General features: G+C 43.4%; 1 protein-coding gene across 1 annotated transcript; it reads right to left on the reverse strand.

Moving 5' to 3' along the window:
- Positions 1–26867: 26867 nt before the first annotated feature.
- LOC135512515 (dorsal root ganglia homeobox protein-like) lies at positions 26868–33675 on the reverse strand. Its single transcript, XM_064934607.1, has 6 exons — positions 33618–33675; positions 32833–32936; positions 32291–32392; positions 29491–29666; positions 28869–28981; positions 26868–27265 (listed from the first exon to the last, which is right to left on the reverse strand). The coding sequence occupies exons 1-6, from the start codon at positions 33673–33675 to the stop codon at positions 26868–26870; spliced, it is 951 nt and encodes a 316-aa protein (XP_064790679.1).
- Between the last annotated feature and the right edge of the window lie 38414 nt (positions 33676–72089).

The raw sequence follows: 72089 nt of genomic DNA on the forward strand, positions 1-72089 counted from the left end.
TTAGTGAGTTTATTATGTTCAACATAGGAGGGCCAAGCACAGGAAGCAGCTCTTTCAGTAGTTTAGTTGGAATATGGTCCAGTATGCAGCTTGAAGGTTTAGAGGCCATGATTATTTTCATCATTGCTTCAAGAGATATAGTACTAAAACACTTGAGCGTCTCTCTTGATCCTAGGTCCTGGCAGAGTTGTGCAGACTCAGGACAACTGAGCTTTGAAGGAATACGCAGATTTAAAGAGGAGTCCATAATTTGCTTTCTAATAATCATGATCTTTTCCTCAAAGAAGTTCATGAATTTATCACTGCTGAAGTGAAAGCCATCCTCTCTTGGTGAATGCTGCTTTTTAGTTAGCTTTGCGACAGTATCAAAAAGGAATTTCGGATTGTTCTTATTTTCCTCAATTAAGTTAGAAAAATAGGATGATCGAGCAGCAGTGAGGGCTCTTCGGTACTGCACGGTACTGTCTTTCCAAGCGAGTCGGAAGACTTCCAGTTTGGTGTGACGCCATTTCCGTTCCAATATTCTGGAAGCTTGCTTCAGAGCTCAGGTATTTTCTGTGTACCAGGGAGCTAGTCTCTTATGAGTAATGTTTTTAGTTTTTAGGGGTGCAACTGCATCTAGGGTATTGAGCAAGGTTAAATTGAGTTCCTCATTTAGGTGGTTAACTGATTTTTGTCCTCTGGCGTCCTTGGGTAGACAGAGGGAATCTGGAAGGACATCAATGAATCTTTGTGTTGTCTGTGAATTTATAGCACGACTTTTGATGTTCCTTGATTGGGGTCTGAGCAGATTATTTGTTGCAAATGCAAACGTAATAAAATGGTGGTCCGATAGTCCAGGATTATGAGGAAAAACATTAAGATCCACAACATTTATTCCATGGGAAAAAACTAGGTCCAGAGTATGAATGTGACAGTGAGTGGGTCCAGAGACATGTTGGACAAAACCCATCGAGTCGATGATGGCTCCGAAAGCCTTTTGGAGTGGGTCTGTGGACTTTTCCATGTGAATATTAAAGTCACCAAAGATTAGAATATTATCTGCTATGACTACAAGGTCTGATAGGATTTCAGGGAACTCAATGAGGAACGCTGTATATGGCCCAGGAGGCCTGTAAACAGTAGCTATAAAAAGTGATTGAGTAGGCTGCATAGATTTCATGACTAGAAGCTCAAAAGAAAACAACTTTTTTTTTTTTTTTTTTTTTTTTTTTTTTTTTGTAAATTGAAATTTGCTATCGTAAATGTTAGCAACACCTCCGCCTTTGCGGGATGCACAGGTGATATAGTCATTAGTTTAGCCAGGAGGTGAGGCCTCATTTTACACAGTAAATTCATCAGGCTTAAGCCATGTTTCAGTCAGGGCCAATCACATCAAGATTATGATCAGTGATTAGTTCATTGACTATAATTGCCTTTGAAGTAAGGGATCTAACATTAAGTAGCCCTATTTTGAGATGTGAGGTATCATGATCTATTTCAATAATGACAGGAATGGAGGAGGTCTTTATCCTAGTGAGATTGCTAAGGCGAACACCGCCATGTTTAGTTTTGCCCAACATAGGTCGAGGCACAGACACGGTCTCAATGGGGATAGCTGAGCTGACTACACTGACTGTGCTAGTGGCAGACTCCACTATGCTGGCAGGCTGGCTAACAGCCTGCTGCCTGGCCTGCACCCTATTTCATTGTGGAGCTAGAGGAGTTAGAGCCCTGTCTATGTTGGTAGATAAGATGAGAGCACCCCTCCAGCTAGGATGGAGTCCGTCACTCCTCTGCAGGTCAGGCTTGGTCCTGTTTGTGGGTGAGTCCCAGAAAGAGGGCCAATTATCTACAAATTCTATCTTTTGGGAGGGGCAGAAAACAGTTTTGAACCAGCGATTGAGTTGTGAGACTCTGCTGTAGAGCTCATCACTCCCCCGAACTGGGAGGGGGCTAGAGACAATTACTCGATGCCGACACATCTTTCTAGCTGATTTACACACTGAAGCTATGTTGCGCTTGGTGATCTCTGACTGTTTCATCCTACTAACATCGTTGGTGACGACATGGATAACAATATCTCTATACTCTCTACACTGGCCAGTTTTAGCTTTAGCCAGCATCATCTTCAGATTAGCCTTAACGTCGGTAGCCCTGCCCCCTGGTAAACAGTGTATGATCGCTGGATGATTAGTTTTAAGTCTAATACTGCGGGTAATGGAGTCACCAATGACTAGAGTTTTCAATTTGTCAGAGCTAATGGTGGGAAGCTTCGGCGTCTCAGACCCCGTAACGGGAGGAGTAGAGACCAGAGAAGGCTCGGCCTCTGACTCCGACTCGCTGCTTAATGGGGAAAACCGGTTGAAAGTTTCTGTCGGCTGAATGAGCGACACCAGTTGAGCATTCCTACAGCATTTCCTTCCAGAAACCGTGAGAAAGTTGTCCGGCTGCGGGGACCGTGCGAGGGGATTTATACTAAAGTTACTATCTGTACTTACTGGTGGCACAGACGCTGTTTCATCCTTTCCTACACTGAAATTACCCTTGCCTAACGATTGCGTCTGAAGCTGGGCTTGTAGCACAGCTATCCTCGCCGTAAGGCGATCGTTCTCCTGTATGTTATGAGTACAGCGACTGCAATTAGAAGGCATCATGTTAATGTTACTATTGGTTGTTGGAGGTCCTGACGAACCATATCCAGATAAAGCGTCCGGAGTGAAAAAGTTGAGGGAAAAAACTAAAATATAAACTGTAATTAAAAAGTAAAAACCGTAAAGTTGTCAGGTAGCAAAATAGGTTGGCAACAAAACGCACAGCAACACGTAAACAAGTCTGCAAGTTGCAACTTAAAGGTTGCAAGTTCAAATCCCCGAACTGACAAGGTGCAAATCTGTCGTTCTGCCCCTGAACAGGCAGTAAACCCACTGTTCCTAGGCCGTCATTGAAAATAAGAATTTGTTCTTAATTAACTGACTTGCCTAGTTAAATAAAGGTAAAAAATAAAACTCATCATACTTGCCATTGGTTCCTCACCTCCAAAGTAAGATCTGGGTAGAAAGACACCCTGGCTTCGTTGTAGTTCAGGGGGAACTTTTGACTAGCCAGCTTGAGGATGAGATCCCTGGTCTGGGGATAGTGCAGCCATACAGTGAATGGCCTTGGTGGTGCGCCCTTGGCCTGCTTCGTTGCCTGTGATCTGTGTGCGCGGTCGATCAGGATGGCCGTTTTGAAGTGTTCACTCCCCAGCAATGCCAGTATCAGCTCCGAGACGAATTCAGTGGGTTGCCCCTTCTCAGTGTCCTCCTGGATCCCAAATATTCGGATGTTCTGTCGCACATCTACTCCATAGCACATCTACTCCATAACACGCTCTCTAGCGCCCCGATTGGAGATTCTTAATGTGAGTATGAAAGGAGAGTTTACAGTCTAACCAAACACCTAGGTATTTGTAGATGTCCACATATTCTAAGTCAGAACCGTCCAGAGTAGTGATGCTGGACGGGCGGGCAGGTGCAGGCAGCGATCCGTTGAAGAGCATGCATTTAGTTTTACTTGCATTTAAGAGCAGTTGGATGCCACGGAAGGAGAGTTGTATGGCATTGAAGCTCGTCTGGAGGTTAGTTAACACAGTGGTGAACTAAATGGTTGATTAAGGCATATTGAGCCAGGCTAGAGGCTCTACAGTGAAGTAAGACAATAATCACAAATCTGGACAGTAATGAACAAGGCATATTGATATTAGGGAGAGGCATGCGTAGCCGAGTGATCATAAGGGTCCAGTGAGTGGTTGAGCTGGCTGGAGACCTGGCGATTCAGACAGCTAGCAAGGCGGGGCTAGCAAGCTAGCAGAAGGGCCTTAGAGGGATGTCGCGTTGACTAACTGTTGACTAACTGATGGACACTGCTACTTCAAAATCCTTCTGAAATATGGCTCACTTTCAGGTCAGCTAGTATACACACCCACTGACCTTTTCCAAAGTTTGTTGTGTTACAAAATCTAAATGTAATCCATGTTAAATTCAGGCTCTAACACAACACATTCTATTGGGGGGCCTGTGAGGGGGAAGGGGTGTTGACTAGATGATCATCATGGTTTGGAAGTGAAATGTCTCCCTTTCCTAAAATAACTCACGCGAGTCGATCTCTCACTGTCTTTAGTGTCTCTAGCAACTGCCTGTGTCAGGTCTTTACTGTGCCTAGCAACAGTTGGCTGTCTCAGTTCACCACTAGGACCTGAAGGTCACATAAACTCACTGGAAGATTTACAGGCTGTTTTCAGTTACACATACAAAACATTGCTACTCAATTCACAGAAAATCAATTTAATTTAATAATATAGCTCTTCTCTTGTTCAAATGCTAAATGAACACCAGAGGCGTCCTCTTGCACTTTTAGTAGGTTGATATAAAGCTATATGTGACAACTTACTTTCATGTTCCCTTTCAGGACAACAAAGAAAAAGACTGATCGTCTTGAAGACAGACTTTCATTCCATATATTTAGGCAAAAGTGCAAAATAATTTTAGGACTGCCACATTCCAGTGCTCCTTAATATATGTGTCTCAGGAGGAGAAGACTATGAGGGAGGAGAGACGTTCCTTCCTGAGTAACAGGTCAGGCACCAGCTGGCAGTAGTGCCGCAATCACTCCCCGAGTCTCCTCTCTCATCAAATATTTTAGGTCAGATGGCTTTGGAAGTGGGGACGAGGGGATGGATGGAAAACTCAGGGACTGGAAAAATGAGTCCTCCTGAGACAAGTCAGCTCTGATAAGCATGCGGAAAGAGCTGTCTGAGTTCTCTACGGCATACCATAACTTTAACACTGGCCCCTTCCCTATGGCCAGCTCCTTCCCTCAGCAGACAGGCCCCTTCCCCCCCAGTAAAAAGAGCATCTACCCCTTTGAGGTATCTTCTGCTGTGTCTGAGATGGACACAACATCCTCCTTTGACATCCACCCTCAGTAAACACAGTAGTAAACACAGCATGTTTTATGCAGCTCAATTCCACCTCTAACTTCTTTCAACATAGTGAATTCAGCCCCATCCAGCCCTGGTGGAGTGACCATACCCCATCAAGCCCCTGTGGAGTGACCATACCTGGTGTCGCCTGGTTATTGTCCTTTGCAGACTTCCTTTTAAATGGTACAACTTGCCGATGTACAAGGAGCTGACATTGGAACAGCAGTTCCATGGCCCCCCTGGGTTCAAGAGGACAGTGTATGGACCCCAACGTACGCCCCTGGAGGCAGTCGCCCCTCCTGCTCCACCCCGGTCCATCTCCATGATGCTGCAGAAGGCTTTGGCCCTGGAGAAACACTCGGAATCTGAGTTGGCCGGTCATTACCCACCGTGGAAACGCGCCAAGAGCGTAGGATCCAACAAATATCCCTCACTCCGGCTAGCAACACCAGCACAACTCCCTTCAACATTATCCAGCTGCTGACGCCTGTTATCCACAGCCCGCAAGACACTGACACCACCTCAGAGGTGCTACAGTACGCCCTTTCACCCTCCCCACTTGCCCTTGTATCAGACTCAAGAGGAGATGGTTACCATCAAGATTACAGTGGAGTGCAGTGGTTCAGTAGCAGAGATCAGCTCACTACCAGTCAGAACGTTCAAGGTGGTTATCACCATTTATTCAACCAGATTACAGCTCCCTAACACTAACCTCAATGTCACGTTCTGACCTTAGTTCCTTTGTTATGTCTTTGTTTTAGTATGGTCAGGGCGTGAGTTGGGGTGGGTAGTCTATGTTCTTTTGTCTATGTTGTGTTTATGTGTTTGGCCTGGTATGGTTCTCAATCAGAGGCAGGTGTCGTTCATTGTCTCTGATTGAGAATCATACTTAGGTAGCCTTTTCCCACCTGTGTTTTGTGGGTGATTATTTTCTGTCTAGTGTTTTCTGTACCTTTCAGGACTGTTTCGGTTTTCGTTTATTTCACAATGTTATTTTGTATTTTTCAGTGTTAGGTCAATAAACATCATGAGCACATACCACGCTGCGCATTGGTCCGACATTTCTTACTCCTCGTTAGAGGAGGACGAAGAATATCGTTACACCCAAACCTTACACTATCCCTAGTCATACTCCTAACCCACCGCCCACAGTCATAAACACTTACATGACAGATGGCATCACCGCAAACAAAACCAACACTGTAAACAGAAACACTACATGGAAAGTGGAGATCACAGCTCTAATAGAGAAGTACAGTCTCTACCCTCAGACAGAGCAGTTACAATGAAACATGATAAAAAACCAGAAATGTGAGGGGAATATACGTGGACAAGAAGAAAACAGAGAGCAGTGGGAGCAGTATGTACAGTTGAAGTCGGAAGTTTACATACTCCTTAGCCAAATACATTTAAACTCAGTTGATCACAATTCCTAACGTTTAATCCCAGTAAAAATTCCCTGTTTTAGGTCAGTTAGGATCACCACTTTATTTTAAGAATGTGAAATGTCAGAATAATAGTAGAGAGAATTATTTATTTCAGCTGTTATTTCTTTCATCACATTCCCAGTAGTTCAGAAGTTTACATACACACACTCAATTAGTATTGGTAACATTGCCCTTAAAATCTTTAACTTTGTTCCAACGTTTCAGGTAGCCTTCCACAAGCTTCCCGCAATACGTTAGGTGAATTTTGGCCCATTTCTCCTGACAGAGCTGGTGTAACTGAGTCAGGTTTGTAGGCCTCCTTGCTCGCACATGCTTTTTCAGTTCTGCCCACAAATTATCTATAGGATTGAGGTCATGGCTTTGTGATGGCCACTCCAATACCTTAACTTTGTTGTCCTTAAGCAATTTTAAGCAATTTTTCCACAACGTTGGAAGTATGCTTGGGGTCATTGTCCATTTGTAAGACCCATTTGCAACCAAGCTTTAACTTCCTGACTGATGTCTTGACATGTTGGTTCAATATATCCACAGGAGGAACAGTCAAACAGATTTGCTTCAGTTTTTTTTTATTTTACTAGGCAAGCCAGTTTAGTGCCACGAAGAGCCACCAATATCCCAGAAGTGAGGTGTTTACTACAAATGACCCTAATAAGATGCACACAACAGAGCTAGCTAAAGCAGAGCTAGCTAAAGCAGAACCATTGAAAGCAGAGCTAGGTCAAGCTGAAATAGCTAAAGCTAATGTAGCGCAAGCTAAAGCAGAACTAGCTAATGCAGAGTTAGTTCAAGCTCAAGCAGAACAAGCTAAAGCACAGTTAGCTGAATCTCAAGCAGAACAAGCTACAGCAGAGAAAGTGAAAGCAGAGCGAGCAAAGGCAGAGTTGGCTAAAGTGGAACAAGCTAAAGCAGAATTAGCTAAAGCAATGTTGACTAAAGCAGAACAAGCTTAAGCAGAATCAGCAAAAGCAGAGCAAGCTAAGGCAGAGCTTTAAAAAGCAACAAAATTAACCTGCTAGTACAGTTCATGGTCAGCCAGTGAGGACAGATACAGGTGAAGTGAGAGCAACTGAGAGAGAAAAGGTACAGGGTCAACAAAGCTGTTCCAGCAACAGGTGACAAACTCACCAATCAGACCACATCTGCAAAGGCAGAGAACAAAACACTCCAACTGAAAAATGTATCTCCCATCAGCAGGTATGAAAGGGCAGACGGGGGAGATGACTACAACAGTGAGAGAGATAAATACAAGTTCAATCATACAGTTTCAGCCAAGGAAAACGAACAGCCTTCTATGGATGTAGCTACAACAAATGAGAGTAAAAAGACTCAGAATGATGCACTTGACACTAATAAACAAGAAATGGCAATAAGAACTACCAGATATACTAAGGATGAAAGTATCTACAACATCAGACACGACATAACTAGAGCAGAACAAGAGCAGGGAGATAAGAGAGAGAAATATGAGCGAAGGATTGAGGGTCAATGAATCATCCAAACAATTCAAACAAGGCAGTCAGATTGAGAGTAAGACTAATCCAGCTGAGCAGACTGTAGCAATGAGTAAAGACGTCCATCCGTCCTCATTCAGAGCTCTGTCACTAAAAGAAAAAGGCCAGACCAAGAAAGAGATATTGACTTTAAAACTAAAGGCCCACGCTGAAAAGGAGATCTCAGCCATCAAAGAGGAAGGCTTTGGTAAACGAAACGGACTCTTATAGAGAAACCCCACCAAGCACCTGCTACACACAGACAGACAGACAGAAAAAAAAAATGATCCATCCAAGGCTGAAAAAGAAAGAAACAAAGACTAACTCAGCATCAGCAAGGAAACACCTCATTCAATCAAAGAACCAGCTAAAACTGAAGCATTGGCTGTCAATGATGGTCAGCAGTCAACAGCATCACTGGAACAGACCAAAAACAGGTCAAAGGTCAATGATTTCACTTAAAAGGAAGTGTTTCAGTCAAAGAAGGGGGAAAGTACAAATGAGGGAATTTCAGACTATCAAAATTATCTTAACTTGTTCTTGGAGAGAGTGAGGCAGTTTCAGATGATGACATAAGAAACCCTTAGTGGATGAAGAATTCATTTTTAATCCACAACAACCCACCCCAGTAAAAGATTAGGTAAACAGGGAAGAAGAGGCAATTCTTTCCAATAACAATCTACTCACCTCAGACCAATTTCCCAACAACAATTCAGGCCATTTGAAAAAGAGACTCATCCAGCCATGGCTCCCATTGCAGATGAAAAACTTTCAGATAATAAAGCTAAATCAACTGTAACCAGCAAATATTACATTTGCTGACCCTGGAATTCTAGAAAACGCCAGAGTTACAAAATCTGTTAAGGATAGGGTCCAGTTTCCGAGACTATAACAGAATTGATATGGCAGGTGAAAATCATAAGGAAAACCATCCAGATTTTTTTTTTTTTAGGTCCCAGGCTCTTACAATGGAAAGCTATTAATAGGACCCATATTGCAATTCCTATGGCTTCCACTAGATTTCAACAGTCTTTATTCAAGGTTTCAGGCTTGTTTTTTGAAAAACAAGCAAGAATTTTGAGTTTTGGTGAAGGGAGCAGCGGAACAATATTAGTCTTTTGGCGCGCGAGGGAGTGGGTGGGCTTTTACTAATTTTGCTTTCCTATTGAACATACTACTTTCCGTATGAAATATTAGAGTTTATTTACATTTTACATTTTAGTAAAGCCTTTTGTAAATTGGACAATGCAGTCAAATAACAACCCTCCTACTAATGAAACCATCTGCAAAGCTGACCTTGCATCAGTCGAAATGACAAAGAACAGTGTCGTTCAAGGTGGCAATGAATTAAGTGTTCAAGATGGCCAAGTGGAGAATTTACACATAGACAGTAGTTGCAATCAATGTTGTATCAGGAACAAGTGAGATTGACAGCCACAAACTACTGAAAGTCATTCCGTTACTAAACATGTTTCTTTCTAATGTTGACATCGATAGTACAGCTATCCATGTTGTGTCAGGGGTGAGTGAGAACAACAATGTGGAAACAACAGCAAAAGAGAGAGAAAATAACCCAGCCATTCCAACAAGAGGAAAAAGTGTCTTCTAAACCAGAGGTGAAATCGAGAGAACTTGCTGCCTTCTGTCCCTACTGCATCACAGACTACGCCAGACTAAGGGTGATCTCTACAGAAGAATATTCCCCTCCTAACACGGACAGTAGATGTCCAGTCTTTATGACTGAATAGCAAGACCACCCAGTGGCAGTGATGTCCGCGAAAGATGCATTAGCTGTGAAAGAACCAGAGGTTCCCGCCAAACTAAACATGGAGGCTAAGATAGTAGTGTTCTCTTCCATAGAGCAGGAACATAGAAGGACAGTGATGTTCTGACTGAGGGAAAAAGACAAACAGGCAATCTCATTCAACAAGGCCAAAACTACGGAGTTCACAGAGACAACAGATATGCCACTGTGCCACAACCAGAAAATGCAACCATTTCAGAAACCAGACTAGAAACCCCTTGTTCTCTCACCAACGACCCAACCCATCCATGTCTACAAGCCTGGAAAAGACATTTAGTAAGGCAACTCAATATATTGAGAAAACACATGCAACACAGGCCTCTGGGAGAGATCTATAGCATGGAGAAGAGAGAGCGTGATAGGAGAGAGAGAGAGACAGGGAAAGGAAGAAGGAAAAAAGAGGAGAGGAATATGAGACAGAGGAGCAGAGGAAAGTAGAGGAGAGGAAGATGAGACAGAGGGACGAGCAGAAGAAAGAGGAGGAGAGGAAGATGAGACAGAGGAAAAAGGAGGAGAGGAAGGCTAAACAGAGAGAGGAGTAGAGGAGAATGAGAAAGAAAGAGGAGGAGAGGAGAGAGCAACAGCAACAGAGAGAAGATAAGAAAGACGAGAAGAGGAAGGTGAGACAGATAAATGAGGAGAGTATGGCGAAGGAGGAGAGGAGAAAGGAGGAGAGGAGAGAGCACCAGTGACAGAAAGAGGAGGCGAAGAAAGAGGAGGATAAGAGGCAAAACAGTGGGAAGAGGAGGATCGGAAAGAGGAGCAGAGGATAGAGCAACAGCGACAGAAAGAGGAAAAAAAGAGGGGAGTAAGGTAAGACAGAAAGAGGAGGAGAAGGGCGAGGATCGGAGAAGGGCGAGACAACTTGAAGAGGAGAAGATGGCAAGACAGGAAGAGGAAGAGAGAAAAGAGGAGGAGAGGAAAGAGCTACACCAGCAGAGAGAGGTGGAGAAGAAAGAGGAGAAGAAGAGAGAGCAACAGAGAGAGGAGGAGAAAAAAGAGGAGGAGAGAAGGGAGGAAGACAAAGAGGAGAGTTTGGTGAGACAGGGAGAGGAAGAGAGAGAACAGCTACAGAGAAAGGAGAAGAAAGAGGAGGAGAGGAGGATGAGACATAGAGAGGAGGAGAGGAGAGAGGCATAACTGCAAGAAGAGAAGAATAAGAAACAGGAGGAGTGGAGGGTGAGACAGAGCAAAGAGAAGAGGATGGTAAGACAGAGAAAACGAGAGGAAAGAGGAGAAGAGAGAGCAGCAGCGACAGACAGGAGCAGAATAAAGAAGAGGGGAGAAGGAGAAGATGGCGAGACAGGAAGAGGGAGGGAGAAAAGAGGAGGAGATGAAAGAGCTACACTGCCAGAGAGAGGTGGAGAAGAAAGAGGAGAAGAAGAGAGTGACAGAGAGAGGAGGAAAAAAAAGAGGAGAGAAGGGAGGAAGACAAAGAAGAGGAGAGTTTGGTTAGACAGAGAGGAAGAGAGAAAAGAGGAAGAGAGGAAAGAGAATGAGAGAATAAATAGACAGAGAGAGGAAGAGAGAAACGAGGAGGAGAGAGCTACATCAACGGCGAGAGAAAGGAGAAGAAAGAGGAGAAGTGGAGGGCAAGACAGAGAGAGGAGGACAAGATGGACGCTCTCCAGAATTACTCCATCAGCAGCCATGAGGATCAGACCAGACCCAGAGACAGAACCCTCTTCTCCCCCAACCCTCCCCATGCAGGGGGGACCCTGAGGACTGGGAATTCTACGGTAGACCCCACCTCCCTACCTCCTCTGCACTCCCTTCTACCCACTTCAAAACCTCCTCCCCTGGCCTGGGGGGCAATCCCACCATTCAAAGGCAACATCTTCAGAGACTCCTCTCTCACCTAGTCAGTCAAACCATGGTTTCACAAGAGCTTCGGAGAAGGATTCTGGGTGGGCTCACCGCTCTGGAGCAGATCAGACAGGGGAGATGAGGAGAGTCGTACATGAATGGCAGAGAGAGAGCGTCGACTCCCCCCCCCACTCGAGAGACTCAGCCTTACTCCAGGAGGAGTGTGGCTCTGGACGACGATGACTCTCGTTCAATGATCAGCAACATGTCTGGGGATGTTAAAGGTTATGCCACCAGTGTAGCCAACCTGTCTGACTTTAGGTCTGATAGGTACTCAGGAATGTACAACTCTGAGTTCGCCAGCGGGGGGGTTATGACAGGCCAGAATCAGCTTGTAGTTTTACCCACGACGTAAGACATCCACTGGAGAAGACACCAACTCATCCTCCTAAGAGTGAGAAGGCCTGTGGGGCGAAATTCAGGGTTGGGCAGGGTTAGGGAGAGAGGCAGGGAGAGGGCTATAGCAGCAAGGGCTATGGAGGATAGGAGGACAGAATGGAGAGAGAGACATAAGGACAGAGCATATGGACAGAGCTACACCCAAGCACAGACACCTTACATGGACATGGCTCATAACACACACACTTCCCATGATACACACACAGTGTACGGCACACACACTGCGTACGTCACATACAGCCAGCTAGACAAGGGTGCAGTGTACACTACACTCTAGAGCAGAGTTCAAGTATCAAAGACACTGATAAAAGTTGAATAACATTACATGAAATTAAATAAACTGCAGTGTTTTGAAGCGTTTGATAGCATTTAGATGCAAAAATAGAGATTTCACAGAAGCTCAATATATGATGCGGCTGTATATGTGACTTATTTAAGATCTTTGTCTGCTGTAATTGACTTTTGTTTTCATTAGAAAATGTTTTTCTTCTTAGATTTTTTTGTAAAGTTTGTTTTATATTCCTGATGTTGTAGTTTTGTAGTGCAAGTGTGAATTAGACGAAGGATATGTATTATGACTGTTTTACAGAAATGTTTACCATTCCATTTCTTATTTTTTGCTATTATTTTTTTACTGTGAATAAATTAAATTAAAAATAAACATTTTTGTGGAGAAATACGTCATGGTCACCTACAACTTTTGCTAATATTAGTGAATAGTGAAGAAGTATACAATACAATGGATTTCTACTGTATTTAACAGTTTTAGTGCTGCTAGTAATTTTAGGGATGAAGTTCAACAGAATGTAGAAAGTCAAGTTCTCATTAGCTACCAGTTTTTTTTTAACCTTTATTTAAGCAAGTCAGTTAAGAACAAATTCTTATTTTCAATGACGGCCTAGGAACAGTGGGTTAACTGCCTGTTCAGGAGCAGAACGACAGATCCGGTTACTAGTCCGACGCTCTAACCACTAGGCTACCCTGCCGTCCCTAATCCAGTACATATCCTTCGTAAACATGGATTAGATTATTTTTTATTCCACAATTCAGTGACTATTCTGTAACATGGTGTCATTAGAATATGTTATATTAGGGATATATGGTGATTTTAATCAACTGTAGTTACATCACACAAGCTGAAATGTCTATCAAAGTGAACACAAAACTATTTATGAAAATATGCAACCACATTGTGTGGATGTGAAAAAAGCTGATTTGAATCTTGCCGTTTTGGTAGATTTGATTTCACTAAATAGATCAACATTTCTGCAATGAGAACGGTCTACAGGGTTTTTCTCTTACTGTGAGTAATATAGTGTGAGACGGACATTTGCAGACAAAATAAAACTTACTTGACTCTATTAAAACTGGTTAAAGATAGGGGGCAGTATTTCCCCTTTGGATGAATTGCGTGCCCATAGTGAACTGCATCAAAATCTGTCCTAAACTGCTAATATATGCATATTATTATTGGATAGAAAACACTCTGAAGCTTCTAAAACCGTTTGAATTATGTCTGTGAGTATAACAGAACTCACAGGGCAGGCAATCTTCCAAACTAGTTTTGGAATCCTGAAAGTTGGAGCAACTTTGACATCATCGCCCCCTCCCTTCCCAACAAGTTATGGATCTGGAAACACTTCCTATGTCTTCCACTAGATGTCCTCATTCAGTAGAAAGTATAATGGAGCATTTACTGTGAACTTGGACCTAATGGGAAGGAAATTGCTACAGTGTCGCAAAAGATTAATGTGCTTGAAAGCGCGTATGCGTTTGGAGTGCTTCGTCTGTTCCAATCAGCCCGAGATGAACTAGGATGGCCCGGTTGGAATGCCATTCGTTTTGTACGTTTATAACATCCTGAAGATTGATTCTGCACTTAGTTTGACCAGTTTCGTCGACATGTAATATGTAATTTGGAAGTTTGATGCAAAATTATCCTGGACCAGAAGTCATTTTTTGTGCATTTTGTCAGGACCCGGTTACGAACCTGGGTCTCCGGATGAGAAACAGTCACTTAACCAACTGAGCCACGAATAGTCAGCAGAACCCAGAAGATGAGGCAGACACAGCAGTACTTAAGACGGTGTATTTAATAAAGTAAAAAGGAGAAGTCCTTCAATACAAAAATGGTAAATCCAAAAGGTGGTAGGAATAGCACAAAAAAGCCTTAAGAGATACTCAAAAACAAAAACAGAATTCCACAAGAGCATCCACCGTAATCGACAAGAATACACAGAACACTAGGGCTGGGTGCTAACATACAAACACAGAGCACAGAACTGAGGGAAACTAAGGGTTTAAATACAATCAGGGGAAAACGAGGCACAGGTGCAAATAATAATGGGGAACAAGGGAAAAAACATAAGGTCAAAAAGCACAATGGGGGCATCTAGTGACCAAAACCCGGAACAACCCTGGCCAAATCCTGACAGAATCCCCCCTAGGAACGGCTCCTGACGTTCCTACCAGCTCTCTCAGGGTGGAGGGCCCTGAACTGACGAATGAGGTCAGGGTCCAGGATGTCTTTGGCAGGAACCCAGGAGCGCTCCTCGGGACCGTAGCCTTCCCAGTCCACCAGATACTGCCAGGACCGCTGCACCCGGCGGGAATCCAGTATCCGATGGACGGTATAAGCCGGCTGGCCTCCAATGACACGAGGCGGAGGGGGAGGTCTGTCTGCCGGGACAAGGGAGAAAAAACAACAGGTTTTAACAATGAAATGTGAAATGTGGGATTAATCTTAAGGGATCTGGGTAAGTGTAGGCGATAAGAAACTGGGTTAACTCTCCTGGCAACCTTGAAGGGACCGATGTATTTTGGGACAGCTTGCGAGACTCCACCCGTAGAGGTAAGTCTCTTGTGGAGAGCCAGACTCTCTGGCCGGGCGCAGGGTAGGCCCGGGACGGCGGCGTCTGTTGGCTTGTTGTTGGTACCTCTGTGAGGAACGCATAAGATTAAGACGGGTCTTCCTCCACATAAGCCGACAGCGTCTGACGAACTTCAAGGCTGAAGGCACTCTGACTTCTGCCTCCTGGTCCGGGAACAATGGAGGAGCATAGCCAAACTGACACTCGTGCGGGGACATACCAGTGGAGGAGGAGCGCAAGGTGTTGTGCGCGTATTCGGCCCAAACAATAAAGGATGACCATGTGGACGGGTTGTCACGAGTCATACATCGGAGGGTGGTTTCCAGCTCTTGATTCATCCTCTCTGTTTGGCCGTTGGACTCCGGATGGTACCCTGAAGATAGACTGGCAGAAGCCCCCATGAGTTGGCAGAAGGCCTTCCAAAACCTTGAGGCGAACTGGGGACCTCTGTCAGAAACCATATCTTGAGGAATGCCGAAGACTCGGAACACATGATTAATTACCAACTCAGCCGTTTCCTTGGCAGAAGGTAACTTAGTCAGAGGGACGAACCTGGCCGCCTTTGAAAACCTGTCGATTATGACTAGGATAGTAGTATTGCCATGGGATGGAGGAAGTCCAGTAATAAAGTCCAATGAGATATGGGACCAGGGTCTGTGGGGAACAGGTAAAGGGTGAAGGAGTCCTTGAGGGCGGAGGTGAGAAGATTTGCCCTGGCAGCACACGGGACAGGCATTGACGAAAGTGGCAACGTCTTCTCTTATGGTAGGCCACCAGAACTTACGCTGGATGAACTCCAAGGTGCGACCTACGCCCGGATGACAGGTGAGGCGAGAGGAGTGCCCCCACAGAAGGACCTGAGTCCTCACTGACTTGGGGACAAACAACTGATTGGCAGGACCTCCTTTCGGGTCCGGTTCGCTAGCTTGAGCACGTCTCACGGTATCCTCAACTTGCCACGAGATCGGAGCCACAATCTTAGCAGCAGGAAGGACAGGCATGTCCGTGTCATCTCGAATGGCAGGAGCGTAGACTCGGGACAGGGCATCCGGTTTGAGATTCTTCGACCCGGGCCGATAGGTGAGGATAAACTGGAATCGATTGAAGAAAAGAGACCATCTAGCTTGTCTAGAGTTCAACCGCTTCGCCTGCTGGATATACTCCAGATTTTTGTGGTCCGTAAGCACTTGAAACGGGTGAGAAGCCCCCTCGAGCCAGTGTCTCCATTCCTTCAATGCCATCTTAACCGCTAGGAGTTCACGATCCCCCACATCGTAGTTCCTCTCAGTCGGGGTAAGCCGGTGTGAGAAGAAAGCGCACGGATGAAGCTTCTTGTCTTCACCCCTCTGAGACAGGACAGCTCCAACACCAACCTCTGATGCGTCTACCTCCACCACAAATGGTTCATCCGTGGTCGGTAGTATCAGGATGGGAGCAGAGAGAACGCGCTGCTTGAGTCCTTGGAAGGCCGTCTCAGCTTCTCTTCCCCACAAAAACCTTGCATTGCCACCCTTGGTTAAAGCTGAGAGAGGGGCTGCCACCAAGCTGAAGTTCTTGATGAACTTGCGGTAAAAGTTTGTGAAGCCCAGGAAACGCTGAACTTCCTTAACGGATTTGGGGGTGGGCCAATCCGCTACCGCCCCTACCTTCCTGGGGTCCATTTGGACTCGACCGGGTTCCACTACAAATCCCAGGAATTGTACTCGGGATGAATGGAATTCACATTTTTCCGGCTTAACGTACAGATGGCTGTCCAGGAGGCGTTTGAGTACTTGTCTGACATGCTTAGTGTGTTCTTGAAGGGAGCTCGAAAAGATGAGGATGTCATCCAAGTAAACGAACACAAATATGTTAAGCATATCCCTAAGCACATCGTTTATGAGCGCTTGGAACACCGCTGGGGCGTTGGTCAGGCCGAAGGGCATCACCAAGTATTCATAGTGACAAGTAGGCGTGTTGAAAGCGGTCTTCCACTCGTCACCAGGTCTGATCCGCACAAGATGGTATGCGTTCCGCAGGTCAAGCTTAGTGAAAACAACTGCTTCCTGGAGCAGCTCGAAGGCTGTGGCCATAAGGGGTAGCGGGTAACGGTTACGGACGGTTATGGCATTGAGTCCCCGGTAGTCGATGCAAGGACGTAATCCACCGTCTTTCTTGGCCACAAAGAAAAACCCTGCTCCCGCCGGGGAGGTGGATGGACGCATGAGGCCTGCTTCCAGAGCGTCCTTGATGTAGGTATCCATAGCAGCTCGTTCGGGTGGAGATAGGGAAAAGATCCGACCCCTGGGGGGCAAGTGCCCGGAAACAGGTCGATGGGGCAATCGTAAGGTCTATGGGGTGGTAGCATGGTGGCCCTCTGTTTGCTAAACACCAGTTTGAGGTCATGGTAACACTCGGGAACTCGGGTCAGGTCGATGGATTCTAAAGACTCGGGAGTAGAACTCGAGGAATTCTGGAAAATACAAGTAGCTTGGCACGTAGGACCCCACTGCTTGATAGTGCCCACAGACCAGTCGATGTGAGGGTTATGGCTGTGAAGCCAGGGGTATCCAAGGACGAGAGGGAACTCGGAACAGGAGATCAAATGAAAGTTCATCAATTCCTGGTGTTGTGAAACTGAAAGTCGCAAGGAGGTAGTGACATGAGTGACAAGTCCAGATCCCAAAGGGCTTCCATCCAATGTAGTGACCCTCATGGGTTCACTTAGAGGTTCAGAGGGAACGCCATTCTCCTTCGCCCAGACACCATCCATGAAGTTACCTGCGGCTGCAGAGTCTACCAAGGCTTGAAGGTGAAGCTTGTGGTTGTCCCAGGAGAGGATGACTGGAATGAGCAGACGGGAGTTGGACGGATGGGAGGAGGTTATGTTTCCCGTTACAGTTCCCCCCGGTCTGTATGGGACAGAGCGTTTCCCTGGAGCCCGGGACACGTGGAACGGAAATGGCCCGGTTTGCCGCAATATAGACAGCGTCGCTCCCTCATCCGGCGGTCTCTCTCAGCCTGGGAGATGCGTCCAATCTGCATGGGTTCCGATGGAGCCAGCGAGGATAAAGGTGGGGACTCGGAGCTGGGACTGATAGGGGCTAGAGGTCTACGGTTGAGTTCTCTCTCTCTCAGACGCTGGTCAATGCGTGAGGCCAACTTGATCAGGGACTCGAGATTGTCCGGTGGTTCCCGAGTGGCCAGTTCATCTTGGATAGTGTCGGAAAGGCCTTTCAGAAAGCACACCGTGAGCGCCTCGTTGTTCCAGCCACTTGCTGCTGCCAATGTGCGGAACTGGATGGCATAGTCCGTCACGCTGCGCCAACCTTGGTGGAGAGTCAGGAGCTGTTTGGCTGAGTCAGAACCACTGCTTGGGCCTTGAAACACTTGTTTGAATTCCTCAGCAAAGGCAGAGTAGCTGGCACAGCAGGAACTATGGGCATCCCACACAGCAGTAGCCCAGGCCAGGGCTTTTTCCGACAGCAGGGTGATGATATAAGCGATCTTAGACCGGTCGGTGGGAAACGACGAGGGTTGTAGCTCAAAGGAGAGAGAACATTGGGTGAGAAACCCTTTACAAGCACTTGGATCACCTGAGAACCGTTGGGGAGGTGGAAGACGAGGTTCAGCCAGGGGGTTAACTGCCATGGGTACGTGAATCTGAGGTACTGGGACGGGAACTGTTGCCGGGGTAAGACGATCAGATATTTGCTTAATGGAAGTCAGCATCTCCGACAGAAGATGAGAATGTCTAGCCATTAAGGCCTCTTGCTGAACCAGGGCGGCTTCGTGGCGTTGGACAGTCTCCTGGTGGTGGGACAGCATGGCAAAAAGGTCCTGGGAACTGGCTGCCTCTGGGTTCATTTTTGGCTCTGTGTTTCTGTCAGGACCCGGTTACGAACCTGGGTCTCCGGAGTGAGAAACAGTCACTTAACCAACTGAGCCACGAATAGTCAGCAGAACCCAGAAGATGAGGCAGACACAGCAGTACTTAAGACGGTGTATTTAATAAAGTAAAAAGGAGAAGTCCTTCAATACAAAAATGGTAAATCCAAAAGGTGGTAGGAATAGCACAAAAAAGCCTTAAGAGATACTCAAAAACAAAAACAGAATTCCACAAGAGCATCCACCGTAATCGACAAGAATACACAGAACACTAGGGCTGGGTGCTAACATACAAACACAGAGCACAGAACTGAGGGAAACTAAGGGTTTAAATACAATCAGGAGAAACGAGGCACAGGTGCAAATAATAATGGGGAACAAGGGAAAAAACATAAGGTCAAAAAGCACAATGGGGGCATCTAGTGACCAAAACCCGGAACAACCCTGGCCAAATCCTGACACATTTGAGCTGAAAGTGGTAGCAGATGCTGCTACATGGACACTAGAATTGAACATTATGAAACAAAACGATTTATTGTTGAAGTAGGACTCCTTGCACTACATTCTGATTGAAGACCATTAAAGGTAAAGGAATATTTATGTTGTAATTTTGTATTTCTGTTGACTCCAACATAGCGGAGAAATACTGTTACGTCTGAGCGCTGTCTCAGATTATTGCAATGTTAGGCTTTTTCCGTAACGTTAAAAAAAACGTGACACAGCGGTTGCATTAAGAACCAGTGTATCCTTTTAATTATATGTAGAACATGTATCTTTAGTCAAAGTTTATGATGAGTATTTCTGTTATCTGGCATAGCTTTCTATAATTCCTCCGGACATTTTGGAGAATTTTCTGAACATGGCGTCAATGTAAACCAAGATTTATGGATATAAAATGCATATTATCAAACAAAACATAAATGTACTGTGTAACATGTCATATGACTGTCATCTGATGAAGATTTTCAAGAGGTTAGTGAGTTATTTATTTTTTAATCGTGCTTTTGTCATTTTATCTTTTGTGGTACAAAATGGCTATGTATTCTCTTTGTTTTGGTGGTGGTCTAACATACAGTGCCTTGCGAAAGTATTCGGCCCCCTTGAACTTTGCGACCTTTTGCCACATTTCAGGCTTCAAACATAAAGATATAAAACTGTATTTTTTTGTGAAGAATCAACAACAAGTGGGACACAATCATGAAGTGGAACGACATTTATTGGATATTTCAAACTTTTTTAACAAATCAAAAACTGAAAAATTGGGCGTGCAAAATTATTCAGCCCCCTTAAGTTAATACTTTGTAGCGCCACCTTTTGCTGCGATTACAGCTGTAAGTCGCTTGGGGTATGTCTCTATCAGTTTTGCACATCGAGAGACTGACATTTTTTCCCATTCCTCCTTGCAAAACAGCTCGAGCTCAGTGAGGTTGGATGGAGAGCATTTGTGAGCAGCAGTTTTCAGTTCTTTCCACAGATTCTCGATTGGATTCAGGTCTGGACTTTGACTTGGCCATTCTAACACCTGGATATGTTTATTTTTGAACCATTCCATTGCAGATTTTGCTTTATGTTTTGGATCATTGTCTTGTTGGAAGACAAATCTCAGTCCCAGTCTCAGGTCTTTTGCAGACTCCATCAGGTTTTCTTCCAGAGTTGTCTTGTATTTGGCTCCATCCATCTTCCCATCAATTTTAACCATATTCCCTGTCCCTGCTGAAGAAAAGCAGGCCCAAACCATGATGCTGCCACCACCATGTTTGACAGTGGGTATGGTGTATTCAGGGTGATGAGCTGTGTTGCTTTTACGCCAAACATAACATTTTGCATTGTTGCCAAAAAGTTCAATTTTGGTTTCATCTGACCAGAGCACCTTCTTCCACATGTTTGGTGTGTCTCCCAGGTGGCTTGTGGCAAACTTTAAACAACACTTTTTATGGATATCTTTAAGAAATGGCTTTCTTCTTGCCACTTCCATAAAGGCCAGATTTGTGCAATATACAACTGATTGTTGTCCTATGGACAGAGTCTCCCACCTCAGCTGTAGATCTCTGCAGTTCATCCAGAGTGATCATGGGCCTCTTGGCTGCATTTCTGATCAGTCTTCTCCTTGTATGAGCTGAAAGTTTAGAGGGACGGCCAGGTCTTGGTAGATTTGCAGTGATCTGATACTCCTTCCATTTCAATATTATCGCTTGCACAGTGCTCCTTGAGATGTTTAAAGCTTGGGAAATCTTTTTGTATCCAAATCCGGCTTTAAACTTTTTCACAACAGTATCTCGGACCTGCCTGGTGTGTTCCTTGTTCTTCATGATGCTCTTTGCGCTTTTAACGGACCTCTGAGACTATCACAGTGCAGGTGCATTTATACGGAGACTTGATTACACACGGGTGGATTGTATTTATCATCATTAGTCATTTAGGTCAACATTGGATCATTCAGAGATCCTCACTGAACTTCTGGAGAGAGTTTGCTGCACTGAAAGTAAAGGGGCTGAATAATTTTGCACGCCCAATTTTTCAGTTTTTGATTTGTTAAAAAAGTTTGAAATATCCAATAAATGTCGTTCCACTTCATGATTGTGTCCCACTTGTTGTTGACTCTTCACAAAAAAATACAGTTTTATATCTTTATGTTTGAAGCCTGAAATGTGGCAAAAGGTCGCAAAGTTCAAGGGGGCCGAATACTTTCGCAAGGCACTGTAAATATATGCTGTGTTTTTCGCCGTAAAACATTTAAAAAATCTGACACATTGGGTAGATGAATAAGGTGTTTATCTTTCAGTTGAGGTATTGGTCTTGTTAATGTGTGGAGGTTAAACATTTTGAAGAATATTTTTGCATTCCCTGCGCCACCGTTTCAGCTGAACGGGGGGGGTGTAGTTCCTGTAGGGGAACCCATAGTCTTAACAAGTATTGTCAGTATTTTGGGTGTCTTTCAGAAGCACTTTGTAAATAAGACAAAATCTAAACAAAATATGTGTTGTTGGTTGGAATTGCTCTTGTTGTTGACATACTTGGTTGTCTATTCACTGTTGATGGACTCAGCAGCTGACTAAGATACCACCTAGTGGACGTGATCAGTATGTAACCATGATCCTCCTCTCTCCTCCCCTCCTTCAGGAAAGAACAGACCCTTATTTTCTATTTTCCCCTAAGATTCCATAGCCAAATCTAATTGCCTGTACCTCAGGACCTGAAGCAAGATCATTGTACGAAATTGCAACAAGCGGTTCTGTGAAAATTGAATATAATCAGAAGCCACTGCCAGATTTCAAGATAGGGCTGCACTCAGAGTTTATTGCCTTGGCATATCGAGCTGTTAAGACACTGATGCTCTTTGCAACCACATACCTATGTGAGAGTGGAAACTAAATACAGGCACAGACTGTGTGTGGAAAATTATTTAAGACTGAGACTCTCCCCAATACAACCCAACATTGCAGAGTTATGTGTATCCTTTCAAGCACACCCTTCTCATTATCCTGTGGTGAGTTATTCACAATTTTAATATAAAGGTATTAATATATGGCTAAACAAAGCTCAAAGTTATTGATTATATTATTATTTGTGCCCCGGTCCCATAAGAGCTCTTTGTCTCATTTCCCACGAGCCGGGTTGTGACAAACTCACACTCATTCTTATGTTTAATAAATGTATCGTAGAGTGTGTCTGGCAGGCTTGATGGCAAAAAACAACATTTCAGAGTACGCTGACCCTGGTGCTAGAACGTGTACGCAGCTGGGGGTTGAATGTTTGAAGGGGTACGGGACTATAAAAAGTTTGGGAACCACTGCTGTAGAGGATTCGGTGTCCAGATCCTCCATAATCACACTTTTTGGTCTGTTTTAATACACTGTCGTCCTATATGGCCTGCAAAACGCTTCAGTCATTTCTTATAGTGCATTTATGTATGCATCCCTAAATCTGTGAGAAAGCTGGAATTCACTCCATCAGTTATCACTGATTAAATTAACCCTACTGAGATGCACCCTAAAAGGCTTTAAGTTCTCAGACTTTGGTAAATTCTATAGTGGGTGAAAACAAATCTGAAGCCAAAGCTACAAATTACAAGTCCTTGTGAAATATTTATTTTTATTTTGTATTGAACCTTTAATTAGGACCTATTTTACAAGCCAACAACATGACCCTCTTGGCCAGGTCTCCTTTGTAAAAGAGGTCTCCTGACATAAATGGGACTTTATTTAACCTAAATAAAGGTTAAATGCAAAATAAAAAAACATTCCTTCAACAATTTTCTCCCTTGCAAAATATATGTATTTTTCAATGGGATACACCAAATTAAATAAAGGATAAATAAATCAAATATTATTTGGGTCTGATACACGTATATGAGGCAGGAGTCTGGTCCAGAGCAGAGAGCAGGTCCTGGTCCTCTAAATGCTGAGTCAGATGCCTTCCTGTGGTTGTGTTGCTGTCAGGAGCCTATTGTTACAGCTGGTAGACATCTGACTGACAAATGCATTATTCTCTGCTGAGTTCAAATATGCTGCTGGTATACCTTCATCAGAGTTGAATATAACTGATTCTAATTGATTGGCTTATCTATCATCTCTGAAGCAGGAATTAAAAGCAGTAATAATGACAGTGGAATTTCAGTCTCTTCTCTGACCTTAACGGGTTGCATTACTGCCTGGTATGGCAACTGCTTGGTCTCCGACCGCATGGCACTACAGATGGTAATGCGTATGGCCCAATACATCACCGGGGCCAAGCTTCTTGCCATCCATGACCTCTATACCAGGCGGTGTCAGAGGAAGGCCCTAAAATTTTTCAAAAACTCCAGTCATCCTAGTCATAGACTGTCCTCTCTGCTACCGCACGGCAAGCGGTACCGGAGTGACAAGTCTAGGTCCAAGAGGCTCCTGAATAGCTAATCAAATGGCACCCCCCCCCCCTCTTCTACGCCACTGCTCCTCTCTGTTATTATATATGCATAGTGAGTTTAACTTTACCTACATGTACATATTACCTCAATTACCTCGACACAGGTGCCCCTGCACATTGCCCCCTGTATATTGCCCCGCTATTGTTATTTACTGCTGCTCTTTAATTATTTGTTATTCTTATCTCTTACCTTTTTTTTGTATTTTCTTAAAACCACATTGTTGGTTAGTATGTATTTCACTGTAAGGTCTACACCTGTTGTATTTGGTGCATGTGACAAATAACATTTGATTTGTTTTGAACACTGTCTGCACTGATTCTCTCTGCCGCTGGGTAGAAGTTAGCTCTTAGGCACAGATCTAGGACCATCTTTAATACCCTTCCCCAAATCCCTGACCATTAGGGATGGAAAACATAAAATTGACCTCTGATGAGTGTCCAGGTTTGACTTCATCCTGCTGGTTGTCTCTTAGTGTGAAGTGCCCCTGGTCCAGGACATCTCTCTCTTTCTGTATCTCAGCATAATGTTTTCATTACTGCTACAATAGAAGCCCATTAACATGGCTGTGTAGAACAGAGTAGAATGCCTGGCCTCTGTATTCATTCTGTCAGTTTGTGTTTCCGGCTGCGCTCCAGTTAATTTATTTATAACAATGCTCCACAAACTGCTGCAGGACTTATTTTAGGTGACAGAATTATCACAGATGCCATATGCACAGTGGGGATGTCAACAGCAACTTGACTTGTTTATGGCATATTAAAGCAGTGAATTATGAGTGCTATACAGAACTTATGATGATCGGAACGTTATAAGACCGAAATCCTTTTTTTTATGATTCAATTCCAAAACCACTGTATTCAATTTGGAGGGATTTAAATGGTTTGTCTGAATCTTTTGTGTGTTTTAGACCGTATGTCAATGTCAGACACATGATATAATAAATGTTCAATTTTCGGGAAGCAGTGTACATTTGTTATAATAAGTATTGGTATAATAAGTACGCATAATATAACCATTGTTATAATAAGTTTACATAATATTATAATTTGCTGCTATGTCATTTTTCAAACGCATACATTTACCATTCTAAATGTATGCTTGATTGTAAAAAGTCATCCTTGATTGGGCTTGATTGGATAGTAGATATTTTGAACAATATGTGCTACAATGACTGGAGTAATGCAAAATTACAAATAAACTTGCCTGTCCTTACTGTATTAATCTGGCCAGCATATCAATGTTACATGAGTTACATTGCTACTTAGTTTAGATTGGAAAACACAATCACTGGTCTAAAGTTTTGAATAGAAGCATGACAATTGTATCCACATTTTAGAGTATAATAATGCACACTCAACAAAATACATGCATGGATCTTTGTTTCATATGAGGTTTTACTTGTTTTGTTTACAAAGTGTAAAACAAAATAAGCCAGAGAGAATTCTTGCTCATACAAACGCATTAACAATATAACTCAATGACTCAAAGATTCAATTAAATCTTCACTTTATTAATATATATGAACTATGCACAGCATGCAGTCGATTTCAGTGTGAAAGACAAGAGAGAAAGAGAGAGAGATGAAAGAAAGATACAGGGGGAAATAGAGAGAGGGATAGAAAGGGAGATACAGAATGAGAGGAGAGAAAGAGGAATAGAGAGAGAAAATAAAAGTGTGAGTGCTCCATCCTGGCCTTCTGACATTATCTCCATCCTCCATGTCACCAGGGTGTCTCCTTCATAATTAATTATTAACCCAGTACTTTGTGGTAATACACAATTCACCATCAATTATTAATGCTATTTTGTGTGCAGTTTGCTTAATTGTGTTATTGACTAACAAAAGTTATTTCCTGAAAAGGACACAAATTGAATCAGACTAAGTTCTGGTCTCTGTGTGCTCTCTCTCGCTGCGGTTAAATATTCTCAATCTGATCTGGGAAAAAATAAAATAAATAAATAAATAAACAAATTAATTAATTAATTAATAAGCAATTGCTGATGAACCATGAAGGAGGCTCTGGGTGTTTAAAAAAGTGTTTTGTAAATATACATTTAGGCATAAATAATTAGCATGTATGATGTTCAATGGGTTATTGAAACCTGGCGATGCATCTCATGAGAGAGAGAGAGAGTGAGAGAGAGAGGGGGAGGCATGTGAGAGAGAGAGAGAGAGAGAGGGAGAGACATGTGAGAGAGAGGGAGAGAGAGAGGGGGAGAGAGAGAAAAGAAAAGCAGTGAGTGGCGTTGGCGTTCCTAAAAGTAAATAAATAATAAGAACAATGATCGCTCTCGTCTCTCTAGCTTTAAGGGAAGCTGATGAATAATGGATAGGAGCAGATGGCTGTGGCGGGAGGCAACAGGAGAGAATACATCTTTAATTGTTTTAGACAACAGGACTAAAGTGATCTGGGTTCGGCTAACGCTATTAACACTACAGAAGTGCTAACAGACTGAATAAATATTAGCAACAGCCCTGATACCAACACAACTGTAGTATCATATCTATTAGCCAAGGGACAGCGAAGCAACATCAGCTTCAACTGATGTGAAAATGTATATGTTGATTCATGTGCATTGTCTCTGTCAGTTAAACAAGATAAATAAATAATTAGTTGCAGTTCTCTCTGGTCGCTAGCCTAAAAACCTGAACAATAATGACCATAGCTCCAGTGAAACAATGGAATCGTCAATATTTCACATTGTGTTTTACATGTGGTCATAAGAATACAAACATAATATGTTACATTGTCTGGTGACATTCTGTAACACAATACTCTAATAATACACAAGGAGGACTGTGTAGCCAAGGTGAGAGAGAAAGAGAAATGCCTCAGATTCACATCAGCCAGGGTCTCTGTTCACACACGCACACACACAAGCACACGCACACGCACACAAACACACACATACACAAACACACACACAATGTATTCAAGTTATCCCTTACAAGAGCCCATATAGAGTCCATTATAAAGGTTCAGCAACAGCCCACGGCATTCAGCAATATTCACCCACAATAAACAAATCACAATCAAATAAACATCTTGATCGTGAAATCCATATAGTATGATATCTGGGCACCCACTCCTCACCCTGTTCCAGTAGGAATAGGTCCATATTTGTGCTTTAGGGGGAGTAGGGAGAGGGAAAGTGGTCATAACAACAGGCACAGTCACACTACAAGAGTTAAAGTCCCAGTCCGTACGTCTGTCTGTACATCCTCACTGTCCGTATGTCTGTTTCCTCTTGGCAGCGAACACAGACACACACACTCACTTTTTCTCCAGTGGTTCCTTGGGGCAGAGGCGATGCATGTCAGACCCTCTACCCTGAGTCGGGGCCTTGGAGCCTGGGCTGAGAGTAAGTCCGCCCCCTGCTCCTCCCCCCACGGCTCCAGAAACACCAGACACTGATCCAGATATGACTCCCAGGACAGGTTCCATCCTGGGCCTTTTCAACCCACCCCCGACCCTGGGCAGGCCTCCTACTCCAGCGCCATGCCCATGGCCATTCCCCAGCAGGTTGGCTGACTGCAGGACGGCCTCGGAGTGCTCACGGGCCTTCATCCGCAGGGCTGCCACGCTGGCTGTACGGTTACCCTGACAACCGTAGGGGGGCAAGAAGGACAGGCCCATGGGGTCAGGAACACAGCAAGAACACAGACCACCTCCTGGTTATACACACACACACACACACACACACACAAACACAAATAAATAAACACACAGATCTGGGTCAGGAAATTGTTTTAGGGTTTCTTACAAATACAGTAGGGTATGTCTATCATTACCATCATCACCATCACCTCCCTCCTTCTCTCCTCTTATCATTCGTTGTGTTAACTGTTAAGGTTACTACCAGCTTCTCTCCGTCGATCTACGTGCAGATATATATATACACTATATGTACAAAAATGTGGACACCCCTTCATATTGGTGGATTCAGCTATTTCAGCCACACCCGTTGCTGACAGGTGTATAAAATCTAGCACACAGCCATGTAATCTCCAAAGACAAACATTGGCAGGGAATGGAATAGCTCAGTGACTTTCAACGTGGCATTGTCAAAGGATACCACCTTTCAAACAAGTCAGTGTGTCAAATTTCTGCCTAGCTAGAACTGCGCCGGTCAACTGTAAGTGCTGTTATTGTGAAGCAGAAACGTCTAGAAGCAACAATGGCTGAGCCACGAAGTGGTATGCCACACAAGCTCAAAGAACGGGACCGCCGAGTGCTGCATAACTTGTAAAAATCGTCTGTCCTCAGTTGCAACACTCACTACCAAGTTTCAAACTGCCTCTGGAAGCAACGTAAGCACAATAACTGTTTGTCTGGAGCTTCATGAAATGGGTTTCCATGGTCAAGCAGCCTCACATAAGCCTAAGATCACCATGCGCAATGACAAGCGGCGGCTTGATTGGTGTAAAGCTCCCCGCCATTGGACTCACACTTCACCATCTGGCAGTCCGACGGATGAATCTGGGTTTGGCGGATGCCAGGAGAACATTACCTGCCGAATGCATAGTGCCAACTGTAAAGTTTGGTGGAGGAGGAATAATGGTCTGGAGCTGTTTTTCATGGTTCGGGCTAGGCCCCTTAGTTCCAGTGAAGGGAAATCTTAACGCTTCATCATACAATGATATTCTAGATGATTCTGTACTTCCAACTTCGTGGCAACAGTTTTGGGAAGGCCCTTTCCTGTTCCAGCATGACAATTCAACCGTGCACAAAGCGAGGACTGCCCATGATTTTGGAATGAGATGTTCAACAACCACAACTTTTGATCATATATTATATATTATATTGACGGTTTAGTGTAAAACATTATCCCAGTTTGATATGCTGCTTGTGTATTCATTCCAATATCGGCTCAAAATAGAGCGTCATCGTGTTTAGTTCACAGAGAAAAAAGTACGTCTAGCTAGTTGGCTACAGTATGTAGTAGTTTTACTATTTCACAATAGCCTGGAATAACCAGTTATTACTTCTAACCAAAATAGCTTTTTGGGTGGATTTTTTTATTTTATTTTTACTGTTTGAACAGTTGCTTTGATTACATTTGGTTATCGATGCAAAATACACTACTTTGATGAATAGCCTATATAGCCTATACATCAGATCAAGGAATCAAGCGACAACACTGCACCTTTAGCTGCGGAAGGAATGATATGGCGCATCTCAAATTTCAGGTAGTACAAAAGTATGTTGAATGCCGCAGCGTATATAAAAGGAGCTGCCCATTTTGTGATGAAAAACATTCTGAATCTTGCGTACCCTTCATTGTGGCAACATGCGACAGTGCCTGGGCATAGGTGGCTGAGTTCAGGAGGGTCCCTGGTAGACAGGATGGGAAGAACGGCCCACCAGGACCTACTGCTCGGCTTATACTGGGGGGAGAGAGAGGTTTGAAGTTAGTTTAAAATGACTCAGAGCAGAGATAAGATATTATGGTTATCCTGCAACTGAAAGAAAGTGAAGAGGAGTGAGAGAGGAGGGGAAGATGAGTGGGTTACCATTTGTGAAGAATTAATAATGTGTGGAAGGCCTGATGTAAACAACAAGCAAATAAATGTGATCTGCAATTTCAGCACCATGGACAGCTGCACACTCATACTCCTGTGATCTGTTGTTCAGCACCAAGTAACAGTGGACAGCTGCCATGAGGTACAGCTGCAACATTACTGGCCACAGGGAGAGTGAGATTTCATCACCATGGACAGTGGCTAAATCAGAATCCCCAAATTCAGCCATTCAATACCTCATGACAGTGAACAGTGTCAACGTCACCGGCCACTGGTAAAAACTTGTAATGGGAGAAGAGGCCAAACTCTGAAGGGGAACACTCCCCAGAAACTCATCTCTGTCCCCATCTATGTCCCCATCCCTGTTCTCTCACCTCTGCTGCATCTCCAGAGGTTCCTTCTGTTTCCTGCTCTGGTCCACAGGAGACTGGGAGTTCAGACTCCTGGACGGAGGAGTGCCTCCCTCGTTAATCTGCTCCTTACCTCCGTCGGGGTCTGTACTCCCTCTCTGAGTCTTCCTCCACTTGGCCCTACGATTCTGGAACCACACCTATACAGGAGGAGAGGAGGAAAAAACGAAATGTTGCTCTCTCCTTGTGCAATTTAAAGTAGTCTTATGAATACCTGCTTTTGTATGTTGACGTGTTGTATAGTCTCATCGAGATAAAATCCATTTTCAAAAGAGACCCAGGAGTGGAAGGTATGATACAGTCGGTCAGAAAATTGACAAATTTCACGAATCATGTCTCTGCACTGAAATATGGTGATTTAACTATCTTATTATCCAATGTATAAAAAAAATGTCATTTTTGTTTCATGATAATATAAAGGTATAGAAGTCCCTGTGTTTGTGTGCAAGTGTGTGCATGTGTGTGTGTGTTGGACTAAAGCTCTCTGCCTGAATGACTTTGCACTGCAACTTCTCCCAAACTTCACCCACCCATAATCTCCAGCCCGATACATACTGCCAACTACTATATCCTAATTGAATGAAGGTCATTTCCTATAACAACATTTAATTGAGCAATTTTTCATTATCATATTTTAATGACTTCCCAATAACAGTCGGGTGCCTGAGTGAGAGAACTGTGATTAAGTCGTTTATTCCCCTATTTAGTGATTGTTTGACAACATCAGATTCGATTAAGACTGCGCTCGCGCACGCATTAATCATGATGTGTGTGAATGGAATGGGTTGGACGGGAGTGCGAATCAGAACGACTGTATGCAACCTGCACGCGGGACAGAACAGTCACTATTGTGTGACGAGCCGAGGTACAATGATGTCAGCATCCAAACAAAACGAATCGCATTTAGTCGATATAAAAGAAAAGGACAACAGTTTGGTTTAGTGACAGGACAACAATATGGCGGCTTGCTGTCATTGTGAGACTACTATCTCACCCCTGCACCTTACAGCACCTTACAGCTAAGAGTCGTGATCCCGTCCCTCTGAATGGCCGGTAATTGCTACATTAATCTCCATTTGGCTGCTGTTTTAAGGAGGGGGGAAATCCATTGACATGCACATAAAGACAAGCCATCCACTACAACAGAAAGGACATTTATTTTCTAATAATAATGTCCCTGTATGCTGCATCCGATTCATGTTCAGATTTAATAATAAGAATGCTGTAATCGGATTAGAACAGAATAATTTGTTTACAATCCCTAATTTACAGCTCGGGATTCTATTATGCAGCGCGCTGTCGGCTTTAAGCGATAGTAAGATGACCCAGGGGAAGCAAAGCCTAACTATTATATTTCCTACAATTAGATCTGCGCTCACAACAAACCCCAAAAGCAAATCAGGAATGCATGGAATTACATACAGGACACACTGAATTCAATTACAACTGAACAAGTTTATAACCACGTATATGTGGAGGGCAGGGGCAGAATATAAATGGACAAATTTTTAAATAATGTTAAGGTGTGTTTGTGTATGTGCGTGTGTGTGGCTGCGAGCGTGCACATCCTTAATGCTGTCTTAAAATGGTTATCTACTGCTGTCTATAAAAGCATCCCTTATGCTTCTTTTTTTACGAGCCATGGAAATGGACACACATGGATGATGTATTTTTTGTTAGCCTTTGAGATGTCGACAAATTAGTGAAGAACATTATCACTGGTTAATTATGAATGACCAATTAATCAACGTAATCTCATATTCACCATTATGTTGATGTTATTAAAACGTCTTAAATGTAACTAAATGTAATCGAAAATGTAATCTACTTAATCCCCAAAAGTAATAATTTATCATGAGAGGGCCATAAACAATAACTAGTAATGCTGCATACTACAAGAAAGGTTAAAATCTCACCTTTCTGGTAAAAAATAGTTATACATTGCCAGTGTGTAGTCACTTTTGGGGACACAAGCTCAAGTACACAGTACATATTTGATAAAAATATGAAAATATGAAATATTTTATGATGTATTTCCTATTCAACAAAACTGTACGAGTAAGACTTCAAATTACTTATTTATGTTCTAAATATAATATAATACATTTCTAAAATGATTAACTATAATTTCACCTTCCATAAAACTGTAAAATACATATTTATATATTTATTGTAAGAGAAAAAGTCCATATTTTCTGAAGGTCTCTCTTGATCAAAACATCTACCCCCATAGCTGTGAACATCTCACAGAGCTCTAGCTTGGCTTCCTGAACTCACCTTTCAGCTCATATTAATCTTGTCCATCTATGACAAACAGAAAGTGTATTTAGTTTAAAATCTAGTATTATTTTAGATTACTGGCCATAAATCGATCTCTGAATGTGCTACAGCAACGCAATCACTCTCTTCCACTGCATTATGATGAAAGGTTTAGAGGCATATGTATTAATAGTGGCTGTGACATAGGGTGCAGCCTGGAGTTGATGGACAGTTAAATGGTAGGAGGAACATCCCAGCTTCAAGTGGTGTCAGATTTTACATCCTGCTTATACACCATATATATGTGTCTGTGAGAATCAGGGCTACTGTTCCTATGCAAGCCATTCCAATTTATGGTGTCCCCAGATTGATTTATATGTGAAAATGTCGGTCGGAACTGGTACCTGAACCATGCAGGTACCCAAAACAGGGGACTTTAGATCGAAGTGGATAAATTATTAAGGCGTATCAAGACAATGACAGAGTGCCTTGTGTGTGTGCTCACCTGGACACGTGCCTCAGTCAGGTTAATCTTCATGGCCAGTTCCTCACGTGTGAAAACATCGGGGTAGTGAGTCTGTGTGAATACAGCCTCCAAAGCCTCCAACTGAGAAAGGGGAAAATTGAATATGCTGTTTTAAAGTTATGCGAGTTTATTATTCATATTCATAATACTACACACAATTGTATATTGTGGTGTGATGGTTTTTGAACGAAATCTACAAAATCTACAAAATGTCTGTTTTTGAAGTAGTCTAGCCTACTTTTAGAGGCAAAAGATGACTAGCCTAACTAGGCAAAATGCTAACAAAATGCTATTAACTAAAATAACTGAAAGCAATAAATAAGAAAGTGATACATTTTATTTTTATGGTGGAAATAATGTTAAGCATTATCATAATAATCGATATCATCATTATTATGGAAAATTAAATGTGTGTAGCCTAGCTAGCTTGACACATGGTTTTGTTCACACAGTTCGTTATAACAATGTAGTCTACAGAGTTACATTTCTAAGCAGTCCAGAGTTTTATAATAGGTTGCTACCTGTTGCAGTGTAAATGTTGTTCTATTTCTACGCTGTTTTCTCCGCAGAAAGCCGTCATCAAAATCACCTGCTGACGAATGGTTGGGAAACCCGTTGGTGTTCACTAGAAACATAACAACATCATCTAAGAAATGTTCCAATAAAAATACTTGTCGGTATAAAACAAATGTAATATATTTTTGTTTGTTTGCACTTAAAACCTGATGTGGACACACTTAAATTAACAAAATACTAATTAAGCAGTTGTTTATTTTTAGGATGTGAGTAAATAGGATGGCCCATTGAAACAAACTATGATCTAGTGTATTCATTTTATTAGAGCCATGAAAACATTGATGTCCCGGTCTGAGAGACACTAAAACATGTGGCTGCAAACGGGACAACACACCTGCCTCAGCCCCGGGGCTATATATATACATACACACACACACACACACACACACACACACACACACACACACACACACACACACACACACACACACACACACACACACACACACACACACACACACTTTATTTACCACTTTGAAATAAAGTGATACAAATATGTTATTCAGATGATTGCAGAGTCGTACAACTTAAATCACTCTTCTTACAGCCTATTCAGGGGTAGCATTCGGCTACAGATATTTAAACTTGATTGCAAAGATAAAGAAGTTATAGACTGAAGTAGTTATAAGCCTGCTTTTCCCAGATAAAACCACTGTCAACACGTTCTAGCTTATCTATGGCGACTCAGCCAAAAGTTGCTGCATTTTAGGCTATAGTTTAGCCTACTTACATGTATTAGTCCGACAACATTCTCCATCCAGCTGAGGGGGACAGTGGAAGTAAAACATTATGGTTTTCTAGGTGGCTTCGTTTATCTGTGGTTCTGTGTGGACAAAAGCCCGATGTCACGGAGAAATCTGAAAATAAACCAAATAATTTCAGTTGCAGATCCGAGAATTGCGGGTCCAGATGTGTCCAAGTTGTCTGTATGGGTATTTGACATTAGTCAAAAGGCGTAATCAGTGAAATTATTATAGTGTTGATATTACAAATGACAAAGTAAATCAACTAAAGAAACTCCCCAAAACTCCCTGCTCTTCACCCAAATAACCCAACTATAAAAATAAGTAAACAAACCATGCCATTAGGCTATAAAACATTGGAATAAAACATCACATAACAAGAAAGCCATGTGCTCACTCCAAAGTTATTTGCTGAGAATATTCCTCATCAATATAGTCCATTAGGATAAGACAGGGCATCACTCACCAAATGTGCCTCTTGCAATAAAAGTAATATCAATTATTGTAAATTATAGAACAAAGATGTAGCCTATCTATAATAGAAAATGGTAGATAGGCCTATCTGATAGATATTCCCGCTGTCTGAGATACCTGCTGAGTATTTGTCTTGCGCTGGTCCAGGGAGCGAGGAAGAGAGGATGCTGAGAGGGCGCGATAAGTTTCCTGTTTGTCTCAGGAACCAGCAGTTCCAGTTCCAGTTCCAGTCACAGTCTCTCTCTCTGTCCCACTATCTCTACAACCTCTATCACTATCGTTATTACTCACTCCCCTCTTTCCCCCTCAACATCCCTCTCTGAGTTCATCTTCCTTTTCCTTTTCCTTTTACTCTACCTCTCTCTCTCTCGCGCTCCCCCTCTCTCTGGGAGTGTCCAGATGTCTACAGTGTTTTGAGGCTTCAGCACTTGCTGCCTTTAGAATCTCACGCATAATTGGGTCTAATCGGATTACCATGGCTTTGTCTTCTCACCGTGAGTGGGACCATCTCTCTGTGTGTGTGTGTGTGTGTGTGTGTGTGTGTGTGTGTGTGTGTGTGTGTGTGTGTGTGTGTGTGTGTGTGTGTGTGTGTGTGTGTGTGTGTGTGTGTGTGTGTGTGTGTGCGTGCGTCAGGGGCCGACCCAGGTGGGAAACAACTCTCCCAGGTCTGAAAATTTAAATATTTTCCCCCTGCAGATTACTCTGCTGTTATACCAGTGGTTATTCCCTGACCATAAACACACACATACACACAGCCGGTGCACTTCTTTATTTGGTTGCTTCTATGTTGGGTTTGAGATTGTCTGCTCGTTAGGTGGGTTACCGGGTCCACTTTACAAGGGGCTGGCATATCACAACATTTACAACGGCCAGAATTTTGATTTTCTTCACAGCAAGGGGTCCCACGATTTATATAGCTTCTGCAGATAAACATATACCACAGGACCCTTTCAATTAGTTTTAAAGCGCATCTGGGACAACACGGCGCAGACGCCGGACTCTCTATGGAGAGGCGAAATGAGGCTCCAAACTGCAGCTGAAATTTGGAAGAGGAGGGTGGGATTGGATCAACGCACATAAGATGCAGAGAAGCCTGTCTAATGATGGGTAATTGGGTCTGTAATATCATTACAGTCAGATAATGGCCAGTTACGGCCCGTGCGTTATTAAGAGCTTCCCTTGTGAACAGCATTTATGGTATTAAAGGGGGATATAATGATATTTTGGTTATTAAATGTGTGTAATTAATTTATGCACTGCTGAAAATAAAATTGATATTACAACCGCGGTGAAATGTCGAAGAGACAGACTGTAAGGTTTATACAAATCTCTGCTGTTGAAAACTAAATGTTAGTCAAAAAGAAATGTGAGTTAATGTCTAGATGATTTTTATAGTGGAGATCAAGTTTATAACTTCCCTGCTTGGGCTGATGAGACATTGCAGTCAGATGGAACAAGGAAAATAAGCATTTTAACATCATAGATTTAGCCAGTGGTAACTTGTGGAATAGACACCGGCTGGAATGGCTTTTATCGAATTCAGGATTAGACCCAACCGTTGTATAAAGAACGCCAAAGAACCCTTTTGTGTGTGTGCATGTGTGCATCATTAAGGACACTCTTTATCAAATGAAGTCTGTCAGTGTAAAAGCTACAGCTCTCTCTGTCACTCCACTGTTACCCACTTAAAGTGAAGAATTGAGATTAAGGATGATGACAGGAGGAGCAGTTTCTGAGCTTGTTTGTTTCGACTGATGACTTAAAGAATTATACTACGACTTTTGACCTAAGACTAAGTAGTAAGCCTATTGACTACCCACAAGCCGAAACCCCACACGACACAGTTAGGCATTTCAACACCATGACCAGCGCCACCGAGGACGCGCACTCTCTCTCTTTCTTCGATGCCTCCCCTGAAACGGTTGTGACAAATAGCCAATGATAGTTGTACAAATCTGCTTATTGTTTGGAATTGGGCCACATGTTTTTCTCGAGCTTAGTTTCTACACAGGGAAAAATATGCTCCAAAATAAAATCCTCAAGTCAGCTCAAAAGACTATGAAGCAATCAATCTTTAATTCCGAAATAGTTTTTGGTGTATTTTGGACGAACCAATATACTGTATTTACCCCATGTATGCATACACAAAACAATCTCTGTATATCGTTATATAATTGATAGTACAATTTACATAATAGTTAATACGGGTTGTAAGGTTGTAAAAGGCAGGTGTGATTTGAAGAGCCCCTGCGACCTGCTACTGCTCTGTGTGTAGTAGAAAGAGGCTGAACTGATATAAAAGACAAGCTATTATAAATCAAAATGTTCTACAAAGTATAAGTATGTGGTTGGGACTATAATATTAGAAAATTGGATTCTCACTACAATTAGAAAAAAAATACAGTACACAAGATTACACTTGAGAGATTTATTACATCATTATGACATGCACAGTCAACATGACTGAGTGAGTGTACAAAAGTTGGCATGTAGCTACACATTTCTACCTACACTATCTACACTAACTGACAGGTACAGAGGTAGATCATGTTATGAGGTTATGATTTAGTCAGATTTTACGATGTAGGAATATTTCTCCACAATCTTACCCTTGGCTTTGGAAAATGAAGTTGTTCAACAGCCTTAAAAAACAAACAGGAAAAATGTTGTAGACAGGAGAGCAGGTTGTGAGAGAGTGCGTAACTGGTGGCAGGGAAGTCAGGCGCAGGAGAGCAAAACTGGGTAATCAACGGAGCAGTTGTATTCATAAAACCACTGGAAACCAGAACAACAAACAAAATGGGTACAAAACCTGTTGCGCACCAGAGAAAACGTGCAAATGCACTTACAATAAACAATTCCGCACAAAGACATGGGTGGAAAAGCGGTTTAAGTACACAACATGTAATGAGGGAATTGAGACTAGCTTTGCCGACAATAAGACCTCCGAGTGCCGCCCAAACAAGGAGAGGATCCGACTTGGCCAGAAGTCGTGAGACAGGTACATTAGGATATGAGAGCATTTCAATTTACCACCCTATTGATACTCCAAGAAAAAGATGATCCAACAAAATAAATTAATTAATTAACTTTTGTTTCAATATTATTGTTCCAATGGCAGCACAAATATTACTTTTTGAATATTGCCAAATCCAACCTAAACATGGCAATGGACAGTATAATACCTTAAATATTAATTGTAGTACTAATACATGTGCTATTTTTCCCCCACAGAGTCAATCTCTGTTACAACTTCAATTACATGCAAAACGGCTGCATTCAAGTACATCCTGTAAACAACAAAACAAACAAATAAACAAAACAAAACATAGAAAATGTCTGGAATTCCACCAGTGGACATTAATAGCACCCCATGTCACCCCAACCCAACTGCTACTACAGTAACTCAGGTCCCCCCTCTCCTCTCTTCCCCCTCTTTAATTTCTCTTGCTTTTCTCCTCCCCATCAGTCAAAGGTTTGTTTGAGCCTCAAGTTCCTCTCCTGCTCGATCAACCCACATGCCACCTCCTCTGACTCACTCTTCTACAATCCTTTTTCCTCTCTTCCTCACAGGTATCAGTAATCCGATTTGAGTCTCCTCTCCCCTCCTCCGCCTTCCCCCACTCCACTCTTCCCATTACTTGAGTCGCCACTGCCAGATCTCTCCATTTTTTTGTTAAATTGTTTTTAAAGCGACTTTGAGATTCAACTTTTAATTGAAAATGTTAATGCTATGTAAAATAAATGGATTATTATTATTATTATTATATGATTCAGCATGGTCGTGTTCATTAGGCACCAAATGGAGGAAAACAGACCGAAACAGGAGGGGACTACCTGGACTTGTCACGCCTTGGTCATTGTATTTTGTGTTTTCGTTATATTTTCGTTGTGTTTTCGTTTATATATTGTATTTTCGTATTGGGGTTTGTAGTATTTGGGATTGCGGCTGAGTAGGGGTGTTGTATAGGCTTGGCTGCCTGAGGCGGTTCTCAATCAGAGTCAGGTGATTCTCGTTGTCTCTGATTGGGAACCGTATTTAGGTAGCCGGGGTTTCACTGTGTATTTCGTGGGTGATTGTTCCTGTCTCTGTGTAGTTTCACCAGATAGGCTGTAATAGGTTTCACGTTCCGTTTTGTTGTTTTTGTATTTATATCAGTTATTTCATGTACCGGGATTGTTTCTTTAAAAACATGAGTAACCAACACACTGCATTTCGGTCCGACTCTCTTTCGACAAACGAAGAACGCCGTTACAGGACTTGTGAAATAAGAAATATTACTTTTAATTTCCATTGAAAAATGTTATATAACGTTTCAGTTTGTGTGCCCTAATGTACACAACCCTGATCTGATACAAAGATGTTTTCTGTCAGCACATCTGTTCTACCTCTATGGTGTTGAGGTGTGTTGTTACCTTGCATTTGTGTGTGTGTGTGTGCATGCGTGCGTGCATGTACGTGTCTGTGTGGCGAGCATGATGGAGCAGTGTCCAATGACTGTCTGATGAAGAACGGTCTTACAGTAGTGAGTTAGGTTATAGGTCTACATCATGGGCTGAATAGAAGCACTCTACCGTCTTCAGAACTGGATAATAAAATAATAGAACAAGAAATAATATTAATTGTTCAACTAAACGTTTTGAGATTATGCTGTGGGACTTAGTGGTTTAGTACGGTACCCTGCATCACTGCTTCATTGCTCCAGACCAGCGCAAGTGGGAGTTAGAAAAAAAAGCTAATGTGTCTCTAAATCAAATCAATTCAAATCAAATTTTATTTGTCACATTCACATGGTTAGCAGATGTTAATGCGAGTGTAGCGAAATGCTTGTGCTTCCAGTTCCGGCAATGCAGTAATAACCAACGAGTAATCTAACCTAACAAATTCACAATAGCTACCTTATACACACAAGTGTAAAGGGATGAAGAATATGTACATAAAGACAAATGAATAGGCAAAATGCAGTAGATGGTATTGAGTACAGTATATACATATGAGATGAGTAATGTAGGGTATGTAAACATTATATTAAGTGGCATTGTTTAAAGTGGCTCGTGATACATATATTACATAAAGATGGCAAGATGCAGTAGGTGGTATAGAGTACATTTTGTACATATGAGACGAGTAATGTAGGCTATGTAAACATTATATTAAGTGGCATTGTTTAAAGTGGCTAGCGATACATGTATTACATGAACTTCAGTTAGTGCTAAATACGGCTGCTAGAACCAAAAAAATGTGATAATATTACTCCAGTGCTAGCCTCCCTACACTGGCTTTCTGTCAAGGCAAGGGCTGATTTTAAGGTTTGACTGCTAACCTACAAAGCATTACATGAGCTTGCTCCTACCTATCTCTCTGATTTGGTCCTGCAGTATATACCTACACGTATGCTACGGTCACAAGACTCAGGCCTCCTAATTGTCCCTAGAATTTCTAAGCAAACAGCTGGAGGCAGGGCTCCTATAGAGCTCAATTTTTATGGAATGGTCTGCCTACCCATGTGAGAGGCGCAAACTCAGTCTCAAACTATAAGTGTTTACTGAAGACTCATCTCTTCAGTGGGTCATATGATTGAGTCTAGTCTGGCCCAGGAGTGTGAAGGTGAACGAAAAGTCTCTGGAGCAACTAACTGCCCTTGCTGTCTCTGCCTGGCCGGTTCCCCTCTTTCTACTGGGATTCTCTGCCTCTAACCCTATTACAAGGGCTGAGTCACTGGCTTACTGGTGCTCTTTCATGCCGTCCCTAGGAGGGGTGCGTCACTTGAGTGGGTTGAGTCACTGATGTGATCGTCCTGTCTGGGTTGCCCCCCCCCCCCCCGGTGTGCCGTGGCGGAGATCTTTGTGGGCTATCCTCGGCCTTCTCTCAGGATGGTTGAAGATATCCCTGTAGCAGTATGGGGGCTGTGCTTTGGCAAAGTGGGTGGGGTTATATCCTTCCTGTCTGGCCCTGTCCGGGGGTATCATCGGATGTGGCCACAGTGTCACCTGACCCCTCCTGTCTCAGCCTCCAGTATTTATGCTGCAGTAGTTTATGTGTCGGGGGGCTAGGGTCAATTTGTTATATCTGGAGTACTTCTCCTGTCTTATCCGGTGTCCTGTGTGAATTTAAGTATGCTCTCTCTAAATCTCTCTTTCTCTCTTTCTCTCTCTCGGAGGACCTGAGCCCTAGGACCATACCTCAGGACTACCTGGCATGATGACTCTTTGATGACTCTTTGCTGTCCCCAGTCCGTGGCCGTGCTGCTGCTCCAGTTTTAACTGTTCTGCCTGTAATTATTATTATTTGACCATGCTGGTCATTTATGAACATTTGAACATCTTGGCCATGTTCTGTTATAATCTCCACCCGGCACGGCCAGAAGAGGACTGGCCACACCTCATAGCCTGGTTCCTCTCTAGGTTTCATCCTAGGTTTTGGCCTTTCTAGGGAGTTTTTGTAGCCACCGTGCTTCTACACCTGCATTGCTTGCTGTTTGGGGTTTTAGGCTGGGTTTCTGTACAGCACTTTGAGATGTCAGCTGATGTACGAAGGGCTATATATTTTTTATATTTTTTATTTGATTTGATATGATGTGAAAAAGATGGCAAGATGCAGTAGGTGGTATAGAGTACAGTATATACATATGAGATGAGTAATGTAGGGTATGTAAACATTATATTAAGTGCCATTGTTTAAAGTGGCTAGTGATACATTTTTGACATGTTAGTGGTGGCTGTTTAACAGTCTGATGGCCTTCAGATAGAAGCTGTTTTTCAGTCTCTCGGTCCCTGCTTTGTTGCACCTGTACTGACCTCGCCTTCTGGATGATAGCGGGGTGAACAGGCAGTGGCTTGGGTGGTTGTTGTCCTTGATGATCTTTATGACCTTCCTGTGACATCGGTTGGTGTAGGTGTCCTGGAGGGCAGGTAGTTTGCCCCCGGTGATGCGTTGTGCAGACTTCACTACCCTCTGGAGAGCCTTACGGTTCTGGGCGGAGCAGTTGCCGTACCAGGCGGTGATACAGCCCGACAGGATGCTCTCGATTGTGCATCTGTAAAATTTTGTGAGAGCTTTTGGTGACAAGCCGAATTTCTTCAGCCTCCTGAGGTTGAAGAGGCGCTGCTGCGCCTTCTTCACGATGCTGTCTGTGTGAGTGGACCAATTCAGTTTGTCCGTGATGTGTACACCGAGGAACTGTTAATGTAATTTCATAATTCCAATATGTTTTAATTAATTTAATTCAGTTAGTCTATTTAATTGAGATTATGTAAGATTCTTATTTGCATAAAATAGACAGAGACCAGTCTTATCAAAATTAGATAATGGTATTTATTCTCGGATGTAACCACGAACAACAGTTCATATACAAAAAAATGACGTCATAGGTTTTAAAACATTTTTCCTCCTATCAACTAGGACGCAACAAAGTTTATTCCCACCCCTTCGCTCTCTCACTCCAGACACACAGTTAAATCAAGATAAAACTTCTGAAGTTTTCATCACCATTCAGCAGACAGTGCCAGCTAATGGAAAACCTAATGGAAAACCTAAGAAAACACACACTGCCTCATCTAAACAACCCAGAGCTAAGTTGAGTCAGTTCATCCAAAGGTTAACGACCCTTTCTACTTACTTAAGAACCCGCAATTCCAGTCTTCTCCAACCTGGCTGGAATGGTATTTATTTTATATAATTACCCCCTGTTTCATGCTCCACAATCCCTTGCTTATGAATTAATATTGATTAATCAGATATAATAAAACAGAGTATACGTTTCATTAGTTATAGTTCTATTTATATTGTTTAGTCATTATTAATAATATTGCTAATAGGAACTTAAAACTTTCTACCCTCTCCACTACTGTCCCAGTCAATGTGGATAGGGGATGCTCCTTCGGCTGTTTCCTGAAGTCCACGATCAACTCCTTTGTTTTGTTGACGTTGAGTGTGAGGTTATTTTCCTGACACCACACTTGGAGGGCCCTCACTTCCTCCCTGTAGGCCGTCTCGTCGTTGTTGGTAATCAAGCCTACCACTGTAGTGTCGTCTGCAAACTTGATGATTGAGTTGGAGGCGTGCATGGCCACGCAATCGTGGGTGAACAGGGAGTACAGGAGAGGGCTCAGAACTTACCCTTGTGGGGCCCCAGTGTTGAGGATCAGTGGTGTGGAGATGTTGTTACCTACCCTCACCACCTGCGGGCGGCCCGTCAGGAAGTCCAGTACCCAGTTGCACAGGGCGGGGTCGAGACCCAGGGTCTCGAGCTTGATGACTAGTTTGGAGGGTACTAATGGTGTTAAATGCTAAGCTGTAGTCGGTGAACAGCATTCTCATATAGGTATTCCTCTTGTCCAAATGGGCAGTGTGAAGTGTGGTTGCGATTGCGTCATCTGTGGACCTATTTGGGTGGTAAACAAATTGGAGTGGGTCTAGGGTGTCAGGTAGGGTGGAGGTGATATGGTCCTTGACTAGTCTCTCAAAGCACTTCATGATGACGGAAGTGAGTGCTATGGGGCAGTAGTCGTTTAGCTCAGTTACCTTAGCTTTCTTGGGAACAGGAATAATGGTGGCCCTCTTGAAGCATGTGGGAACAGCAGACTGGGATAAGGATTGATTGAATATGTCCGTAAACACAGCAGCCAGCTGGTTTGCGCATGCTCTGAGGACGTTGCTGGGGATGCCGTCTGGGCCTGCAGCCTTGCGCGGGTTAACACGTTTAAATGTTTTACTCACGTCGGCTGCAGTGAAGGAGAGTCTGCAGGTTTTGGTAGCGGGCCATTTCAGTGGCACTGTATTGTCCTTAAAGCGAGCAAAGAAGTTGTTTAGTCTGTCTGGGAGCAAGACATCCTGGTCCGCGACGGGGCTCATTTTATTTATGTAATCCGTGATTGACTGTAGACCCTGCCACATACCTCTTGCATCTGAGCCGTTGAATTGCGACTCTACTTTGTGTCTATACTGACGCTTAGCATGTTTGATTGCCTTGCGGAGGGAATAGCTACACTGTTTGTATTTGGTCATGTTTCTGGTCTCCTTGCCCTGGTTAAAAGCAGTGGTTCGCGCTTTCAGTTTTGCACGAATGCTGCCATCAATCCACGTTTTCTGGTTAGGGAATGTTTTAATAGTTGCTGTGGGTATGCCATTGCCAATGTACTTGCTAATGAACTCGCTCACCGAATCAGCGTATTCGTCAATGTTCTTGTTTGATGCAATGCGGAACATATCCCAATCCACGTGATCAAAGCAATCTTGAAGCGTGGAATCAGCGGGAGCTTCTTGTTTAAGTTTCTGTCTATAGGCTGGGGCCTTATATGCATCGCGGAAGTTAGAATAACAATGATCCAGGGTTTTACCAGCCCTGGTAGCACAATCGATATGCTTATAGAATTTAGGGAGTTTTGTTTTCAAATTAGACTTGTAAAAATCCCCAGCTACAATGAATGCAGCGTCAGGATACAGTGGGGAGAACAAGTATTTGATACACTGCTGATTTTGCAGGTTTTTCTACTTACAAAGCATGTAGAGGTCTGGGCTAGCATTCTCATATAGGTATTCCTCTTGTCCAAATGGGCAGTGTGAAGTGTGGTTGCGATTGCGTCATCATTAGTTATAGTTCTATTTATATTGTTTAGTCATTATTAATAATATTGCTAATAGGAACTTAAAACTTTCTACCCTCTCCACTACTGTCCCGTCAATGTGGATAGGGGATGCTCCTTCTGCTGTTTCCTGAAGTCCACGATCAACTCCTTTGTTTTGTTGACGTTGAGTGTGAGGTTATTTTCCTGACACCACACTTGGAGGGCCCTCACCTCCTCCCTGTAGGCCGTCTCGTCGTTGTTGGAATCTAAAACAAAATTCCAGAAAATCACATGTATGATTTTTAAGTAATTAATTTGCATTTTATTGCATGACATAAGTATTTTATCACCTACCAACCAGTAAGAATTCTGTCTCTCACAGACTCACTGTTAGTTTTTCTTTAACTTTTTATGGCTGCAGGTGCAGTATTGAGTAGCTTGGATGAAAAGGTGCCCATGTAAACGGCCTGCATCTCAGTCTCAGTTGCTAATATATGCATATTATTATTATTATTGGATAGAAAACACTCTGAAGTTTCTAAAACTGTTTAAATTATGAATGTGAGGATAACAGAACTCCTATTGCAGGCAAAAACCTAAGAAATTCCACTTCCTGTTTGTATTTTTCCTGTGGGTGGCAGATTTTCAACCAAGCTCTCATTGAAATTACAGTGAGATATGGATGAGTTTTCACTTCCTACGCTTTCCACTAGATGTCAGCAGTCAATAGAAGGTTGTCCGATGACTATAATGTGAAGGGGAGTCGAATGAGACAGGAAATAGTCACCAGTGCCACGAGTTGACCATTCTTTCAACATGCGCGTTCACAGGGGAAGGACGTGTGTTCCACCGGTCATCTGAAGTAATTCTAATTAGAACGTTATTCAAGATATATGTAAACAACAATCTAAAGATTGATTCATTACATCGTTTGACATGTTTCTACTGACTGTTGCGGAACTTTTGGACATTTCGTCACGTTATAGTGGACGCGCTTTATGACTTTGGAATTGTTTAACAAAGTAGCTAATTGGACATAAATAACGGACATTTTCAAACAATTCAAGCATTTATTGTGGACCTGGGATTCCTAGGACTGCATTCTGATGAAGTTCATCAAAGTTAAGGAAACATTTACCATGTATTTTCTGGTTTCTGTTGACTCCAACCTGGCGGCTAATTTGGCTTCTGTTCTGAGCGCCGTCTCAGATTATTGCATGTGTTGCTTTTTCCATAAACTTTTAAAAGAAATCTGACACAGCTGTTGCATTAAGGAGAGGTATATCTATAATTCCATGTGTATAACTTGTATTATCATCTACATTTATGTGGCTATGCAAAATCACTTGATGTTTTTGGAACTAGTGAATCTCATATGCCAATGTAAATTTTATCAAACATAACATGCATGTATTGTGTACCATCAAGTCCTATGAGTGTCATCTGATGAAGATAATTCAAGGTTAGTGATTAATTTTATCTCTATTTTATCTCTACTGCTTTTTGTGAATGCCATATTTCGCTGGAAAATGGCTGCGCTTATTGTGGTTTGGTGGAGACCTAACATAATCGTTTGTAGTGCTTTCGCTGAAAAGCCTATTTGAAATCGGACACTTTGGTGGGATTAACAACAAGATTAACTTTAAAATTATATAAGACACATGTATGTTTTAGGAATTGCAAGTACGAGTTTTCTGTAGTTTGAATTTGGCGCCCTCTATTTTCACTGGTAGTTGTCATATCGATCCTGTTACCGGGATTGCAGCCATAACAAGTTAAGAAGCCCTCCTGTTCTCCACTCATTACCTGTTTGAACTCGTTACCTGTATAAAAGACCCCTGTCCACACACTCAATCAAACAGACTCCAACCTCTCCACAATCGCCAAGACCAGAGCGCTGTGTAAGGACATCAGGGTTAAAATTGTAGACCTGCACAAGGCTGGGATGGGCTACAGGACAATAGGCAAGCAGCTTGTTGAGAAGGCAACAACTGTTGGCGCAATTATTAGAAAATGGAAGAAGTTCAAGATGACGGTCAATCACCCTCGGTCTGGGGCTCCATGCAAGATCTCACCTCGTGTGGCATCAATGATCATGAGGAAGATGAGGGATCAGCCCAGAACTACATGCCAGGAACTGGTCAATGACCTGAAGAGAGCTGGAGCCACAGTCTCAAAGAAAACCATTAGTAACACACTACGCCGTCATGGATTAAAATCCTGCAGCGCACGCAAGGTTCCCTGCTCAAACCAGAGCATGTCCAAGCCCGTCTGAAGTTTGCCAATAACCATCTGAATGATCCAGAGGAGGAATGGGAGAAGGTCATGTGGTCTGATGAGACAAAAATAAAGCTTTTTGGTCTAAACTCCTCTCGCCGTGTTTGGAGGAAGAAGAAGGATCAGTACAACCCCAAGAACACCATCCCAACCGTGATGCATGGAGGTGGAAACATCATTCTTTGGGGATGCTTTTCTGCAAAGGGGACAGGACGACTGCACCGTATTGAGGGGAGGATGGATGGGGCCATGTATCGCGAGATCTTGGCCAACATCCTCCTTCCCTCAGTAAGAGCATTGAAGATGGGTCGTGGCTGGGTCTTCCAGCATGACAACGAACCGAAACACACAGCCAGGGCAACTAAGGAGTGGCTCCGTAAGAAGAATATCAAGGTCCTGGAGTGGCCTAGCCAGTCTCCAGACCTGAACCCAATAGAAAATCTTTGGAGGGAGCTGAAAGTCCGTATTGGCCAGCGACAGCCCCGAAACCTGAAGGATCTGGAGAAGGTCTGTATGGAGGAGTGGGCCAAAATCCCTGCTGTAGTGTGTGCAAACCTGGTCAAGAACTACTTCCGGCGCGGGTGGCGACTTCCGGCGCCGACAGAGATGGCCGCCTCGCTTCGCGTTCCTAGGAAACTATGCAGTTTTTTGTTTTTTTACGTGTTATTTCTTACATTAGTACCCCAGGTCATCTTAGGTTTCATTACATACAGCCGAGAAGAACTACTGTATATAAGATCAGCGTCAACTCACCATCAGTACGACCAAGAATATGTTTTTCGCGACGCGGATCCTGTGTTCTGCCTTACAAACAGGACAACGGAATGGATCGCATGCAGCGACCCAAAAAAACGACTCCGAAAAAGAGGGAAACGTGGCGGTCTTCTGGTCAGACTACGGAGACGGGCACATCGTGCCCCACTTCCTAGCATTCTTCTTGCCAATGTTCAGTCTCTTGACAACAAGGTTGATGAAATCCGAGCAAGGATAGCATTCCAGAGGGACATCAGAGACTGTAACGTTCTGTGCTTCACGGAAACATGGCTCACTGGAGAGACGCTATCCGAAGCGGTGCAGCCAACGGGTTTCTCCACGCATCGCGCCGACAGAAACAAACAACTTTCTGGTAAGAAGAGGGGTGGGGGTGTATGCCTTATGGCTAACGAGGCATGGTGCGATGAAAGAAACATACAGGAACTCAAATCCTTCTGTTCACCTGATTTAGAATTCCTCACAATCAAATGTAGACCGCATTATCTACCAAGAGAATTCTCTTCGATTATAATCACAGCCGTATATACCCCCCCCCCCCCAAGCAGACACATCGATGGCTCTGAACAAACTTTATTTAACTCTTTGCAAACTGGAAACCATTTATCCGGAGGCTGCATTCATCGTTGTTGGAGATTTTAACAAGGCTAATCTGAAAACAAGACTCCCTAAATTTTATCAGCATATCGATTGCGCAACCAGGGGCGGAAAAACCTTGGATCACTGTTACTCTAACTTCCGCGACGCTTATAAGGCCCTGCCCCGACCCCCTTTCGGAAAAGCTGACCACGACTCCATTTTGCTGATACCTGCCTACAGACAAAAGCTAAAAAAAGAAGCTCCCACGCTGAGGTCTGTCCAACGCTGGTCCGACCAAGCTGACTCCACACTCCAAGACTGCTTCCATCACGTGGACTGGGACATGTTTCGTATTGCGTCAAATAACAACATTGACGAATAAGCTGATTCGGTGTGCGAGTTCATTAGAACGTGCGTTGAAGATGTCGTTCCCATAGCAACGATTAAAACATTCCCTAACCAGAAACCTTGGATTGATGGCAGCATTCGCGTGAAACTGAAAGCGCGAACCACTGCTTTCAATCAGGGCAAGGTGTCTGGTAACATGACTGAATACAAACAATGCAGCTATTCCCTCCGTAAGGCTATCAAACAAGCTAAGCGTCAGTACAAAGACAAAGTAGAATCCCAATTCAACGGCTCAGACACAAGAGGCATGTGGCAGGGTCTACAGTCAATCACGGACTACAGGAAGAAATCCAGCCCAGTCACGGACCAGGATGTCTTGCTCCCAGGCAGACTAAATAACTTTTTTGCCCGCTTTGAGGACAATACAGTGCCACTGACACTGCCTGCAACGGAAAAATGCGGTCTTTCCTTCACTGCAGCCGAGGTGAGTAAAACATTTAAACGTGTTAACCCTCGCAAGGCTGCAGGCCCAGACGGCATCCCCAGCCGCGCCCTCAGAGCATGCGCAGACCAGCTGGCTCGTGTGTTTACGGACATATTCAATCAATCCCTATACCAGTCTGCTGTTCCCACATGCTTCAAGAGGGCCACCATCGTTCCACCAACATAAAGCTGAGTGACTCAAGGCCTGGAGCCTTCCTCTGCGCCAATGTCCAGTCCAGGCACGGCGTCCTATCCCGCTCCATGGCAGGAGCCTCCCTCTGCGCCGGTGCCCAGTCCAGGCACGGTGTCCAGTCTAGCTCCAAGGCCGGAGCCTTCCCCCCTGCACCGGTGCCCAATCCAGGCACGACGTCCAGTCCTGCTCCAAGGCCGGAGCCTTCCTCTGCACCGGTCCAGGCACGGCGTCCAGTCCCTCTCCATGGCAGGATTCTTCCTCTGCGGCGATGTCCAGTCCAGGCACGGCGTCCAGTCCCGCTCCAATGCCAGAGCCTTCCTCTGCGCCGGTGCCCAGTCCAGGCACGGCGGCCAACTCAGCTCCATGGCCGGAGCCTTCCTCGGTGCTGGTACCCAGTCCGGGTGTGGCGTTCTACCCGGTTCCATGGCCGGACCCGTGGTCTGGGCGGGGGCAAAGTCCCGCACCAGAGCCTCCACCGATGCTGGATCCTCATGATGAGCGGGTTCTTCGTCCCGCACCAGCCTCCACCGATGCTGGCGGGTCCGCGAGCGTAGTGGGTACTTTGCCCTGTAACGGAGCCGCCACGACTTTAGATGCCCACCCGGACCCTCCCCTATAGAGTCAGGTTTTGCGTCCAGAGTCCGCACCTTTGGGGGTGGGGTACTGTCACGCCCTGACCATAGAGAGCCTTTTTATTCTCTAGTTTGGTTAGGTCGGGGTGTGACTAGGGTGGGTAATCTAGGTTGTTTTATTTCTATGTTGGCCTGGTATGGTACCCAATCAGAGGCAGCTGTTTAGCGTTGTCTCTGATTGGGGATCATATTTAGGCAGCCATTTTCCCCACAGTTTTTTTGTGGGATCTTGTTTATGTGTAGTTGCCTGGCGGCATTGGCAGAGAGTCACTTGTCATTGGCAGAAAGTCAGGCAGCATTGGCAGAGAGTCAGGCGGAGAATGACGCGTTGAAGAGGGCGAGGAACGAGATGGAGTAACAATCCATGCCAGACACACCTGTGAGTTATGGAACTCCACTTCCGACAGTCAACATACCTGGGCGGGTTTGTCAGGTCGTCGGTTCACCCTGACATTTCCATTCCTCTTCTGACAACAGAACTTGACCAACTGCTCATCAGGCACAGCAAGGGCAGTCCAGACTGTTATGCTGTTCTGCTATTCCAATAATGTGTAACCGAAGAGGGATACTACAAGTGGACGCAGAATACCAACTGGGATGGATCCTGAGACAAATGTGGCTTATCAGTGAACCTCTGGGTGTTCATCATTCATACATTGTCTGAGAAGTTTCTGTCCATGACTGATGCAACCCAAAAAAGCATTAAAGACAGAGTTAATGAGTACTTGATGTCCCCGAGGAAGTCTTTGACATGGCCTGCTTTCCCTTAAGTAAGGAATTAGGCACTTTACCATGTTTACTGCAGTATGTACTGTAAGCAATGTTTACTTGTCAGACTGCATAGTAGCCTAATAAACAAATGCAGGTGGCTTCTATCTTCAAAATGCTTTAAATGCTTTATTATCCAAATGTTTAAAGTGCGTGTGGGCGACCTCATGCAACCACAAAATGTTGGATAAAGCATATACTGTACAGTATTGTATTTCTTCATCAGTATCATTATGCTTTCGTTAATAAAATAATGAAAAAATGTTCTTTCAAAATGCAGATGTTTATTTAGTGATGAATCCATAACAAATTACTATGGGAATAACTATCACTGACGGACAGAAATATTGGAACAAAGTAGGCTAATGACGGTAAACAAATTGTTGCTTACTGGAAAATACTCTTTCAAACACACACAGTCACATTGTACAGCGCCATTATGGCTATTAGCAGGACAATAGACATGCCTAGAAGTAGGGTAGGGGGAGAATTCTATCGACAAATGTATGTCTTAGTTAGGTTGGCTGTATCACAACCGGCCGTGATTGGTTGCAATTTCAGTTTAGTCCACCAGAAAACACAGAACAAATAATACAACAAATATTGAGGTTAAACTCAAATATACAAATTGATTAAAAAAACTTTTGAATTGGAACCTTTATTATTAACATGTGGATGGGGGAAAAGTATTATTATTATTACTATTATTAACCCTGTTTTTCACAAGCGTAGCAGGTACTGCATCTCTGTGCAAGAGGCAGCACTACAGTTCCTGGTTCAAATCCAGACTGTATCACATCCCACCGTGATTGGGAGTCCAATAAGGCGGTGCACAATTGACCCAGAGTCATGCAGCTTAGGGGAGGGTTTGGCTGGCTGCGATGTCCTTGCCCAATGAATAGAATTCTGTAGCAGCTTGCAATGTGTGCTGCAGTAATGACTCAACTTTTAAAAGAGAAACCACTGGACCTTTTGCTTTGTATATAGCTAAACTTACCATCCAAAATCAAATAAGGGCATGGTCCCTGGTGAGAAATTTCCCCCCACACAAGGAGTTTGAGGGGATGGTTGGGACTCGGCTTGCTTGATCTTCTTCCTTTTTGCTGTAGTAATTTTGATGGCCTTTTCCAGGCGCATCTTCATCCAGTAGTGAGTCGATCGCTTGAAGAGTCGAGCGCTTCTTGCTGGAAATGGAATACAATGTAAAAATGTGCAGCATACAGAAAATACCAGCAGTCGATTTATTGAAGCATTGTTATTATTATTATTAGGCCGACCTTACAGTATTGTAGCCTACTGTTCCTGTTCATTTTCCCGGGCTTTCGCGTTTGGCGTAACACAGTCATCTGATGATAGTGTTTGCGAATAGCACTGTCTGTGACCAAAATCCCCAAGTCCACCAGTATTTTTTAAATGTCTTCAGTAGATTTCCTATTCCTCCAGAAAGCCCTAATCTGCTCACTTAAATGAACAGAGATTCTGGTCATGGTGCTACAGTACGTTGTTACAGCATAATCAAAGTGAGGACAATCGGCTATTTGCTGTATATTTATGGCCTGTTGTAACCTGAATGTCACACCTTTCCAGAACTTCTCACCCACCCCAAACTCCACCCTTAACACAGTTACCATTCAAAAAAGAGCTGTTAATCTAAATAAAATGATGGGCTATTAGCAGGAAAAAATATATTGGTCATATTGTTCATGTCTCCCGAGTGGTGCAGTGGTCTAAGGCACTGCATGTCAGTGCATGAGGCATCACTACAGTCCCTCGTTCGAATCCAGGCTGGATCAAATCTGACTGTGATTGGGAGTCCCATAGGGCGGTGCACAATTGTCCTGGTCAGGGGAGGGTTTGGCAGGTCGGATTGTCCTTGTCCAAAAAAATTGCACGGTGGGATTTTGGTTTCTCTCCTTCTAAAAACAAATAAATATTATTTATTCAGATTACAAGCTCTCACTTTATTTGTTATTTGAAAACAAAATAAACTTCAAAATATTGTTATTTTTAAACAAATTGATTATTATAATGAATTCATTTAAAATTGTATACAGTAAAAGCCCCTTAGATATTCTCACAGATCAGATTTGCCCTAACATAATATGTAAATATTAATTTTAAATCCTCCAATCATCTAAATTGTATCATTGGCGGAGAATCACCTCAATTAATTTTTTTTTTTTAGATATACTGTAGATCTACCGTAGGCAACATGCAACACTAGTGTTGAGTAATTTGCTGTTAAAAGTTTTGTAGGTCTTATTTATTTAAAAAGCATTTTGAAGTTGGAAGTAATAGGATTTTAAGCGATAGCCTACCCGAGTGTGGTCAACTATTTCGGCACCATTTCGCACTGGTCTGAGACAAGCACAGGGACTGGTCTTGATGAATCGATGAGATTTTTATTTTCACTGAATCTCCGTTTGTGTATTGGTTAGACTACAATTAGGGTGTGGAAATGTTATGCTCTTAGTACCCCGACTGTCAAGTTGGACAGCAGCACATTTTCCTAACGGAAACACCCTAATATTATTCAAAATAATTAAGCAGCATTTATTAAAATCAGTCCCATATACGTACAATGTTCTTACAAAAACAAAACCTTCTCTACTACAGCCAATATTGAAGACTATCAAATGCTTCTCAAATATGCCCTCTAATGGTCAAACTAACACTAACTAGCATTAATGGCAACAGTAGCTGACAAGTAATTAACGTGTCATAGAATTCTACGGAAGCCCACAAGGTGTGCTGCAGTATGACACAACTTTTACAGGAAGAACCACTGTATTTCTCTTAACTAGGCAAGTCAGTTAATTAACTTCTTGCGTCGAGCAATCCCGTATCCGGGAGCGTAATCATAGCCTCAAGCTCATTACCATAACGCAACGTTAACTATTTATGAAAATCGCAAATGAAATGAAAGAAATATATTCACTCACAAGCTTAGCCTTTTGTTAACAACACTGTCATCTCAGATTTTCAAAATATGCTTTTCAACCATAGCTACACAAGCATTTGTGTAAGAGTATTGATAGCTAGCATAGCATTAGCCTAGCATTCAGCAGGCAACATTTTCACAAAAACAAGAAAAGCATTTACCTTTGAAGAACTTCAGATGTTTTCAATGAGGAGACTCAGTTAGATAGCAAATGTTCAGTTTTTCCAAAAATATTATTTGTGTAGGAGAAATCGCTCCGTTTTGTTCAGCACGTCGTTCTGCCCCTGAACAGGCAGTTACCCCACTGTTCCTAGGCCGTCATTGAAAATAAGAATGTGTTCTAAACTGACTTGCCTGGTTAAATAGAGTTAAAATTAAAATTAAAATAAGAAAAAAAACCGAAAATTCAGTCATTACAACGGCAAACTTTTTTCCAAATTAACTCCATAATATCGACAGAAACATGGCAAACGTTGTTTAGAATCAATCCTCAAGGTGTTTTTCACATATCTATTCGATGATAAATCATTCGTGGCAGTTGGCTTTCTCCTCTGAAGCAAACGGTAAAATGCACGCAGCTGGAGATTACGCAATAATTTCAACGGAGGATACCAAGCGGGCACCTGGTAAATGTAGTATCTTATGGTCAATCTTCCAATGATATGCCTACAAATACGTCACAATGCTGCAGACACCTTGGGGAAACGACAGAAAGTGTAGGCTCATTCCTGGCGCATTTCTCAGCCATATAAGGAGACATTGAAACACAGGACTTTCAAAATCTGGGCCATTTCCTGTTTGAAATTTCATCTTGGTTTCGCCTGTAGTATCAGTTCTGTGGCACTCACAGATAATATCTTTGCAGTTTTGGAAACGTCAGAGTGTTTTCTTTCCAAAGCTGTCAATTATATGCATAGTCGAGCATCTTTTCGTGACAAAATATCTTGTTTAAAACCTGTTAGAGATCGGGCTACTTTTTTCAACATTCTGTTAAAAATCGCGCAACATTTCAACGTCCTGCTACTCATGCCAGGAATATAGTATATGCATATGATTAGTATGTGTGCATAGAAAACACTCTGAAGTTTCTAAAACTGGTTCAATGATGTCTGTGACTATAACAGAACGTGTTCCGTGGTCAAAATCGCAAGGAAACCTGATCACAAAATCGACGGAGAAAAAATCAATCCGCCAGTCTTTGTATTGTCTATTGGAAGGAATAATAGTTAAGGATGGGATTACAGTTCCTACAGCTTCCACACGATGTCGCCAGTGTTGTGATTTCGATGCAACTAAATCCTTGGTCATCTGAGTAATAGGCACATCCGGTCTTCAGGTCCACAGCTGGAAAAAATGGAACTGGAAAAGTGGGCTACGTTTTCCAGACTTGTTGCTATTGAATACAGATCGCTCCGTGATCAATTTGATTGTTTATTAACGTTTACTAATTCCTAAAGTTGGATTACAGAAGTAGTTTGAAGTGTTTTGTCAAAGTTTATAGGCAACTTTTTTAATTTAAAAAAATAATGTTGCGTTTAAAAACTGTGTTTTTCCTGGATCTGACGGTCTTCAGAAATTGACATTTTGGGTATACAAGGACCGATTTAATCGAAAAAAAGACCCAATTGTGATGTTTATGGGACATATAGGAGTGCCAACAAAGAAGCTCATCAAAGGTAATGAATGTTCTATATTTTATTTCTTATTTCTTTTGTGTAGCGCCGGCTACGCTAATTCTTTTGTTTACGTCCCCTTCTGGTATTTCGTGATGTTGCATGCTATCAGTTAATAGCTTCTCATGCTTTCGCCGAAAAGCATTTTAAAAATCTGACTTGTTGGCTAGATTCACAACGAGTGTAGCTTGTACCCTGCATATGAGCTTTAATGAACGTTTGAGTTTTAACGAGTACTATTAGCATTTGGCGTAGCGCATTTGCATTTATTGTTGGCAAGGTGGGACGCTTACGTGTCGGGTTGCCCAGGGAGGTTAAAACGGGAACGTTTTTTTATCCAAAAATTAAAAGAGCGCCCCCTATATCGAAGAAGTTAAGAACAAATTCTTATTTGCAATGACAGTGGGTTAACTGCCTTGTTCGGGGGAAGAACAACAGATTTTCACCTTGTCAGCTCGGGGAGTCGATCTTGCAACCTTTTAGTTACTAATCCAACACTTTAACCACTATGCTACCTGTCACCCCATGGATTACAGTCAGCATCCACACTGAGCTAAAGACAAGAGCTGCCGCTTTCAAGGAGCAGGACTCTAACCCGCAAGCTTATAAAAAATCTGCTATTCCCTCTGACAAACAATCAAACAGGTCAAGCATCAATACAGGACTAAAACCGCACTACACTTCCTCTGATGCTCGTCAGATGTGGCAGAGCTTGCAAACCATTACAGACTACAAGGTGAAGCACAGCCTAGAGCTGCCCAGTGACACGAGCCAACCAGACGAGCTAAACTACTTCTATGCTCGCTTCAAGGAAAACAACAATGGAATATGCATGAGAGCGCCAGCTCTTCCGGAAGACTGTGTGATCACACTCACCGCTGCCGATGTGAGTAAGACATTTAAACAGGTCAATATTCAGAAGGCCAAATGGCCAGACTGATTACCAGGACGTGTACTGCGAGCATGCGCTGACCAACTCCCAATTGTCTTCATTGACATTCTCAATCTCTCTCTGTCCGAATCTGTAATACCAACATATTTTAAGCAGAAGTCCCAGAAGCTAGGATATAGATGTGGATATAAAGTACTCTAAAGTTTCTAAAACTGTTAAAATAATGTCTGTGAGTATAACAGAACTGATATGACAGGTGAAACCCCAAGGACAAACCATCCCCCCCAAAAAATTCAGCCTACCTCTGTTTCCAATGGCTTTCATGTTTATTATGAGGCAAAGTCCTCCCAGATTGCAGTTCCAAGGGCTTCCACTAGATGTCAACAGTCTTTAGAGAGTTTCAGGCTGGTTGAGCTAGAAGTTGTAGTTTTTCTAAGTGGCTCCCATTTTGGCTGTATTGTTTCCATGCTCGTGGATGAATTCTTTGTTATTTATCTCCGGTAATGAACATACAATTTAAGACGAAGAATAGTATCATTTATTTACGTATTAGGGTACTTAAAACTTCTTAAGGATCGGCGTCCCGTCAACGGGACAGTTGTAAATCATGCAGCGCCTTGTGTCACCATGGCAGATTTTAGATAAACATTGCAATTGGTCTGCAAATGACTGAATGTTGCTGTGCCTACAATATTACAGCTAGCCCCAGAGGCAATTAACATGTTACCTGTCGGGCCATTGACTAATAACTGTATTCCAGCATCATCAATACTCCTGGTAAGTGTGAACAAATGTTCGTAACTGTGATTGTCTGCTTTTTCATTTGGTATAGCAGGTGTGTTTGTGACTTGATTTACATTCAGTTTTGTGTTTGTCCTGCACATCTTTACTACATGTGTTGCATTGTTTACCTTGTGGGATGGAACATGCCCGTCCAGTATGGCCCTCCTGACCACATCCAAAGCAATTGACAGCTTGGTCATCATTAGATGACTTGCCCTTGTTGGATGAAGAAAATCTTGTTTTCCTTTTTTCCATTTTGTTCCATTCAAATCTGGATTGTTTTAAATTCACTTTTCCCCTGCTGAATTGCATTAACATTGTATTTCCGTTCTGGCAGCGAGCTGATCCACAGCCTCCATTGCTCTTGCTATTTCCATTAGAGCGGTAAGAGTGAGGTCCCTCTCACTCAGAAGCCGCTTGAGCAACACATTTGAGTGACACTTGTCAATCACTTGGTCCCTTGTGAAATTGTCTTTGAACTCTCCATTATCACATGTAGCAGCCAACTGCTTTGATTCCCCCTGCACTTATTCAGCTTGCCGAAACAAATGTCTCTCGTAGGGAATGTTTTCGTCTAGCTTTGTCAACGTGATCTCATAGTCTTCCCCCATCTCATCTAACGTGGTGACTATATTCTCCACATCCGAGCCTCCCAAGTGCAATAAAAGAGCTTGTTTTCGTGCTGCATCTTAGACTCCTGAAGCAGTGATGAACAATTTGAAACTATTAATCAATTTCAGCTATCGCAAACCAACACTGGCTGTGTCGGAATGCACACTACTCAGCCACAGACCATTATTCCTTCTCCACTAAACTTTACAGTTGTCATCATGCATTCAGGCAGGTAGCGCTCTCCTGGCATCCACCAAACCCAGATTCATCCGTCGGACTGCCAGATGGTGAAGCGTAATTCATCACTCCAGAGAACCCATTTCCACATTTTTGTCATTTAGCAGATGGTCTAATCCAGTGCAATTTACAGAAACCATGAGGGTTAAGTGCCTTGCTAGGCTTACAATGACAGATTTTTCACCTAGTCAGCCAGCGACCTTTCGGTTACTGACCAGTGGTGAGTGTGCCAGTGGCCATCGAAGGTGAGCATCTGCCCACTGAAGTTGGTTACGACGCCAAACTGCAGTCAAGTCTAGACCCTGGTGAGGATGACAAGCACACAGATGAGACGGTTTTGGAGAGTTTGTGCAGAAATTCTTCTGTTTTGCAAACCCAGTGTTAAACAAATCAAAATATATTTTTTAACTGAGATTCTTCAAATAGCCACCCTTTACCTTGATGACAGCTTGCAGACTCTTGGCATTCTCTCAACGAGCTTCAGCTGGAATGCTTATCCAACCGTCTTGAAGGAGTTCCCACATGTGCTGAGCACTTGTTGGCGGATTTTCCTTCACTCCGCAGTCCAACTCATCCCAAACCATCTCAATTTGGTTGAGGTAGGGGGATTGTGAAGGCCAGGTCATCTGATGCAACACTCCATCACTCTCCTTCTTGATAAAATAGCCCTTACACAGCTTGGTGTTGTGTTGGGTAATTGTCCTGTTGATTGTCCCACTAAGCCCAACCCAGATGGGATGGTATATTGCTGAAGAATGCTGTGGTGGCCATGGTGTTAAAGTGTGCCTTGAGTGTCACCAGCAAAGCACCCCTACACCATAACACCTCCTCCTCTATGCTTTACGGTGGGAAATACACATGCGGAAATGATCCGTTCATCCACGTCGCATCTCAAAGACATGGCGGTTAGAACCAAAAATCTCCAATTTGGACTCCAGGTGCTCCAGACCAAATGTCCACCGGTCTAATGTACATTGCTCGTGTTTCTTAGCCCAAGCAAGTCTCTTCTTCTTATTGGTGTCCTTTAGTAGTGGTTTCTTTGCAACAATTTCACCATGGCCTGATTCACACAGTTGATGTTGAGTTGTGTCTGTTACTTGAACTCTGTGAAGCATTTTTTTCAAATCAAATCAAATCACATTTCATTAGTCACATGCGCCGAATACAACAGGTGTAGACCTTACAGTGAAATGCTTACTTATGAGCCCCTAACCAACAATGCAGTTTCAAAAAATATAGATAAGAATAACAGATAAAAGTAACAAGTAATTAAGAGCAGCAGTGAAATAACAATAGCAAGACTATATACAGGTGGGTACCGATACAGTGTCAATGAGTGGGGGCACCGGTTATTTGAGGTACTATCTACATGTAGGTAGAGTTATTACAATTTCTTAGGGATAGCCCCCTTTTTTCAATTTTTGGGCTAAATGACATACATAAATCTAACTGCATGTAGCTCAGGCCCTGAAGAAAGGATATGCATATTCTTGGTACTATTTGAAAGGAAACACTTTTAAGTTTGTGGAAATGTGAATTGAATGGAATATATCACAATAGATCTGGTAGAAGAAAATACAATGAAAAAAAAAAAAAAAATTCTACCGCCGTCTTTAAAATGCAGCAGAAAGGTCTCTGTTCCAGCCATGACTCTGGTTTTAATTTCGGTGGTGTCCACAAGATGGAAGCAGTGTATTACAAAGTTTCAGACGGATAACTTGAAGTATGAGCAAGCTACATGACATTAAGTGTGAAGTCACCCAGGTACATTTGGGCAAATCGTGAAGGAGACATTCGCATTCACATTACATTTTTCTGCAAGAATATTGTCAAATCTGTATACTTGGACTTTGATTCAGCTTTGCCAGTATTGGTATCCATATTATAAGTTCAACATTTTCCAAAACAACTAGTTTTCACAACATCATAACTCTGAATATTCTTATAATTTATGTCCAAAATGAAAAGTCATACTGTCGTACAAGGGTAGTAGCTACATTTTAAGACAGCTACATGGTTTACAGATATTCCCGTAAAGCCCAGCTCATTGGCTATCTAGCTAGCTTGTTTGACCCCGATTGGTGCTTATTTGGCAAAGTTAGTCGTTCAAGTGAAGACTGCCTGCGTCATCGGTGTGCCATGAAGGCGTCACTCTCTGACCAAATATGGTGTCCTATAGGATATATTACACCCCTAATGATATAGTGAAGTCTCGTTACATTCTAGGATCTCTGAGGAATACATACGAATGTGTCACGCCCTGGTCTTAGTATTTTGTGTTTTCTTTATTTATTTGGTCAGGCCAGGGTGTGACATGGGTTTTGGTATGTGGTGAGTTTTTGTCTTGGGGTTTTTCACAGGTATTGGGATTGTAGCTTAGTGGGGTTTTCTAGCTTAGTCTATGGCTGTCTGAAGTGGTTCTCAATCAGAGGCAGGTGTTTATCGTTGTCTCTGATTGGGAACCATATTTAGGCAGCCATATTCTTTGAGTGTTTCGTGGTTGATTATCCTTGTTACTGACTATGTGTTACTTTGCACCAGTATAGGCTGTATCGGTTTTCGTGTTACGTTTCTTGTTTTGTAGTGTTTGTGTTTAGTTGTTTTTTATTAAACATGAATCTCAATAGCCACGCCGCATTTTGGTCTGACTCTCCTTCAACCAAAGAAAGCCATTACAGAATCACCCACCACAACAGGACCAAGCGGCGTGACAACAGGCAACAGCAACAGCGGCGCAATGAGGATTGGACATGGGATGATATATTGGATGGCAAGGGTTGCTACACATGGGAGGAGATCCTGGCGGGAAGGGATCGCCTTCTATGGGAACAGGTGGAGGCAGCGAGGAGAGCAGAGGCAGCCGGAGAGAAGAGCCGGCGATATGAGGGAACACGGTTGGCAAGGAAGCCCGGGAGTCAGCCCCAAAAATTTCTTGGGGGGCTCACAGGGATTATGGCGACGCTAGGTAGGAGACCTACGCCAACTTCCTGTGCTTACCGGGGGGCTAGAGAGACCGGGCAGGCACCGTGTTATGCTGTGGTGAGCACGGTGTCCCCAGTGCGGGTGCATAGCCTGGGAGGTACATTCCAGCTCTGCGTATTGGCCGGGCTAGAGTGAGCGTCGAGCCAAATGCCATGAAGCCGGCTCTACTCATCTGGTCTACAGTGCGTCTCCTTGGTCCGGCTTACATGGCACCAGCCTTGCGCACTGTGTCCCCGGTTCACCTGCATAGCCCAGTGCGGGCTATTCCACCTCGCCACACTGGCAGGGCGACCGGGAGTATTCAACCAGGTAAGGTTGGGCAGGCTCGGTGCTCAAGAGCTCCAGTGCGCCTGCACGGTCCGGTCTACCCAGTACCACTTCCACGCACCAGCCCTCCGGTGGCAGCTCCCCGCACCAGGCTTCCTGTGCGTGTCCTCGGCCCAATACCACCAGAGCCAGCACCATGCATCAGGCCTACAGAGCCTTCCTCCTCTAAAGCGCTGCCGGAGTCTCCCGCCTGTTTAGCGCTGCCAGAGCCTTCCGCCTCTACAGCGCTGCCGGAGTCTCCCGCCTGTTCAGCGCTGCCAGAGCCTTCCTCCTCTCCAGCGCTGCCAGAGTCTCCCGCCTGTTTAGCGCTGCTAGAGCCTTCCGCCTTTACAGCGCTGCCGGAGTCTCCCGCCTGTTCAGAGCTGCCAGTCTGCAAGGAGCAGCCAGAGCTGCCAGTCTGCAAGGAGCTGCCAGTCTGCATGGAGCAGCCAGAGCTGCCAGTCTGAATGGAGCTGCCAGTCTGCATGGAGCAGCCAGAGCTGCCAGTCTGCATGGAGCAACCAGAGCTGCCAGTCTGAATGGAGCTGCCAGTCTGCATGGAGCAGCCAGAGCTGCCAGTCTGCAAGGAGCTGCATGTCTGCAAGGAGCTGCCAGTCTGCAAGGAACTGCCAGAGCTGCCAGTCTGCATGGAGCATCCAGAGCTGCCAGTCTGCAAGAAGCCGCCAGAGCTGCCAGTCTGCAAGAAGCCGCCAGAGCTGCCAGTCTGCATGGAGCAGCCAGAGCCGTCAGTCAGCATGGAGCAGCCAGAGCCGTCAGTCAGCATGGAGCAGCCAGAGCCATCAGTCAGCATGGAGCTGCCAGAGCCGCCAGTCAGCGTGGAGCAGCCAGAGCTGTCAGTCAGCATGGAGCAGCCAGAGCAGTCAGTCTGCCAGGATCCGCCAGTCAGCCAAACTCTTCCAGATCCGCCAGTCAGCCAGGATCTTCCAGATCCGCCAGTCAGCCAGGATCTTCCAGATCCGCCAGGCAGCCAGGATCCGCCAGTCAGCCAGACTCTTCCAGATCCGCCAGTCAGCCAGGATCTTCCAGATCCGCCAGTCAGCCAGGATCCGCCAGTCAGACAGACTCTTCCAGATCCGCCAGCCAGCCAGGATCTGCCAGAGCCAACTACCTGCCTGAGCTTCCTCTCAGTGCTGAGTTTCCTCTCAGTGCTGAGCGTCCTCTCAGTGCTGAGCTACCCCTCAGTCCTGAGCTACCCCTCAGTCCCGAGCTACCCCTCAGTCCCGAGCTACCCCTCAGTCCAGTGGGGCCCTTGGTGAGAGCTTCTAGGCCAAGGTCGGCGGCGAGGGTCGCCTATCTAAGGACGCGAGGAAAATGGACTAAGACTTTGTTGGAGTGGGGTCAACGTCCCCCGCCGGAGCCGCCACCGTGGACAGACGCCCACCCGGACCCTTGGGTTTGGTGTGCGGCCGGGAGTCCGCAGCATGGGGGGGGGGGGGTTCTGTCACGCCCTGGTCTTAGTATTTTGTGTTTTCTTTATTTATTTGGTCAGGCCAGGGTGTGACATGGGTTTTGGTATATGGTGTGTTTTTGTCTTGGAGTTTTTCACAGCTATTGGGATTGTAGCTTGGTGGGGTTTTCTAGCTTAGTCTATGGCTGTCTGAACGATAAACACCTGCCTCTGATTGAGAACCATATTTAGGCAACCGTATTCTTTGAGTGTGTCGTGGGTGATTGTCCTTGTTACTGTCTATGTGTTACTTTGCCACAGTATAGGCTGTTTCGGTTTTCGTGTTACGTTTCTTGTTTTGTAGTGTTTGTGTTTAGTTGTTTTTTATTAAACGTGAATCTCAATAGCCACGCCGCATTTTGGTCCGACTCTCCTTCAACCAAAGAAAGCCGTTACAGAATGTGATTTGACTGGTTGAAACAACGTTAAGGGTGAGATTTTCACACATTCCTCTCTTTGCAAATTGAACGAGTGGAAATACAAAATCGATCGTGCATGCTATATGGATCTTTTTAAGGATATGAAAAATGATTTTACCTAACACAACAACACTTTGTTATCTCTGGGACCCTTTGGATGATAAATCAGAGCAACATTTCAGAATGTAAGTTCACATTTCACCTTCAGAGGTGAATTTATCAAACCTATCGCAGTCCAAGAGGATGACACAAAGACTTTCAAAGCTTCACTACAGGAGTAACAAAACAACTGTTTCACAGGGTTGGGAAAACTGAAAGACTTCCAGGTAGGAATTAATGTAGATGAGACTGTCACACCTGTTGCAAAGCCAGTACACAGAATACCATTCGGTGTCAGGAAGCTATTTGAAAGAGAAGATGAACAAGCTAGAGGACATGGATGTTATTGAGAAAGAAGTGAATGGACCTACACTATTGGTGTCACCATTAGTTGTAGTACACAAGAAAAACCTGTAACATCAGTGTATGTGTTGACGTGTGTAGAGCAAATGAAGCAATTGTGCAGGAGCGACACCCCATTCCCACCATCGACGAGATCCTGATGGACATGTCAGGAGCCGTGGTCTTCTCAAAACTTAAAGTGGGGATATCATCAGATCGAACTGAGATCTTAGTCTCGTTCCCTGAGCATATTTGTGACTTACACAGGTTTGTTGCGCTACAAGAGACTAATGTTTGGTGTCTCCTCTGTTCCAGAGACATATCAGCACATCACAGCAAGTCCTATAAGGCATCAAAGGTTTCCACATCTCAGATGATATCATTGTGTTTGGGAAGAACATACAAGAGCACAACAAATGACTCCACCAAGTCCTGAGACAACTGCAGGAAAGGGGGCTCACCCTCAACAGTGACAAATTCTGACTGACGGAGATGGAGTTCATGGGCCACGTTCTCTCGAAGAACTCCATCGTTGCAGGTCAGTCAAAGGTGGAAGCGGTGCAGAACACACACAGACTGACAAATGCTGCTGAAGTAAGGAGTTTCTTGGGACTAGTGAACTACTGTGTCAGATTTATCCCTAATCTGGCAACCACATCCGAACCACTGAGAAGAGTCACAAAAGCATCATGCAAATGGACGTGGGGAGAAGAATCATCAATCAACACACTGAAGAACGCACTGGCCAATTCACTCAAAACATGGCCTACTTCAATCAAGATGCAGAGAAACACATGATTGTGCACGCAAGTCCAGTGGGGCTAAGAGCTATCTTTAGTCAGAAGCAAATAGATGGTTCACGCAGTACTACCGTGCTTGCACAGATGTAGAGCGGCACAATTCTCAGACTGAAAGAGAGGCATTCGCCATTGTCTGGGCGTGCGAGAAGTTTCATGTGTTTCTCTATGGCAAAGACTTTGTAATAGTAACCGACCACAAGCCATTAGAGACAATTTATTCTCAAATCCAAACGCGCTGAGAATGCAACCTTACAGATTAAAGGTTGTATACAAGCCTGGGCCTCAGAATGCAGACGACTCACTATCATTATTAACTCTGAACCCTCTAGCATCTCCACACTAAGGGGATGGCCACATCTACTACGTAGCCAAACATGCGGTGCCATGTGCATTCACCCCACAAGAGCTGGTGGAAATGTCAGCAAAGGACCCAGTTCTGGCTACTCTGTAAACAAGCATCAGACAGGGTTGATTAGAGCACATGCGACACTGCATACCGACGTGCTCAAGAAGAACTCTATTGTTGGACAGATATTTCTACGAGGCAAACACATTATCATGCCACAAGCAGCTCAGAAACCGACTTTGATGTTAGCACATGAAGGGCATCAGGGGATAGAAAAACAATAAACAGAGACTGCACACAAAAGTGTGGAACTGCTCGGGAAGTCCTGTCCAGCATGTCAAGTCAATGGCACACCATCAAAGCAGATCTCCACAGTCAGAACAGAGATAACAGCTAAACAATGGCAGACACTAGCCACTGACATATTGGTTGTTTCCAACAGGAGAACGCCTCCTCGTAACAGACTACGACTCAAGATGGGTTGATGTCAATATCCTAAACCGCATCACCACCGCCAATCTAATCAAAAGCCTGAAGGTGACATTCGCAGTCTTTTGTGAAGGATAATAGAGCTCCTCTCACCAAAAATGATATCCAAGCATTCGGAGAGGAAAACGGGATCCGACATCACCGCATCACTCCATACTGGCCTCAGGCCAATGGTGAAGTTGAAAGACAGAATATAACGGAAGGACTGGTGCACAGAACTACAGACGTTTCTCATGGCCTACAGTTGAACTGTTGTTCAACCGCAACTACAACCAAACTGCCAGAGCTGTCAGCCAACATGCTGCCAGGAGCTGAACCACACAACAACGCTATTCGGCTTGCTGATGCTGAAAGTAAGGAGAAGGGCTGACAGAACGCCAAAAGATCTAGGAGAGCAACTGAAAGCATAATCCAGCAAGGTGACATGGTTCTGCTACCAAAGTCAGGACAATGGACTACAGAGACACTAACAGGGCAGAGCCTGACACACTGCCTACACAAGTGCCTGCACCTGACAAGGCCATTCAACTACAGCCTCGACCCTGAAGACTCAGTCAACAAGCTGTGCCTCTGAAGGATTATGTTAGATAGATATGTTGCCATAATGGAGCAGATTAATCTCCGGCACAGTTTCAATTGCAGGGGAGTATACACTTAGCCATCACAGGAAATTTCCGGCAAGAATTCTTGTCAAATGAACATTATCAACAAAAGAGTTCCTCAAGGTAACTATTGTTGTGGTTGATAGTTTAAAGAAAGTAAAAGTAGACTTGACAGTATAATTGTTGTTAGAAAATATTTAAATACTGTATACGAGAGAGATCATGTTTTGTTACATTATAATGCATAGATCTGCAGTTTGGAGATGTGTTATCATAATGCTTAGTCAAACGTCTAAGAAGAGGAGGGATGTAGTGTATAAGCGACACCTAGAGGTGCAATACCAGGGGGGCACTATGAGGCACGTAAGGAATGGAAGGAGGCTATGCTTGGGGTATGCAGTTGGATGGGTTTTTGGGACCACGAATAACGGAAAGGTCAATGAGTCCGAGTCAAGTCAATACATTACCTCAACCCCATCGTACACATTTGGGATCAATTGGAACGCCGACTGCAAGCTAGGCCTGATCGCCTGATATCTGTATCTGACCTCATTAAAGCTCTTGTGGCTGAATGGAAGCACGTCACGACAATAATGTTCCAACATCTAGTGGAAAGCCAGAGGGGAACCAACTCCATATCAATGCCCATGATTTTGGATTGAGCTATTTGGCGTGCAGTTGTAGTGTATATCAGCCAAAATTAGCAAGGTCGTGGTCACAGAAAATACTCTGTATCAACCAATGGACTTGGATGTTCAAGGCTAAAAGGTCAATAAATCAATATGCTGATGGATACAATTATCTGATCAATAGCAAAAATGTCCCAGTGCAGAAAGAGGGAGATGATGAGAGGAGGATGAAAGAAAGAGGAGAGGAGAGAGAGGCTCACCTACATATCTACATTCAGTATAAGACAGACCTCTTTGGAGTCCAGAAAGCCTTGATAAACCTCACGCTACTCCTCTGTTAGCCTGAAAAAACTAAACCTGGAAAAACACACAAACGCACACACACAGGTATTAAGCCTTCATTTTAAAAGCCCTTGATGAAACAAGTGTGTGAGTGGAAATCAAAGACAAGAGGTTTCAGTTTAGGTCTGTCCTGAGGGAGACACTTAATGAACTGAACAGAAAAGTGTGTGTGTGTGTGTGATATTAGCTAGCCACTCGAGTACCTGCTCCCTCTAGTCAGTGGAGAAACTAGTGAGAAGGTGCTAATGACACTAATGAATAGTTTCTACAGCTACTGTAGCGCAGCCAGCACTATTCACATTGAGCAGGTCAGGAAAGAGAAAAGGGTTGAGGGACGGCAGGAGGTGTTGTAACTAATTGGGAGAAGCCCTAGGTAAAATGAAGATGTATATATCACACCTCTGGTAAATCCCAAGATGTCCCCATTAAAACAGAGCGGGCAAAGATATGGTTTCAGGAACAAGGACAGCACTAACCGCAGGTTCAGCCACGGCAGGTGGATAGAGCCAATCCAGACGTGACTCGCCAGGCACAGCTCACAATGAACAGATTTTAAACATGTGGCTCGTTGGAGTTCGTTTGACATTGTGCATGAACAGGACTGCGGGGTTAGATACTGCCATGTTCTTTATGTTATTGTTCCCATTCCCAGTGTAAACAAATAGGCAATACAACTTGAGGATTATTGCAACGAATGCTCCAGATCTCTTGGTATCCACTACAGGAGGGAGAGAAGGACATAGGGAGGGAGAAAGGGAGAGAATGATATAGAGAGAGAGAGAGAGAGAGAGAGAGAGAGAGAGAGAGAGAGAGAGAGAGAGAGAGAGAGAAACGTCTGATTTCTTATGGAATATCTAAGTAGGAGTACAGAGGACCATTATCAGCAACCATCACTCCTGTGTTCCAATGGCACGTTGTGTTAGCTAATCCAAGTTTAACATATTAAACGGCTAATTGATCAATTATGTTAGCACAGTTGAACACTATTGTACTGATTAAAGAAGCAATAAAACTGGTCTTCTTTAAGACTAGTTGAGTATCTGGAGCATTCCGCATTTGTGGGTTCAATTACAGGCTCAAAATGGCTAGAAAAAATTACTTTCTTCTGAAACTTGCCAAGAAAATGAAGATCTTGTACAATGCTGTGTACTACTCCCTTCACAGAACAGCGCAAATGGGCTCTAACTGGAATAGAAAGAGGAGTGAGAGGCCCCGTTGCACAACTGAGCAAGAGGACAAGTACATTAAAGTCTAGTTTGAGAAACAGACACCACAAGTCCTCAACTGGCAGCTTCATTAAATAGTACCTGCAAAACAACAGTCTCAACGTCAACAGTGAAGAGGTGACTCCGGAATGCTGACCATCTTTCATCTAACAGTTTACAATGACATCTCTCCCCATAGGAATACATTGCCTGCCCCCCTAACTTCAACCTGAATCCTACGTGGGTTATGAATGCCATATCAAACTGTCTTCGATGACAATCCATCAGGCCACTATGAGGACTACCTGTGTTGATACTAAGCTTCCTGGAGAAACCGGAAGTGGTTAAATTCACCCTAAAAGTGTTTTGACATACCCAACCTGCAGTTTGTGAAAAACACTGAATCCAACCCTCTGTAAATCAGTCAGTTCTTAACGTACAGACTGAAAACTCAGGATTATGTAAAGGCCTACCCTAAGGAGGATATGTGTTCACTTTCAGCTTTCTGTGCCTTACATTGGGCTGTTTCAAAGGGTTAAAAAGGTCAGGCAACCCTCATCAACTGTAAATCAGTCATTTCTCCCATCAGATGTCCAAGAAAAACTCACACACACACACAGTAAGGATGGACTAACACAGTGTGGGGCTTACAGACACACAAAGAGCGATGGAGAGGAACCACTATCACTCCCCGGCCATCACTCCCCGGCCATTCTAGGCTGGTTCAACGGGCCAGTCAATTGGGCATTTCTGCAGTATATTAGAGCATGTCAAATTCGTGATGGTAAATGTCCATTGTAACACACTGCAAATGGAAAGTACATTTCCAATGTTTTTAATGAGGGATTTACCTTCACCAAATGGACATGATCTAATCAACACAACGAGCGATGGAGAGGAACCATTATCACTGCCCGGCCATCCCGAGTTCAACGGCCCAGTCAATTGGGCATTTCTGCAGTATATTAGAAGCATATCAAATTCGTGATGGTAAATGCCCAACGTAAGACATTGCAAATGGACAGCCGTGCACCTGGTGATCGGAATGGGTTACCAGGAGCACATTTAAAAAAATGTTTTTAACCTCTTTGAATTCTAGGGGCAGTATTTAATTTTTGGATAAAAAAACGTTCCCATTTTAAACAAGATATTTTGTCACGAAACGATGCTTGACTATTCATATATGGAAAGAAAACACTCTGACGTTTCCAAAACTGCAAATATATTATCTGTGAGTGCCACAGAACTGATGCTACAGGCAAAACCAAGATGAAACTTCAAACAGGAAATGAGCAAAATGTTTAAAGCGCTGTCTTCCAATGTCTCCTTATATGGCTGTGAATGCGCAAGGAGAGAGCCCACAATTTCTGCCGTTTCCCCAAGGTGTCTGCAGCATTGTGACGTATTTGTGGGCATATCATTGGAAGATTGACCATAAGAGACCACATTTACCACGTGTCCGCCCGGTGTTCTGCGTCGAAATTGGTGCGTAAACCTCAGCTGCAAGTATTTTTCCATTTAATTCAGAGAAGAAAGCAGACTTCCACGAACGATATATCAATGAAGAGATATGTGAAAAACACCTTGAGGATTGATTCTAAACAACGTTTGCCATGTTTCAGTCGATATTATGGAGTTAATTTGGAAAGAAGTTTGGCGTTTTGGTGACTGAATTTTCTGTTTTTTTTGGTAGCCAAAAGTGATGCACAAAATGGAGCGATTTCTCCTACACAAAGAATCTTTCAGGAAAAATGAACATTTGCTATCTAACTGAGAGTCTCCTCATTGACATCCGAAGTTCTTCAAAGGTAAATGATGATAGTTGAATGCTTTTCCGGTTTTTGTGAAAATGTTGCCCGCTAAATGCTACACTAAATGCTACGCCAGCTATCAATACTCTTACACAAATGCTTGTTTAGCTATGGTTGAAAAGCATATTTTGAAAATCTGAGATGACAGTGTTGTTAACTCTTGAAACTCCCCATCCCGGATCCGGGATCGTGACTAAAGCCTCAGGCTCATTAGCATAACGCAACGTTAACGATTTCTGAAAATCGCAAATAAAATGAAAATAATGCGTCTGCTCTCAAGCTTAGCCTTTTCTTAACAACACTGTCATCTCAGATTTTCAAAATATGCTTTTGAACCATAGAAATTGACTAATTTGTGTAAGAGTATGCAAAGCTAGCTTAGCATTTTGAATAGCATTTAGCACGCAACATTTTCACAAAAACCAGATAACCAAATAAATAAAATAATTTACCTTTGAAGAGCTTCGGATGTTTTCAATGAGGAGACTCTCAGTTACATACCAAATGCGCAGTTTTTCCTGAAAGCGTCTGTGTGTAGGAGAAATCGTTCCGTTTTGTACATCGCATCTGGCTACCGAAACGAACCGAAAATTCAGTCACCTACAACGTCAAACTTTTTCCGAATTAACTCCATAATATCGACCGAAACATGGCAAACGTTGTTTGGAATCAATCCTCAAGGTGTTTTTTCACATATCTCTTCATTGATATATTGTTCGTGGAAGCTTGCATTCTTCTCTAAATTCCATGGAAAAATACTTGCAGCTGACTTTTGCGCACCAATTTCGGCGCAGGACACCGGGCGGACACCTGGTAAATGTGGTCTCTTATGGTCAATCTTCCAATGATATGCCTACAAATACGTCACAATGCTGCAGACACCTTGGGGAAACGACAGGAAGGGCAGACTTACTCCTCTCGCATTCACAGCCATATAAGGAGACAATGGAAAACAGAGCCTCAAAAATCCTGCTCATTTCCTGGATGCCGTCTCATCTTGGTTTTGCCTGAAGCTCACGTTCTAGGGCACGCACAGAAAATATCTTGGTAGTTCTGGACACGTCAGAGTGTTTTCTTTCGAAAGCTATCAATTATATGCATAGTCGAGCATCTTTTTGTGACAAAATATCTTGTTTAAAACGGGAACGTTTTTCATCCAAAAATGAAATAGCGCCCCCATAGCATCAAGAGGTTAAGAAAAGGCTAAGCTTGAGAGCTAGCATATTTATTTCATTTCATTTGCGATTTTCATAAATAGTTAACGTTGTGTTATGCTAATGAGCTTGAGGCTATAAATAGGATCCCGGATCCGGAGTTGCTCGTTGCATGAATTTAATGCCTTTAGGGGGTGCAAGGGGTCCACGGCTGGGTAGGGAGCACCCCCCTCCCGTGCCCTTCCAATAGGGGGCGCCCCTGGTCATTTTGGATGTTTTTCCAAAAATCTTTAAAAAAAACAACAGTCCCACTTCTCTCTCATCAAACATGACAAATATACCTTCTAGGTTAAATCAGGGCTTAAGATAGTGATATATACAATTTGGTCAGTATACATGCCATTTGGACATGGATCACTGACTTTTGGGTTCGGAAGCCGACGTCCTATGATCAAATATGGCAAATGGACATAACATGGACATAACATCCTGGACATAACATGGACATAACATCCTGATTAGGCACTTTCAATACATTCAATACAAGTCATTTGGACATTTCTTATGCCATTTGGCCATGGTTCAGTGACCAGTGATCTGACTTCCTATGGTCATATATTGCAAATGGACAAAACATCGGCCTTATGGACAAACTCAATAAAATAAGACAAAGGTATGTTCATATGGTTGTTACATATATGTATTATTGACAAAAAGGGAAAAAAATAGAACATTTTGAATTTCGGAAGCACTTTTTTAGAAGGAGTTGTGTGTTTTATTTTTTATTTTCAAAATTTGACCCTTGGATCTTGACTTTATGTCCATTAGCAATATGACAATTTACGGTAGAGCTCGCTCACCATCTTTGGGATTTTTGCTGTATGACACTTGGCATTTGCCATATGCCAGTTGCCAGAAGCTTTGAATGAACTGCCGTCCATTTCAGTGGTGTTTGTGATCGTGTATATGTTTTGCCCAATGGCAGTATGATGCCATTCATTTTTGTCAATTTTATGGGGGTCTTCCCTTACCATCCAAATAGATATACCCAAAAGTTATTACTTATCACAAGATGGCCATAAACAATACCTAGTAGTGCTTATACTGCCAGAAAGATCAATACCTCACCTTTCTGGTAAAAATAATTATAATAGTCACTTTCAGGACACAAGCTTAAGTGCACAGTACCGATATGATAAGGTAGCCTAGTGGTTAGAGAGGTGAGCTAGCAACTGGAGTGTTGCCAGTTCGAATTCCTGGTCCAATGACAAAAATCTGGCGGGAAATGCAATCGAAGGATTGCTGGTATCTATTCCTCTTTGCTTGTTATTGTGCCCTTGTGCAAGGCATCTAAGCCCCCACCACAACAGTTCCCCTGGCAGTCCCCTGCACTTCTCCAAAAAACCTTCAAACCAATATGTTTTTCTGCCTTTTCTTTATATCTGAAAGGTGTTGCCGGTATCTAAGCCTAAACCTTTATTTCCACGAACTGTCTGTCTATGGCTTGATATGAAATGTAGCCGTAATGCTGAGGCATCATTGGCGGGCCCCACTTTTAAGCTCTTGATGGTGTCTAGGAAGCGCCCATTAATACTATCCTCCTGCCAGTTCTAAACTTTTCAAGGCATGTCACTTCACCCATCTCTTCGCTTAGCCCACCATATGCATTGTTTTCTTAACCACAACTGGATGGATCCATAAAGAAGTACTGTGTGAATAAATATCACTGAATGACGAAAATATTTGAATATAGGCTAATGAATTGAAGGCATCATATGGTTGATTACTGAAACTCACAGTCATCCAATTTGATTGAATCAATAGCCTACCCATGTGTGGTAACTATTTTTGCACCATTTCCCACTGCTTTGAGATAAGCATGGGGACTGGTCTTGAGAAATAAATCAATGTCAGATTTTTCTTTCATGTAATCTCTAGTTGGATATTGGTTATAAGCTGCAAGTAGGCTGTGTAAATGTTAGCTAAATTGAGGTGAGTACTGCTCATGATCATCTTGTCTAGTTGGGTCATTTATTAGCACTGATCAAAATATTTTGCCAGCATGTTACATGTATGTTGATTAACAAGTGGAATATTTTGCTCTTCACTCATAGTCGCTTAGTAGCCTTACTCAATCAATGTAATTTTGTTTCATTGAATCTCCGTCTGTATATTTATCATGCAATAATTTAGCCTAAATCAAGTGTAGGGCCATTATTTTGCTCGATCACATAC

Source organism: Oncorhynchus masou, chromosome 24 (assembly GCF_036934945.1).
Source record: "Oncorhynchus masou masou isolate Uvic2021 chromosome 24, UVic_Omas_1.1, whole genome shotgun sequence".
In the NCBI taxonomy this organism is placed as follows: Eukaryota; Metazoa; Chordata; class Actinopteri; order Salmoniformes; family Salmonidae; genus Oncorhynchus; species Oncorhynchus masou.

Coding starts and splice junctions, on each gene's coding strand:
- LOC135512515 (XM_064934607.1), bottom strand. CDS start 33,675: ATGTTTTACTTCCACTGTCCCCCTCAGCTGGATGGAGAATGTTGTCGG. Junction 32,393..32,832: donor CAACATTTACACTGCAACAG/GTAGCAACCTAT, acceptor CCCCTTTCTCAG/TTGGAGGCTTTGGAGGCTGT. Junction 29,667..32,290: donor TGACTGAGGCACGTGTCCAG/GTGAGCACACAC, acceptor CCTCCTGTATAG/GTGTGGTTCCAGAATCGTAG.